At 33.4% G+C, this 72,089-nt stretch overlaps 2 protein-coding genes across 5 annotated transcripts; one reads left to right on the forward strand and one right to left on the reverse strand.

Annotated features, from left to right (window-relative positions):
* Window positions 1–29,704: 29,704 nt before the first annotated feature.
* Window positions 29,705–31,471, forward strand: LOC107872667 (9-cis-epoxycarotenoid dioxygenase NCED6, chloroplastic). Its single transcript, XM_016719296.2, has one exon. It carries the CDS (start codon window positions 29,732–29,734, stop codon window positions 31,469–31,471), a length of 1,740 nt encoding a protein of 579 aa, XP_016574782.1. The 5' UTR covers window positions 29,705–29,731.
* Window positions 31,472–55,948: 24,477 nt separating this feature from the next.
* On the reverse strand, window positions 55,949–65,466 carry LOC107871260. 4 transcript variants are annotated; one of them, XM_047412724.1, is made up of 10 exons: window positions 65,188–65,466; window positions 64,181–64,549; window positions 63,414–63,530; window positions 62,958–63,040; window positions 61,302–61,762; window positions 60,118–60,293; window positions 58,548–58,633; window positions 57,945–58,078; window positions 56,320–56,622; window positions 55,949–56,153 (listed from the first exon to the last, which is right to left on the reverse strand). In XM_047412724.1, the coding sequence occupies exons 2-10, from the start codon at window positions 64,523–64,525 to the stop codon at window positions 55,972–55,974; spliced, it is 1,887 nt and encodes a 628-aa protein (XP_047268680.1). In that variant the 5' UTR covers window positions 64,526–64,549; window positions 65,188–65,466; the 3' UTR covers window positions 55,949–55,971. The 4 variants fall into 4 exon arrangements, with proteins under 4 accessions (XP_047268680.1, XP_016573629.2, XP_016573627.2 ...); XM_016718143.2 differs by having other exon boundaries at window positions 64,181–64,324; window positions 64,942–65,466; XM_016718141.2 differs by having other exon boundaries at window positions 64,942–65,466.
* Between the last annotated feature and the right edge of the window lie 6,623 nt (window positions 65,467–72,089).

A 72,089-nucleotide genomic window follows, 5' to 3' on the forward strand; every position in this document is an offset into this window, starting at 1 on the left:
TCCCTTTGGTATTTTTCGGAATTCAAATAAATTTTGTCCAAAAAGATAGATCTCATCGATCTGAGTGAGCGACGATGATGGCGTGAGCCATCTCTTATTTCTTGCCTCACTTAGCATGTGGAGTAAGTGCTTTCTAGTAAAAACACTCCATAGTTCCCTTCTCCTACCAATGTGGGAGAATTAGTGAACTTTCCAATTTGGGAGTACACCTTCTAAATTGGTGTCTCCTTCCTTCCACCATTTTCTCTCTATTTTTCATTCACACCCTTTTCATACATATTGAACCCAACAGAGGGTAGCAAACCTATTAAATTAATCTGAAAAGGACCAGAAAATATACATAATAAACTAAGAACATCTTCTATCTTGTCCACTCTAATTTACTAGAGCAATATTCAAGAAAAAAACGGCAATCTTGAAATAGGCTGCTTAAAAAAGAATAAGAGGATCGTCATTTTACTTGCATGGTCAAGGTTGTAGACACGTAATTTTATCCCGTCGAGAATAATTCTTACTCCGTTATCACACACTTTGACCCCATCTTATAATTTTCTTCAAGAAAAACAAATGAACAACCACCTCATCTTTTATTTATTTATTAATTCCTTTTTGTTTTTATCCAAATAACAAACCCTAACTAATTTTGTCTTATATTAAAGATTCCAACAACCCACCCAATCAAAAAATAGACACCTAACCCTTACCCCTCTAATTAAAAAACAATATATCACCTCTCACCTAACCACTCAATACCACCCCAACCCACGTGACCCTCCCCCCCTCTTTTCTTGGCCATAAAGAAAATATATACATTGAGGAAACTTCCAGGAAGGGATCACAACAACTAGGAGGGACCACTTTATTTTCTTTTCTTGAGAATATATATATACACGAGAGAGAGAAACGGAGAGGGGGACTTTTCATTATTTTCAGAAAAAAAAAAAAAAGAAGCAAAGGACATCCATGACCTCCATTTCTTTTCCTCAAGCACCCACGCACTAAATCCTTTCTCTTGGACACGAAATTGAGCACACACTCACTCTCATAAGAAGACCCAGATCATCGTCCGCACTCTGGTCACCATTTTTTACGCACACGCTGCTTCAAACCCCTTCCTAATTTCTTTGTTTGCTTGATTTCTTCTTGAAGAAAAATAGTAAAGTCAGCTTAATCGGACATATGTCTTCATTTTTCGTCGCCGGAGCTCCAGTCGTAGGTTAGCTCTTTTGTGTTTTCTTAGCAATTTGGGTCTTGTTGGCCCCCTTTTCTCAATGGATTTTCTATTCGGTTTGGATTTCGAGGGTCTCGCGTTTGATTCTAGGTTTTTCATTCAATTTCTATTTCGGATATTCAGTTCGTTCCTGACTGGTTTGGAATTTGGATCGGTCTGGGTTGCGGGTGTTTGACCCCGAGTTGGATCAGCCGTTGTTCAGGTGTATTCTTCGTTCGTGAGTTCGGGTTTCTACTTCTTTCATTCGTTATTATCAATCAGAATCAGAATCTCTTAAGGTCCCATTCTTAACTCTATCCTTTTCTTATGTTTTCCATAGTTGACGATGTGGTTTCATGGTGTTTTGAATGTGCGTGAATCCTCGTAATTGGTGTGGTTTGATTCATTGACTTTTATATTGAAATTGATTAATGGTTTGGTCGAAGATGATTTGAATTTATTTTCGCATAAAGGAATTTGGGTGGAATCAAATAGTTATAAAAATAGAACTAAGATTAATTTGGGTTCATTATTGTTTGCTTAATCCAGAGTAAGCATGAATACCTTAGGAACGTGATAGAATTATGAAATGTTGAAATGGATAGGCAAATATAGGTTCGGGTAGGCATCAATTTAGGAATAAATGTTTTTCGTTGTTTGACTGAATGCGTGGAATGTTAAATGTGTTGAATGCTTTTCTAGTTTACCTTATGAAATTGAAATTGTATTCATTTATCGGGAAATGCCCCGAAGAGATTGTATTTATTCACCGGGGAATGCCCCGAAGTATCATGTACTTGAAGACGGCGCATGGTCAAGGACCGGAACATCGGGTGGAGTTCAGTTCAGGAGTAGTTTAGGATTAGTTTAGAATAGAATAGAATAGGTTTATATTTTCGCATTTTTTATTTTTCGGGACTGTATAATTGGACTGGACACTAAATTTTGGATTGTTTCATCTTGTTTGCTTGATTGCTTGTTTTGCTTGTTTTGTGTGATTTATACATTCGTAGTGCCAAAATTGTCGATACACTCTACCAAGCGACCGTGGTCAAACCACGGGACCGAGGGATGCCTAACACCTTCCCCTCGGTCAACAAAATTCCTTAGTCGGAATCTCTGTTTGCAAATCAGTTTTAAAGAGTCAAAATCATTTTGAAAAGGATCTTTCAAAGGTGACTTGGCACATCGGATTATGTCAAGTGGCAGCTCTGAATAAAAAATGTAAATAGTCCTTTTTCGAAACAAATTTTTAATCTTTTGTCACTCAATAAAAACCCTTTCGAAACTTAAAATCTAATCTTTTGGATGTTAAAAAAGGGGTGTGACAGCTCTGGCGACTCTGCTGGGGATTTTTCAGAATTTGAGCTTATTTTGGAGTTGTATCGGCTTAGTTTGACACTATAGGTGTATAGACATTTTGTTTGTGTTGCTTTGTGTTATTGTTTATCATTGTTGAGTGCCTACGTGCTCTTTGTTTACAGTTTTTATCTTATGTGTTACCGCTTTATATCTGACATCATGTGCATAACCCGAGTTAATTCTTTCTGCAATAAGTTCTGTAATACACGTTGTGTACACAACCTATAGTTGATTCATCCTTATTTTTAGGAGGGGGAGCCGTTGGCTGGAATGGAGTGGGTGGAAAGCTAGCGCTGCCATTATTGACCATACGCTCCCCTGAACAGCCTTGTTAGTAAACCCCAACGTAGGTCAGCCTTTAGGTCATGCTTATTTGCATCATATTGAGTCTAGCGGGATCCACGTGGCTCTTTGTAGGAGACTCACCTCTAAAGCATCCCTACGTGCTAAATATTGCATCTTTGAGGGTAACGAGGTCATTTGACAGACTGGTTTAGGGAAAAAGCTTGAGTTAGAAGCAAAGTGTGTGGGCAAGATTATTGAAAGAAAAAAAAAAGAAAAAATTTTTGGTAGTTTTTAGGGTTCTTTATGGCTTTTGTTTTTCACAAAAAAAATGTGTTTTTTTACTTTTGCACTAATTTTTTAAAAATAAAAAAACGTTAAAAATATTTTTATTTTATTTCTTTAGTAAGTATTCACAATTCAAAAAATTCAAAAATATTCTTTTTCCTTTCTATAGGAGATATGTACATTTTTATATAACGAAAATATCAAAAAGATTTTTCTTTCATAGTTGTTGGTGTTAGTTTCTAATTAAACCCCCCCTTCCCAAAAAAAAGATTTTATTCGTCTGTCTTTAGTTGTGTCTCTCAATTCAGGGTTTAGTTTTTCATTTAATCCTTAATTTTCCAAGCTGGATGAACTACGCGTACCTGATTCTCGTCCTTCGGGGTGGGATACGTAGGCAACCCTCGATGGGTCTGATAAATTGTATTTTGGTCACTATTTTAGTCCTAGCTTGGGATCTCCCTCTTTTTAGTCTGGTCTAGAGTCGTCGGTTAATCTTGGCCAAGTAGGCTGACCGCACTTAGTGGTACCATTTGTTTTAATCTGAGTGTAAAGTGGTTTGTTTCTTCATGATAACCTGTCTGTGTCAAAATTTCAAGGGTTGGGAACTTCTCCCCTTTTATCAACTATTAAATCATAAGCCTTGTGTGTTGTTACAGGATGGATTTGCCTCCAAGGTCTAAAGTCCTAATGGTTTCTAAAGTGCCCCAAAAGTTAATCAAGTGGTGGGGCACATTCAACTACTCTGAAAGGCATGAGTTATCAAAGAAGCTACGCACTCTCACTTCTCTCTTGTCTATCATGCCTCATCCAAGCTTGATCGAGGCTGCATTGACTTTTTGGGATCCAAATTGTCTGGTTTTTAGGTTTGGAAGTTGTGAAATGACACCTACCCTGACGGAGATATCTAGTTTATTTAAATTGCCCTACATTAAAAAGATGATGATTTGAGCGCGTTGTCATTCTCCCAATAGGTTTCTCCATTATTATGGGTTGAAATTTAATGACCATCTGGGTTGCCTTAACCAATCTTGGATCTCTTTCGATTTCTTGTATGCTCGGTTTGGCCTCCTAGACGGTTTTGATTGTTTTTGGGATGAATTTTATCCAACTAAGAAGAATTTGGAGAAACGTCGCCTTGAAGTCTTCGCCTTTGTTCTGTTAGGCACTTTGGTATTCCCCTTGGAAGATAGGCGTATTAATACTCGGTTGCAATCGGTAGAAATAGCCTTATTTAACAAGGACAAGAGAGACAAGGTCACTATCGTGCCTCTGATCTTGGCAGAAATCTACAAAGCTTTGACCAAGATAAAAGGAGATATGCAACTTTTTTAGGGGAGCAACCTAGTGTTACAACTATGGATAATAGAGCATTTGCATACCCCTTCTTTGCTTAAATTTGATGTGATTGACCGTTGTCTGTCTAGTCGAGTGGAAACCATAGAACATAGAATGGATTTTGCTAAATTCTCATTGCCTATAGAAGTCGACGCTTGGGTTGAGTTTCGTGAATTAAGAATAGATAGCAATGTCTTGTGGACCTATCTATGGTTCCGACTGAAAGTAATCTTGGTTGGATTTAGCATACACCCCCATCTAGTTTTGTCGGGGCTTAATTGTACCCAACCATACGCTCCTCTTCGCGTAATGCGTCAATTGGGTAGAGTGCAAGATGTTCCACTAATAGTGGACTTTCCACAGGATGTGGAGTACTTTAGGGATCAAGCCAGGGGTGAGATCAAGTATGAGCAATTCTGGAGTAATGCAACATGGCAGAGCGTGGATACTCTCAGGGCAGGTTTAGATAATCCCGAATACACTCAAAAATATGGAATATGGTTACAATCTATTCATTGGGATGTCAGCATACCATTACCAGTGCAGCTTAGAGGGAGTATACAAGATGAATGCGTAGTTGGCGACCATCAGGATGAAGGGGCGGGGCCAAATTAAAGGCACTAAGAGTTCAGTTATTAGGTTTGCTCAAAAATGTGGGGGGTTCAGAACAGTCTTTCCAATTGTACTCCTCATGAGGAAGGAATACGTGCCAGAGGCATCTTCTCAAATATTGAAGGGTCCTTACAATATATGCTACATAGTTTGAATGAGAGAAAGAGAACTTCACAGGCAGGTCCATCTCAGCCAGGGTCATCACGCAGAGCCCCAGTTTGAAGGAGCATTTTCTATCTTTTGTTTAGTTTGATTCCTTTACTTTTTTGTCATTTGTAGTATTGTGTCTTTGTTAAGTCAGTGTTAAGTTTGCTTTAACTTTGGAGTCCTTATTAGGAGCATTATGTATGTTGTCATGTTAGTCTAGAATGTCATTCAGTCTTTGTTGATTAGTATCGAGGTTGTCTTAATTTCGTTGTATATTTTTGTTGTTTCTTTCATTAAAATGTTATGATGTTACGTCTTTCTTTTGTTTGTTTGTTTTCACTTTTTGTGAAAAAAATAGAAAAAACCTTCAATTATGTGATGTTTATGCATATACATCCTGAACTACGCAAGATCTGATTCATGTATAAAAAGATACGTAGGCAACCTACTTTTGGGTTCGATCTAATCATTTTGTTTCATTATTTTTCCTATTTTAAAGAAAAGCAAAAGACATAAAGAATGATAAAAAGAAGGTAGATAGCGAGAGAAGAAAAGAAAGAAAGGATGATGAGACGAGAAAAGGAAGGAAAGAGACTGATGCAAAAGAAAAGAGAAGTGAGGGTGAAAGAAAAGAGGTGTAGTTGGAGGAAAGAAGCAAACGAGTGTAGATGAAAATCGGGATGATGTTAAAATGACCTCGCTACCCTCAAAGGCTGGTAAAAATGAACATGAATCTAGGACAATTTTACCAATGTGATTCCCATGCTTGTTGTGTGCCCTAATCCTAACGGGTGTTGTCTTTGATGAGCATGTTCTTTTAGATAACAGTGGTAGGTTTGCATCACTCTGGCTAGTCACCCGTACTTCACTAGATCAAAAGCAAAGCTCGTCATGGCTAGCAGGAAGATTGAAAATTCGCTCATTGACCCAAACCAGGATCCCAGGTAAGAAAGTTCAAAACACAATGATGAGGTAGTAAGGCTCAGACAACAATTGATAGATTTGCACCGGGCGTGGGCTAGCGGAATGCCTCTTCCTCCGCTCCCTGAAGGTCTGGGGAATATCTCTAACTGCCCACTGCTTTCTTAGGCTCAATTCTATGCCCCTATTGAGTCACCGAAGCACGCACTAGGATTCACTACACAACAATATTATCCTGGTAGCTTGGTGTGCCCCTGGAAGCTCCCTAATCGAGGCCCGTTGTTCAACCGGCATCACCGATCACACCAGTGTTCGTGGCTCCGCCACCACCTGAAGCTCCCACATATGCTATGCGTCCGACAATGGTGCTTCCTCGGTCTGCCAGTGAGCCAGTACTGAAGGTTTCAGATAACCAATATTATACCCCGGAGCCTACTTTAAGAATGAATGAACCGTATGGGTACACTCATCCACCTGCATTTCCATTTGATACGGAGAAACCTATCGCAACAAAGGAACAAGAGGTCATAGCGTAGAAATTGAAAAGTTTGGAATAGGCCATGAGGAATCTGTAGGGAACCGAAGGTTATAAGAGTGTTTCCTACAAAGATCTTTGCATGTTCCCAGACGTCAACCTTCCCCTCGATTTTAAAATGCTTAAGTTTGAGAAGTATGCTGGGCATGGTGATCCCTTGGCACACTTGAGATGTTATTGCAACCAATTGAGGGCTGCAGGGGGAAGGGAAGAGTTGCTTATGGCTTTCTTTGGTGAGAGTCTTTCCAATCTGGCTTCAGAATGGTTTGTCGATCAAGATATCGACAAGTGGAGTAGCTAAGATGACTTAGCTTCTGAGTTTGTGCAACATTTTCAGTATAACATTGACCAAATTCCAGATGAAAAATCCTTGGTCAACATGAAGAAGAAAAGCACTGAAGGCTTTAGCGAATACGCGATAAGGTGGCATGAACAGGACTCCAGGGTAAAGCCTCCAATGAAGGAGAGTAAACTGGTAGAGGTCTCCATTCAAGCACAGGATGAGACCTATTTTCAACATTTACTTCCGACAATGGGAAAGTCTTTTATTAAAGTCCTCAAAATGGGAGAGATGATAGAGAACGGAATCAAGACCGGCTGAATAGTGAGTTTTGCCGCATTGAAAGTCACCACACAAGCGATTCAAGGTGAATCTGGCGCATTTGGAGGTAAAAAGAGGAAAGAGGATGTGGCGACCGTCGTAGCTGGAACCCATTACTATCCTAAAAGACCGCCTCGCCCCTATCCCCAAGCCCAAGCCCAAGTCTACACCCTAACTCCATATATTCCTCCCCATCATTACTACCCTCCACAAAACCCATTATATTCCATTCGCTACCCTCGTACCCAATACATAGTGCATAGCCATATGACCAAACCCTTTTTTACCCGCAATGGCGTGCAAGCTCCACAAAATCGCCCATCAGCTCTACCAAATTACCAAAACCCCTCCAGACCTGGTTTCTAACCTAGACCCGAGTACAATAAAGAGAAGGTGGTTAAAAATTAGTTCACACCTCTTGGGGAGTCATATGCTAGCTTGTTTGATAGGTTGAGAAAGATGAAGGTCTTAAGCCCAATTCAAGAAAGGCTTACAAATCCACCTTCGAGGAATCTCGATTATTCTTTAAGGTGTGTATACTGTTCTGACATGCCAGGCCACGATATCGAGAAATATTGGCATTTAAAAAGAGTTGTCCAAGATTTAATTGACACAAATCAGATACTGTTTCAGGCCCCGAAGGTTTCAAACATTAACCAGAATCCGTTACCAACCCATGCTGAAACCAATATGTTAGAATTGATATATGATGGGAAAGAGTCGTCAAGGTGTTATAAGCCTATTGTCAAGATACAGACCAATGAGGAAAAATTGGTGAATGTAGCAGAGTCTTTGAAAGCAATGTCATTGATCCAGGAAGGGATGAGAGAAGATAAAGCCCAAGAATGCACAAAAAAACCCCTGATCACAGTTCAAGGTGCCAGAAGATATATTGATTTAAGTCAGGATAAACCTAAGTTGACGGTGGTAGGAGCTCCAGGTAAGCCCATCTTAACGGTGAAAGGAGCACTGGTAGCGCCTATTATCCTCAAACCGGTGACCCAACCTTCGATAGTTGATACGAAAAGGGTTCCCTGGAACTATGAGTGGACTGTGATAACCTATCAGGGGAAGGAAGTAGTGAAAAATGTAGATGAAATAGGGGGTTTAACTCGGTCGGGATGTTGCTTTGTGCCTGAAAGTTTAAGGAAGTCCAAGCCAATTGTGAATGGACCTTCATCTATCAAAAATCCTATCACCAAAGAAGAAGCCGAAGAATTTTTAAAAAAGATGAAGTTGCCAGAGTATTCAATAATAGATCAGTTGAAGAAAACCACGGCTCAAATTTCTCTCTTATCTTTGTTGTTGCATTCCAAGGAACATCGTGATATTATATTGAAGGTATTAAATGAAGCATATGTTCCTAGGGAGATTATAGTAAATCAGCTTGAAAAAATGGTTGGAAAAATCTTTGAGCTCAATCGGATCAGCTTCTCTGACGATGAATTTCCTATTAAAGGTACGGGGCATAACCGGGATCTTTACATTACAGTGAAATACAAAGGTTTCTACATCACTCATGTCATGATTGACGAAGGTTTAGGTGCAAATATCTTCCCTATTTTTACTTTACAAAAGTTGAATATTGGTGCTGAGAGGATCAAGCCCAACAATGTATGTGTCAGGGTTTTCGATGGTGCAAAGTCAAATTCCATTGGCAAAATAGAACTAATGCTAATTATAGGGCCTGTCGAATTCGCCATAGAGTTTTAAGTATTGAATATTGAATCCTTTCACAATCTGTTGTTGGAAAGATCGTGGATCCACAATGCGAAGACGGTTGCATCAACATTGCACCAGATGATTAAGTTTGAGCATGACAGGCAAGAAGTGGTTATTCACGGTGAAGGAGATTTGTCCACCTACAAAGATTCTCCCTTGTCTCTTATTGAAACAAATAATATAGAGGAGACATTTGTTTATCAAATTTTTTATACAGTGCCAATGGATCGTATCTTTGAAGGGCAGGTTATACCGGGACCACAATTGTCTTCTGCTTCTATCATGATGGTGAGTAAACTTTTGAAATATGGATTCGAGCCAGGAAGGGGTTTTGGGAGTGTCTCTGCATGGTATAGTTTGTCCCATATGTCCTAGTGAGAACATGGGCACTTTTGGTCTGGGATTTGAGCCTACGGCTGAAGATCTTAAGAAAGCCAAGGGAAGGAAAAAGGAAACATGGTCACTCCCTTGCCCAATGCCACTACTCAGTGAATCATTTGTTAAGAGCGGTGTCACGAAGCATGTAAAATTTGAAGCTAAATTGGTTGATGACTTCCAGAACCTTTCTATTAAAGTTGATATGGTTGAAGCAGGAGAAGGTACTAGTAAGGCAGGTGTACGGTTCATAGGCCTAGTTTTCCGTCTCAACAATTGGGAAGTCACTCCTCTCCCCATTAGGAGGGAGTTTTGGTAGTTCATTTTGGTTTTCTTTCTATTTATCTGAGTTATTCCAGGGTTGTAATTTGGAATTTAGCTTGTTTATAATCTATTGTTTGTGTTTAAACCCTCTTATCTTTCCCTTTTAAATGAAATGTAATGTCCCTCTTATTTTGTGTCTAATATATTTTGTTTTTGTCTTTTCTTTATATAGTTCTCTTTATGCTGATTCTAATGACATGACATGCATGTGGAATTTTCAGCATGATCTTAAAATCCAAACTAATCAAGATATAATGAAGCAAGAAGGGGAATATGATGAAGAAAAGGCAGTAGAAGAAATAAGCAAAGAGTTGGAACAGTTTGAAGATAAGCCGAATCCTAATTTGAAAGAAACTGAGCCAATTAATTTAGGGAATCAAGAAGATATTAGGGAAACTAAAATCAGTATACATGCTTTGCCACAGTTAAAAGATAGAATGATTCAAGCATTAATTGATTATAAGGATGTTTTTGCATGATCTTATGATGATATGCCTGATCTAAGCACCACATTAGTGGCCCATAAATTGCCAACAGATTCTGCATTCCCCCCTGTGAAACAACTTGAAGCCAAAGTCATTTGAGTGACTCGTTATCCTACGTGGTAATCCAATGTTGTTCCTATCCTAAAGAAAGATGGCAAAATTTAAGTACGTGTTGATTACCGTGATTTGAACAGAGCAAGTTCGAAGGATGATTTTCTGTTGCCCAACATTCATATTTTTCTGGACAATTGTGCTAAACACGATGTTGCCTCTTTTATGGATTGCTATGCCGGATACCACCAGATCATTATGGATGATGAAGACGCAGAAAATACATCTTTTATCACACCATGAGGGACTTATTGCTATCGAGTGATGCCGTTTGGTTTGAAGAATGCTGGTGCAACATACATGAGAGCCATGACTGCTATGTTTCATGATATGATGCATAAGGAGATTGAGGACTATGTAGATGATGTGATTATTAAGTCAAAAAGTCAGGCTGACCATGTTAAAGATTTAAGAAAGTTCTTTGAAAGGCTTCGCAAGTATAATCTTAAGCTCAACCCGGCAAAATGTGTATTTGGAGTTTCATCTGGAAAGCTATTGGGGTTTGTAGTTAGCCGTCGGGGAATTGAATTGGATCCCTCAAAAATTAAAGTCATTCAGGATTTGCCCCCGTCCAAGAATAGGACAGAGGTGATGAGTTTGCTTGGTAGACTGAACTACATCAACAGGTTTATTGCTCAACTCACAACCACGTGTGAGCCCATTTTCAAGTTGTTGAAAAAGAGTGTTGCGGTAGAGTGGACTGAAGAATGTCAGGAAGCATTTGACAAAATCAAAAGATATCTGTCGAATCCGCCCGTGATGGTACCACCGGAGCCTGGTAGGCCTTTGATCTTATATTTATCGGTCATGAATAATTTTTTTACTTGTGTCCTAGGTTAACATGATGTCACGGGCAAAAAGGAGCAGGCTATTTATTATCTTAGCAAAAAGTTCACTGCATATAAGGCCAGGTACACTCTTCTTGAAAGGACGTGTTGTGCCCTAACTTGGGTAGCACAGAAGTTGAAGCATTATCTTTCGTCCTACACTACTTATCTCATCTCCCGCATGGATCCTTTGAAGTATATCTTTCAAAAGCCTTTGCCGACTGGTCGTTTGGCAAAGTGGCAAATATTGCTTACCGAGTTCGACATTGTATATGTGACTCGAACCGCCATGAAAGCTCCAGCCTTAACAGATCATCTTGCTGAGAATCCCGTTGATAAAGAGTACGAGTCATTAAAGACATATTTTCCTGATGAAGAAGTGTTATGTGTCGATGAAGTCGTTATAGATGTTGATCTAGGTTGGAAGTTATTCTTCGATGGAGCTGTCAACATGAAAGGATTCAGAATAGGTGCAGTTCTTATCTTTGAGGCAGGGCAACATTTTTCGGTAGCAGCACAACTTTGATTTTATTGTACCAATAACATGGCGGAATATGAAGCTTGCATTCTGGGTTTAATCCAAAATGCATGTCATACTCATTGGAGTTGGTTGCCGTATTCAGATAAGTTTTCTTTTTGAATAAGGGACATTGCCATTTTCTTTCATTTACATATTCATATTTTGTCTTTTTATGTCATTTATCAAAATAAAAGTCACCATCATTTCTTTAAATTTTAAGTCAAGTCTCTTCAGTGTCAAAATAAGCGAGAAAGGTTTTCAAAACTTGCTACCAGATTTTCCAATTATAGGAGGAAAAGCCAAGGACCAGCACATGAAAGAAACAGGATCATAATTCAAAACATAGCAAAGAGAGTTCATCAACCGACAGGTTCTTGGATGCGTGAAATATTCAACTTTCAAAAGGGCATCTCAGAGACATGCTTAAAGAGAAACTCGGTATTTGAGTCAAAGTCTTTTCCCCTGATCTGGTTTGGGTCAATAATGCGACAAGACAGAGGGCAAGCGTCAGCAATCTGAAACAAAGATGAAACGAACAACTGTTGGAGCGAAAGCCTGAGAAGCCAAGTGCTGCAAACCACCATTAAGTTTCTAACTGACAAATTTTCTTTGTTGAAACAGGGGCAAATTCGCTTCACTTAATTCAGTTACCATTGGAAAAACACATCTATGGAATTTAATTTTTGTTCAGGACCGTCATGGAAAATGAGATCTTACTTTCTGTTTAGGACCCTCCTGGAAAATGAAATTTTACTTTTTATTCAGGACCCTCCTAAAAAATGGGACTTTACTTTCTGTTCAGGACCCTCCTGAAAAATTAGACTTTACTTTCTGTCAGGACCCTCCTGAAAAATGAGATTTTACTACATATTCAGGACCCTCCTGAAAAATGGGATTTCACTTTCTATTCAGGACCCTCCTAAAAAATGAGATTTTACTACATATTCAGGACCCTCCTGAAAAATGAGATTTCACTTTCAGTTCAGGACCCTCCTGAAAAATGGGATTTTACTTTCTGTTCAGGACCCTCCTGAAAAATGAGACTTTACTTTCTGTTCAGGACCCTCCTGAAAAATGAGATTTCACTTTCAGTTCAGGATCCTCCTGAAAAATGGGATTTTACTTTCTGTTTAGGACCCTCCTGAAAAATAGGACTTTACTTTCTATTCAGGACCTTCCTGAAAAATGGAATTTTACTTCATGTTCAGGACCCTCCTGAAAAATGGGATTTCACTTTCAGTTCAGGACCCTCCTGAAAAATGGGATTTTACCCTCTTAAAAAATGATATTTTACTTTCTATTCAGGACCCTCCTGAAAAATGGGATTTTACTTTCTGTTCAGGACCATCCTGAAAAATGGGACTTTACTTTCTGTTCCCTCCTAAAAAATGGGACTTTACTTTCTGTTCAGGACTCCTGAAAAAATGGGATTTTACTTTCTGTTCAAGACCGTCCTGAAAAATAAGACTTTACTTTCTGTTCAGGACCCTCCTGAAAAAATGGGATTTTACTTTCTGTTCAAGACCGTCTTGAAAAATGAGACTTTACTTTCTGTTCAGGACCCTCCTGAAAAATGATACTTTACTTTCTGTTCAGGATCCTCCTGAAAAATGGGATTTACTTTATGTTCAGGACTCTCCTGAAAAATGGGACATTGCTTTAAGAAAAATGAAGTCTCTCATTATCTTAATCTTTGTTGGGAATAATTTTATTTCTAGTTTTATTTTTTATTTCAGGAGCCCGCCTGAAGAACAGGGTGATGAATCTGTAAGTCAGGAGCCCACCTGAAGAACAGGGTAATGAAATGGGAAATCGAAGAAACTGCAAGGTAGGAATCCGCTTGAAGAACAGGGTGATGAAATTGAAGGACAAAAGTGGCAAGTCAGAAGCCCGCCTGAAGAGCAGGGCGAATAAATGAAAGTCGAGCAACGAAGTGAAGCTATGGAAAATCAAGCAACAAGTTAAAAGAAATTGCAAGTTAGAAGCCCGCCTGAAGGATAGGGTGATAAAACTCAAGTCAAGAGTTAAGGAAAGTTGCATAGATAGGACTTTGTAATTTCATTTATGTTTTAACTTGTAATTTTTATTTTTGATGTAATGACAGAGCCGCGAACCGAAATCTCAATAGAATCTCACTCGGCTCTCCAGCTCGGTATAGTCCACCTCCTTCCGATCTTGTAAGATACCGATCACTTGATTCCCTTATAACTCGGGTAGTAGGATGTTCGTCAAGACTCGGTTGCCTTCTTCTTTTTGTTTCTTTCCTCGAATAATGATCGGGACAAAATTCTGTCTCGTTGTCTACTTCTTTGTATGAAAACACTCGATGTTTACATTCAAAGGGGGAATGATGTAAACACGTAATTTTGTCCTGTCGAGAATAATTCTTACTCAGTTATCACGCACTTTGACCCCATCTTATAATTTTCTTCAAGAAAAACAAATGAATAACCACCTAATCTTTTATTTATTTATTAATTCCTTTTTGTTTTTATCCAAATAACAAACCCTAACTAATTTTGTCTTATCTTAAAGATTCCAACAACTCACCCAATCAAAAAATAGACACCTAACCCTTACCCCTCCAATTAAAAAACAACACCTCACCTCTCACCTAACCACCCCAACCCACGTGACCCTCCCCCCTCTCTTTTCTTGGCCACAAAGGAAATATATGCATTGAGGAAACTTCCAGGAAGGGATCACAACAACTAGGAGGGACCACTTTATTTTCTTTTATTGAGAATATATATATACACGAGAGAGAGAAACGGAGAAAGGGACTTTCCATTATTTTCAGAAGAAGGAAAAAGAAGCAGAGGACATCCATGGCCTCCATTTTTTTTTCCTTAAGCACCCACACACTAAATCTTTTCTCTTGGACACAAAATTGAGCACACACTCACTCTTATAAGAAGACCCAGATCATCGTCCGCACTCTGATCACCATTTTTTACGCACACGCCGCTTTAAACCCCTTCCCAATTTCTTTGTTTGCTTGATTTCTTCTTGAAGCAAAACAGTAAAGTCAGCTGAATCGGACATGTGTCGTCGTCTTCCGTCGCCTGAGCTCCAGTCGTAGGTTTGCTCTTTTATGTTTTCTTAGCAATTTGGGTCTTGTTGGCCCGCTCTTCTCAACGGATTTCCTATTCGATTTGGATTTCGAGGGTCTCGCGTTTGATTCTAGGTTTTTCATTGCAATTTCTATTTTGGATATTCTGTTCGTTCCTGACTGGTTTAGAATTCGGATCGGTCCAGGTTGTGGGTGTTTGACCCCGAGTTGGATCAACCATTGTTGAGGTTTAATCTTCGTCCGTGAGTTCGGGTTTCTGCTTCTTTCATTCGTTATTATCAATCCGAATCTGAATCTCTTGAGGTCTCATTCTTAACTCTATCCTTTTCTTATGTTTTCCGTAGTTGACAATGTGATTTCATGGTGTTTTGAATGTGCGTGAATCCTCGTAATTGGTGTGGTTTGATTCATTGACTTTTATATTGAAATTGATTAATGGTTTGGTAGAAGATGATTTGAATTTGTTTTGGCATAAAGGAATTTGGGTGGAATCAAGTAGTTATAAAAATAGAACTAAGATTAATTTGGGTTCATTATTGTTTGCTTAATCCGGGGTAAGCATGAATACCGTGGGAACGTAATAGAATTATGACATGTTGAAATGGATAGGCAAATATAGGTTCGGGTAGGCATCAATTTAGGAATAAGTGTTTTTCGTTGTTTGACTGAATGTGTGGAATGCTAAATGCGTTGAATGCTTTTCTAGTTTACCTCATGAAATTGAAATTGTATTCATTTACTGGGAAATGCCCCGAAGGGATTGTATTTATTCACCGGGAAATGCCCCGAAGTATCATGTACTTGAAGACGGCGCATGGTCAAGGCCCGAAACGTCGAGTGGAGTTCAATTCAGGAGTAGTTTAGGATTAGTTTAGAATAGAATAGGTTTATATTTTATCATTTTTCATTTTTCAGGACTGTATAATTGGACTAGACACTAAATTTTGGATTGTTTCGTCTTGTTTGCTTGATTGATTGTTTTGTTTGTTTTATGTGGTTTATACATTCGTAGTGCAAAAATAGTCGATACACTCTACCGAGCGACCGTGGTCAAACCACGGGACCGAGGGGTGCCTAACACCTTCCCCTCGGTCAACAGAATTCCTTAGTTGGAATCTCTGTTCGCAAACCAGTTTTAAAGAGTCAAAATCGTTTTGAAAAGGATCTTTCAAAGGTGACTTGGCACACAGGATTATGTCAAGTGGCGACTTTAAATAAAAAATGTAAATAGTCCTTTTTTCAAAATAAATTTTTAATCTTTTGTCACTCAATAAAAACTCTTTCGAAACTTAAAATCTAATCTTTTGAATGTTAAAAAGGGGGTGTGACAAAGGTTCCGGGATTGTTGTCCTCCTCCCCATGGATAAGAAAGATAGGCTTCTTAATCTTATTGGCCGAAATTAAGGTGCTCATCTCAACATAAGTATTGGTCGCCTCCCAAAGTGTTCACTCCTCATTCTGAAAAATTAATTACTTAGCAATGCAAGTGAATGAGCTAAATCCTCCTAGAATGCAGAGATAACCACCAAATCATAAGGGCTTTAGACTGGTTGACCTTAAACAAGAATTGGGAGGACTACCTGGAACCCAAAAGGCGTTAGTGTTCTGTTTTAAGCACCAGAACGAGCAATTTCACAACAGAAAAGATGAGGGGCATGTGCAAGTAGGTTTGCCGTCATGAATGCGACGTAGGAATGACCGCTAACAACAATTTTTTTCTTGGATCGGCCACCTAAAAACAAAGGATAAGAAAACTCAGCCGTGATTTCAAAGCTCCATGCAACAACATATGTTCAGCGAGAAGAAGAAGCAACTTACTCCACGGCGTATAACTTCTTCCACTGCAGCGTCAGCACTTGCAACAAGTTGTTCTATGTACCTGTTTAAGCCAGCATTTATTAAACAAACACCACAATCATCTCCAAGTTGCAGATGAAAAAGTAAAGAATTCACTTCAGCACAAGAGAGAGAGACATGGTTTATCCTTAAAATAGTTTCAGAACATCAATAATCTACAAAGAGCAGCAGAGGAAAATCCACTCAACATCCCACGACAACCACCCGTCCCCACCCTCCAAATCAGAGGCGGATTTACCTGTTAGCATGGGGGTGCACGTGCACCCGTTAAGTTCGGAAAAAACTCTATATATGTACATATATATATACCTTAGGACACTTATATATAATTATACGTGCACCCCATAGAACACCAGTGCGGGCAGTAGGGAGTCGAACCCCCGACATGTTGTTTAGAGAATAAACCAGTTTCCACTAGGCTACTACAGTGATATGCTGATATTGAGTTAAAAGGTTTATTTATTACCATAAAATCCATATTTAGCATATCTATTTGTATTTTTGTCATTGCTTAAGTCTTTGTTGACTAACCAGTGGCTTATGTAAAGATAATAGTGCACCCACGTTCTTCGAATCCTGAGTTCGGCTCTGCTCCGAATAAAAGCAAGAAAAGAGAGAGAAAGGTGTAATAATGCTTCATTCCTTGTCAGTAATCACACAGGTGCAAAAATTTTATAGAGTAAAACTTTAGTAGAATAGGTACATGCAGGGTTGTATTCAACATATTACTGCAGGAAGGATTTTACATTGAAACCACTCCCACTATCATTAACTCTACAAAATGATTAATAAACCATGAGTATAACTGGCTAGCACGATCATAAGAACAATATAATGATTAAACTTTCAACATGCACTATGCAGGTTAACTCATTTCATAAGGTCCAGTAAGCCCCAAATTTTCAATTGCGTTAAGTAAAGCTCTTCCCTGCAAGTCCCAAAAGCATATTAAAGCAACTCACTCCAATGAACAACCGTTATAGTTATACACCAAATAAATGGGAAGCCTAATCTAACCTGAAGGAACTCCATAGACAAGTAATACGCCTTCTTTACATTCATCTTTTCATAGAAATCGTATGTGGCGTTCCAATTTATAATGATCAAACCTCGAACACTGTCTGCAGCGGCATAGCATACCTTGGGAAGTTCAAATTTCTCAGGAGAGAACGATGGAGTGAACTCTGCATCATCTAAGAATTTATTTCAGGGGTTCGAAAAAATAAAAATATAAATGTGTGAATACGTCAACAAAATATAATTTCAAGGTATAGCAACTGTACATGCATCCTTTTTTTTTTTTTTTGTGCAAAACAGATTTTAAAAAAATAGATATAATTTCAAGGTATAGCAGTTGTACATGCATCCTTTTTTTGTTTTGTGAAAAAAGAAATTTCAAGGTATAGCAGCTGTACATGCATCCTTTTTTTTTTTTTTTTTTGTGCAAAACAGATTTTAAAAAAATAGATATAATTTCAAGGTATAGCAGTTGTACATGCATCCTTTTTTTATTTTGTGAAAAAAGAAGCCTTCGCTGGTAGTGCGAATCGAACCCACAACCGACGGCGGAAGGAGCGACTCAAGAAGCAGTCATAGAACCACTGGGCTATCCAACAACCTTGTTTTTAGGTGGTTCAAAATTAATATATATATACATAAATATAGATTTTCTACGTTATATATACAACATAAGTTTTTGCCGAGGGAGTTCGGGTGAACCCCTGGATACCACGTGGGTCCGCCCCTGCTCTACATGATACTTTATACTTGATAAAACATTCGTGGAATTGGGCTGAAAACATTCATTGTGAATCCTGAAAATACCGAAAACAACTCACACACTAATTTCAACTGGACACCTTACTATGTTAGTACCGACGAAATAGCGAGAACATAACTGTATTTGAATTTTTTCTATTTTCCACCATCCTAAACAAACATACAGTTTGAAATAGTGAGATAATTTTTCCAATTTTCATCACCCTAAACGAACATACAATTTGAAAGAATGAGATTCAACTTAGAGTGATTCTCACTAATGTAGAGACAAGATTGTAGTAACTAAGAAATATTTGTCACACAGCTTTACTAATTTTATTTTATTTTGAAATCCTCAATTTTGTTAAACATTCACATTCATCATCTTTTTTTTTCTAAATCAATTCTATTAGATGCATTGTTGAACATACCGTGAAAGATAAAATCTGAAGAAACATATACCCGTTGCTTCAAAAGTTGTAGAAATAATTCAAAATCCTCAATTTAACACTGCATGTTAAATAAAATTTCATAAATTCAATCTGCACGATTAGGCGGTGAAAATTCTAATAATGAACTAATTTAACCCACAAATCTATACTCAAAACAAAGCATGAAGAAAAGGAGAAAAAATTGAAATGGAACTCCAAACATACCTGAAGATGAATTCCTTTGGAGAAAGAAGCAAAGCTGAGTAGGGGTGTACAAAAATCGAACCGGCCGATAAACCGAACCGATAAAAATGTTATTGGGTTAACGGTTTTTATTGTTTTATAAAAAAATTTATTGGGTAAACGGTTCAATTTTGATTTTAGCTTATTGGGTTATTGGTTTAACCAATAACCCAATAAGGATACACTATATTATTATTTTATCCCTATTTATGTTATATATATATAGATAGATATGTGTATGTATATATATTATATGCACTATTTATTCACAATTCAGTGATTCACAAAGTATTAAACTATTCAGGGCAACAAAGGCACAATATAAAGTTTGGCAATTATCGTATTGAAAAGCTTGAAGCATTTATAGCTTCCAACAATTAGGATTTAATTTTTTTCTAATTAACATTCAATTCAAGTTTGAAGATTCTTGTAAACTAAAATGCATTATGTAGGATTTTGGCGGTAACTAAGATTTTATTTTTTTATGTTAGTTGTTACTATTTTTATTTTATAAGTATTTTCTTATTGGTTAAATCAAAAATTGAACCGTTAAGGACCAAAAACCGATAAATCAAAACTGATAAGAAAATATCTTATTGGTTGGTTATTGGTTTTACATATTTAAAACCCAAAAACTGATAAACCGAATCAATAACACATAAAATTGAACCGAACCGATGAATGCACACTTCTAGAGCTGAGAAAGTTAGATTGTTCTTTGAAATTTTAAGAAAAAAGATATAGAAGAGAGGTAGAGAGAATCGGCTTACGTGGAAATTATTTTGCTGTGGTGAGGATGGGTAAATACCATCCACATATAATAACCATTTTGCTCTCAATAATGTGATTATTTACGATTGTGTCCTTGATCGTCCCTCAACTATTATTTCTATAGAGTAGAAAAAAATCAGCTAGAAAATGCCTTTTATATATCTCTGACAAACATTATATATATATTTAAGTATTTTAGGGTATACTTATATAACCTAGAAAATGTGCACGCTATATTTATCAATCATGTCGAGAGTTTTAAATTTTCATATGTATGTTATATAATCATTATTGAAATTTCCTTTGTATCGGTGACACAATAATTTATTTGTATTTTTTTTTAATTGGGATGGTAGAAAGGAAAATTGGACAGGAATTACAATATGAGAAATAAAATCTTCACCAACAACGTGAGATAGAGGCTCAGATGGCCAATCAATTGAATTATTAAAATTCTTCAATCTCATTTATACCTATTTTGTATTACTAATACAAACCGAATTATTTTATATGAAATGGATTCACAAATTATTACATTATTGATACAACACAAATTTCAAAAACTTTCATTTTATCGGTTAATTACTCAAAGTCCTCAATAATACTTACCAATTTTAATAGACTCTCATAAAGTGAGGGCCGGAAAAAATAAAACTATATACTATATGCAATTCATACTATTATCTCAAATGAAATAGAGAAATCATTTTAAAATCTTCATTACTATTATATTTGATAATTACAACTCAAACTATCGTTATTTTTGAAAAAATTTTAAATATTTTTGGCAAGTGATCAAATATATTACTCTCTCCATTTAAAAAAGAATGACCTACTTTGACTTGACACAAAATTTAAGAAAATAAAGAAGACTTTTTAATCTTGTGGCCTTAAATTAAAGTTGTGTCAAATGTACCAAAATGTCCTTTAATCTTGTGGTCCTAAACATGTCATGTGGAAAGTTGAAATTAAAGTATTACCAAAAAGAAAAAGGGGTCATTCTTTTTAAATGGACTAAAAAGGAAAGTAGGTCATTCTTTTTTAAATAGAGTGAGTAGTATAAATAAGAGTTGAGAACCAAAGTATGCCACCAAACTAAAAAAGTTACCAAAATATGTCATATATTTAAAATAGCACCAAAATAGGTTTAACTCACAAAAATTGTGAGTTATGCAAAAAAAAATTAACGGAAGACAACAAATGCTGTGAACTGTTTTTGGAAAGTATATAACTCACAAAAACTGTGAGTTATTCATTTTTTTGTACATAACTCATAATTTTCTGTGTTATACATTTTATTTATGTTAACATAACTCACAAAAATTGTGAGTTATCCATTTTCATTTTAACATAACTCACAATTTTTGTGAGTTATCCATCTTTACTTTAACATAACTCACAAAAAAGCGAGTTATGTACATAACTCACAAAAATTGTGAGTCATTTTGGTTTAATTTATACGTTTTCCTTTTATTATATAACTCCATTCGTAACAAAAAGATTTCTTCTGGGTAGCAGTTGCAGCTGCCCATAGTAGTTTGTTTAGTCGGAAACTTTTGAATGCCCTCTGATAATTCACCTTTAAATGCCTTAAACAGTAATGGTGACAGGCAAATAGAGCCCTCAGAAATTCAGTCAACGACTCATAGTCACTGATAATCCATTTTTCATAATTTACCATTCCTTTTGATGAGAAGGAATTTGGATACTGTCCGACTATAAATAAATCAAAATCATTACTTTTTATTTTTATTCTTCTAAAAATTGATTCTACAAATTCTTTGTAGCCAATTGAAATTGGATACTTCGCGTTGGACTTGGGGGACATACTATAATATATTGTATTTTTCTCATGAATAATTTCGCCATCCCAAAATAGTGCAACTTTAACACGTTCAAAATTTATTCTCTAAGATTTGATTAAGTTTTGAAAAGATAAATTGAGTTTGATGAAAATTGAAAAAGAAGAATTGAAGTTGAAGAAGAAAAACTGAATATGATGAAGAAGAATTTGAAAAACTTATACAAAGAATGAATGCATGCGAGTGTTAAATAGGAAAATTTAAAAAGTGTATAACTCATTTTTTTTTTGTGAGTTATGCATTCTATTTTAATATAACTCACAAAAAAGACGACTTATGCAAATAGCTCACAAGAAAAGTGAGTTATGTACATAACTCACTTTTTTTTGAATTATATAATAGAAGAAAAACGTATAAATTAAACCAAAATGACTCACAATTTTTGTGAGTTATGTATATAACTCACTTTTTTTGTGAGTTGTGTTAAAATAAAAATGGATAACTCAAAAAAATTGTGAGTTATGTTAAAATAAAAATGGATAACTCACAATTTTTGTGAGTTGTGTTAAAATAAATAAAATGTATAACTCACAAAAATTGTGAGTTCTGTACAAAAAAATGGATAACTCACAATTTTTGTGAGTTAAATACTTTCCGAAAACAGTTCACGGCGTTAGTTGGCTTCCGTTAAAATTTTTTTGCATAACTCACATTTTTTGTGAGTTAAGCCTATTTTGGAGCTTTTTTAAATATATGACATATTTTGGTAATTTTTTTAGTTTGGTGGCATCCTTTGGTTTTCAACTCTATAAATAACATAAATACCAACCTTTTAAAAGTAATTACACTCTCTCCCACTTTTTTAATTACTTTACTCTCTCTCCCTATTAATATACATAACATACTCGACATATATATAGCATTCTGTGTATATGTGAGATTTTTATAATTCTATATAATAGAAGCACTAGTTTCGACCATTGCTTCATTAATTTACCATTTTACCCCTAATTATTTCATAATTTACTATATTATCTCTAATTAATTATTATAAGTCATTTATATATTAGAATTAATAATATTTTCTTACTATATTACCCCTAATTAATTATTATAAGTCATTTATATATTAGAATTAATAATATTTAATTTAAAAAATAAATATTTATGATGTTTGTTTCAGTTGCTTCATCTGTAATTTTACTATATCATCCCTAATTAATTATTATAAGTCACTTATGTATTAAAAAATTAATAATATTTAATTAAAAAAATAGATGACATGTCTGTTGCAGCTGCTTCAACCATAATTTTGCTAAATATCGCTCATAATTAATTATTATGAGTCATCTAAGTGTTAAAAATTTAATAATATTTTTTAAAAAATAAAATAGACATAAAATGATAAATTAGCTCTTGATGTATTAAATTAAGTTGACCTCCTTCAACTGTGATTTTACCGTATCACCCCTAATTAGTTATTATAAGTCATTTATGTATTAAAAAAATCATAATATTTATTCAATTAAAACATTGTTTTGACATGGCTGCTTCCAAAGCTGCGCCGTGATTTTACTATATCACCTCTAATTAATTATTATAAGTCATTTATGTATTAAAAAAATTAATAGTATTTAATTAAAACAAGAAAAATATGTGTTTATGACATGTTCGTTGCAGCTACTTCAACCATAATTTTACTAAATATTTCTATTTTATAGAAAAGCTGGTTTGACATAGGATAGAAATGATATAACAAATTTAGCTAAAGGTAATTTGGTCATTAACTTCAAATACTTGGGTAATTTTCTACCAAACACTTGGAAATACCATCAATCAACAATATAAAATATCTGTTGACTCTATTTCCACACGTACCCTTTCTTTGCCATTGAAAATTTTTCGCAAATTTATATTTTCCTTATGCCTAAATTTCTGGTAAATTATCTTCATTTCACCGCCTTAATTTCTGGTAAATTTAAGCTTCGTAAATTGGGAAAATTTGGGAATCTTCATATCACCGCCTTAATTTTTGGTAAATTCAAGTATGAACTATATGTTACTGTTGTGATAATGTTAATTTTCAGCGTGCTTATGAATTTGATTCCAGTCTGAACTATATGTTACTGTGTTGTTGTTTTTACTTCTTTTTCGTTGTTACATGTGGAGTGGTAGACTTTTCTGTTCTTGATATTTTGGGAAATTTTCAAGATTTTATTTGATTTTCAGTTTTTGGAGTCCTATCAAAAGTGAAGTTGAGTGATAGAATAGATTCTCGTAGTCCGATCCTTTCTTAGACCATATGAATAGTGGAGTTTTAATGCACCGAGTTGTCCTTTTCTAACATTTCAACTGATTTTCAGCTTTTGAGGTTTCATCAAAAGTGAAGTTCAATGGTAGGATAAACCCTTAGTGGTTCAGACTCTTTTCTGAATCCTGCACGTAACGGGAGTTTTAGTGCAGTGAGCTGCCCTTTTCAAGATGTCAACTGATTTTTAGCTTTTAGAGTTTCATCAAAGGTGAAATTGAGCATATAACGAGAGTTTTAGTGCAACGACCTGTGCTTTTCAAGATTTAAACTAATTTCCAGTTTCTGGGGTTTCATTAGAAGTGGGGTTGAGCTCTATATTTGTTGAAAGATTGATTCTTTTTTTGTCTGAGTTCTTGATATGCTTTATAGTTATGTAAATCCACTGAAAGATTGTTTCTTTTTTGAAATTGTTTTGATTTGCTGGAGACCTCCAACACTTATAGTATAGTATATAAAGGGTTCTTGAAATTTGGTTCAAGATTTTTGTAGGGGCAGGGAGTTTTAGGAGATTCAATCAAAGAACTAATTGCTCAATCTGAGGGGCCACCAAAAATAGTCTCTCCATCTCCACGAGGTAGTGGTAAGGTCTATGTACACGTATGTTGTTGTTGTCCTTGTAGCCAAGGAACTATTGCTATTATAGATTTTTAGCTAGAAATGTGAGAAAGGTGATAATTTTTGATATCTTAGTACATTCCTTTCCAAATTGAACTGATACATTTAGATACATATTAAGGTTGATTTTCCATTATTTTCTTCTAAGAATTTAGCAAAGTTAGCATTGGATACAAGCCCCATTTGTGGGATTATACTGATTATGTTGTTGTAGCATTATAAAAGAAAATATATGCAAAAAATGGTGTCATAGAAAACCCTCAATTTAATCAATTAAATCATTCTATAAAAATGCAGGTTGTTGGATCCTCTTTTCCATGCTATATAAACAAAGAGATAACACAAATTGGAGAGTGACAGCTATTGATATGATTGGATGGCTTGATTGGTATGATATTTTAATAAAAGTAGATAAAATTTTTAATTGTACCAAGGGAAAATACCCACTTTCTCTTCACTGGATGCTTCAAATCCAAAGAGAGATGATATCTGAATTTTCATGATATATGTTAATATTCTAGGAGAATATTTCTTAAAATATTCAAATGTGCAAGGTATATGCAACAACTGCTTTATGTGGAATTGATCAACCAATGGTCAATATTTGTTATTATTTTTTCTAACTAAATTTCTTTCAATATTCATCATAAACTTCTAATAATTAGCTTGTATTCTTTCATGCAGCAGGTCTCAGTCATACATTTGCAGAGCCCAACCTGAGGATGCATCAACTCTTTTTTTATATCTATGTAAATTATATGTACAATATCATTTTGCAAAATATGGCTCCTTAACGTTCACAAATATATATCTATAATATATTAAAAGTGTGAAGACCCTTAGAAAGATGATTTGAACTTTTTGCCCTTCATTAAAAGATTGTCCTTTAGACAAAAGCGTCTTTTTACTATTTACCTAATAATATTTAATTAATTTTAGGACTTTAAACCCAACTAAAATCGGATTCTTTCCCCTCCTCTTTTTTAGGACTACGTATATTTTTTTTTTAAAAAATATGAACTCTATTTTGTATTAAATAAAAGGAAAGCAAAAGTCTATCAAATACTAAAAAGGGCAAAAAAAAAAAATCACTCTTATTTGTGTTAGTTTAGTTTATTTAGAATTTAAAATATTCTATTATTGATAAATAATTAATGAAAAAATTAAAAATCAACCATATTTATATAATTTATTTATTGAAGAAAAAAGTTTTGAACTTCTATAAATTGAGAATTCTTTTAGAAAAATACAATATATCTAATATGAACATATGGAACAAGATATATTTATTTTTGTTCTTAAATGATTCTTTATTATTTGATTTGAATTTTCTTCTTTTTTTGGTCGCCAAGATACGTCAAAGAAATATATTTTTGTAATGTGTAATTTACTTAGATGCATTGATTTTGTAGTTTTCTTTTTTTTCAATTTTGTAGGTATCTTGAAGATGAATGATGATTATGATGATATAGACAATTAATGATCAAAATTTTGAGTCATATAAAATATTATGATTATTTTTTCTTTCTAAAAAACCAACCGTAATTTAAGGGGTTGTCAATATATTTTACACCTACCTTATTTGTATCTTTAATATTTACAACTACTATATATCTAATTAAATAAATTCTCTTACTATTTGAATAAATATCATATTTAGTGTAGCGTTTAAATTCATTATAGTGAGATACACGTGCAAGGCGCGTATATAGAAATGTGTGCGCTACAAGCTTGTGATCCCCTGAGCTTAATCGTACTAATGAAAATATTCTACTGCTCAAACTTCCTACTCCAACATAAATTCTAAAACTTAAAAATTGCAATTTACATGTTCTATTATTGGGCCCGTGCTGGCACGGGCCTTGCACTTCTAATATATTTAAAAAGATGAGATTTTTTATAATATTGAAAAAATAAATTGTGTATTTGTATAATTTTTAAAATATATTATCCCTTGGGCCATACATGTTTGGAAAGTTGTACCCAAGCATTTGAATGGGAGGTGGGCTTTAAAGATTTATCACAAAATGACAACCAAAGCCCACGTGCCAAATCCCATTTCATCACTTGTTATTGACCAAAGAATTAGGCAAAAAGATTTTGTCCATTTTCTCTATTTGGAATCTATATCTACAAGATCTTCCTATATTTGGAATCCCTTTTGTACTTTGTTCTTTGTTTGTTTCTTAATAAATTTTAACCAATTTAAATATTGTTAAAAGACATAGATTCTCGATTTAGGATTATCGTAAAGTGATAAATATTTATTCATTTTTATTCGGAGGTTTAGAGTTTGAGTCTTCTTAGATAATTTATCTAAGATATAGTATCGTCTTTGTTAGAAAGCTCTCTGCTTACCAATGTGAAACTTCCTGAATTTAGTTGAGCCTAATACAAAATTCAGACACCAGATGAGAAATCAAAAATAAAAAAAGATGACGGATTAAAAATTTGAAGTTTTCAGATTTTTATAGTAACAACTTCAAGCTAATATATCATACAAGTTCATAGATCACAATTAAATAGAAGTTAAGGACATAAACATATCTAAAATATTCAGTTTTTTAAGTTACATAATTGAACTATTAGGAGTATGAGTTTCCTATCTGAATCATCACTCGATGGTTAACGTCAATAAATAAGGAGTCGTCTTTATTAAGGAGCATTCTACCCTTTCAATGTGAAATTCCTTGAATTTAGTCGAGCCTTATTCAAAATTCGAACACCAGATGAGAAATCAAAAACACAAAAATATGAACAGATTCAAAATTTGAAGTTTTCAAATTTTTATAATAACAACTTCAAGTTAATATACTATACAAGTTCATACGTCACGATTAAATATAAGTTAAGGATATAAACATATCTAAGCTATCTAGTTTTTTAAGTTACATATTTGAATTATTAGGAGTATGAATTTTCTATCTAAACCATCATTTGATGGTTCAACGTCAATAAATAAAAATTTACCCAATACGCTTAAGCGTATAATCATACCGATGGAGCTTATATCTCATGATATTTTAGCCTAAGGTTTGCCTCAAAAACGCCTATTGAAAAACTAACCGATAGATTAAGTAGATGTTTGGTCATAAAATTTGTTGCTCAAATTTAAAAATTTTATTTAAAATCAATGTTTATTTAAAATTGCTTGAGATTTAAATTACATGTTGAATAAAACTTTAATTTTAAACTAGTATGATTTCATATAATCATTGGCCAGACAATCCCTTAGATTTTTCCCACACTATTTAATTCATCACATTGTTTTGTCTTTTATCCTCTACTTTTTATGTACTGTATGTATTTTTTTAATTCCGTATTCAATATTTAAATTAAAGTTTAATTAATTTATATTCATATATTATAGGACTTATTTTGTAATGCTTTTAATAAAATTTTCTTTATATCTAAAATTCAAATTCGAAATCTCTAATTCATACTGCACTTTTTAAGTTTGCTTTTTCTTAAATAAGCAATTGTTTTGGAAACATCTCCTCTTAACCCTAAACCAACTGACCAAAGCACATCCCAAAACAATTACCAAAAGACACAATAAGTGCCTTCAAAAATCTTGAACAAATAAACAACCTCTCACACATTCAGCCTCAGTACATTAGTACATTATGTATCTTTCTCTTCATATGTCTGAACTATTTCAGTTTTGTCAAACATATTTTATCTTCTATAAAAGTCATTGCCGCCTTATTTCAAAAAGCTTCATATCTGATCTTTTTTCTTTTAATATGACCGCACATCTATCTGTCATCCTCCTCATTCTAGTCACTTTCATACTAAACATGAAAATTCTTAACCGATCAATATTCAACTTATAATAATTAAAATAACAGAAAAGGATAAAAAATACTTCTGAACTATTTGAAATGGATCAAAAATATCCTTTATTATTTTTTAGCTCAAAAATATCCATCTGTTTATTTTTTTGGCTCAAAAATACCCCTTCATTAATTTTTTGACTCAAAAATATCCTTCTCTCTAACGAAATGCCACCAAACACGCCACGTGAATAAAAAAAGTCACTTGATCAGTATACGTCAACAAACACAAATGAAAAATCATGTCATTTAATCCATCTAACCGTCAACCCATTTTTTTTTATTTAAAAGACTCAACCCCACCCATAGTTAAAGAAAATCCGACCCAAAAGAAAAAAATTGAAGAATTTGATTGTTTATTTTTTATGTGATGGGTTATATTTTGGATTGGTCGAGGCAAAAGATGAGGAATAAATTAGGTCCTTAAATTGTTGATCCAAAAGAATTGAACTTTAATTGGGTCGATACTAAACAATTGGATCCTCAAATAGTTGATCCGATTTTCAAGAGCTCAGATTGCTACTAGATATCCTATCTGAATTTATCTAATGAGGAACATAATTGTAGTGAAAGGAATGGTAATTCAGAGATGAAACTGAAATTTGGATAGTGAAAGTTTAGTGGCAATGTAGAACAACCACAAGTTGATGAGGTCAAGAATTGCTCGAGTGAGTCTCGTAACTTTGACAATGTAAAATAATGAAATATAAGGTGGTGAAAGGAATGATATGAAAAAAAAATTGAAGAATTAAATTTTGCCTCTTGGTTCGGATTTTTTGAATATGGATCCGATTGAATTTTTAAATAGAATAAAATGGGTTGATTGTTAGGTGGATTAAATGGAGTGATTTTACATGTGTATGTTGATGTAGATTAATTAAGTGATTTTTTTAATCTACGTGATGTGCTTGGTGGCATTTCATTAGATAAAGGGGTATTTTTTAGCCAAAAAATAAACAAAGGGATATTTTTGAGTCAAAATTAATGAAGGGATACTTTTGAGTCAAAAAATAAATAAAAAGATATTTTTGAGCCAAAAAATAAACGAAGAATATTTTTAATCCATTTTAAATAATTTAGGGATATTTTTTACCCTTTTCCGTTAAAATAATTCCATGAGTCACCAACAACTTTCTACATTTCTTATTAGTTTTGTACTTTCTACAAATTAGTCATTCTATTTCTTATACTAAATTCCATGAGTTAATATTACACGTGTTTTCGTCTTGTTAACCTAAGCTGGACTTCCTCTATTGGCCCCCACTTTTCTTACTTTTGCCCCCACCACTTTTTACTTTCTATATATAAAAAACCAACCTTATAATAATTTTCCACATATTCTCAAAAATCACTTTCTTATTTTCTCCAATTTTCATCATGCAAACTATCAAACCCCTCAATTCTCCTTCATTTTCTTGCAATATTCTCATCAACCCTAGTAAAAAAAACTCTACAACTCTTCCAAGAAGAGAATTTCCATCATCGTCACCATCACGACAGTCACTATCTAATTTACCTGAACCAAAATTATGTCCACTAAATATTGACCTGCCCAAATTAAACCCATTGCAAAAAGTTGCATCCTTAGCTTTAGACATGTTAGAAAAATCAGTTATAACCAAGTTAGAAAAAAGACATAAGCTAAACCGGACAGTTGACCCGGAAATTCAACTCCAAGGGAATTTTGCACCGGTTCAAGAATGTCCGGTTCAGCATGGTCTTGAAATAACTGGTAAAATTCCTTTAAATTTAAAGGGAGTTTACGTTAGAAATGGAGCAAACCCGTTATTCGACCCGATTAACGGTCATCATTTGTTTGACGGTGACGGTATGATCCACGCCGTTAAATTGGACCCACAAAATGATAATGCTAGTTACTCTTGCCGGTTCACTCAAACCAATCGGTTCATTCAGGAAGCAGCAATGAACCGGCCGATTTTTCCTAAACCAATTGGCGAATTACATGGCCATTTGGGTTTAGTTAGGCTTGCCCTGTTCTTAGCGCGAGCCAGTTTAGGTTTAGTGGATGCCACTAAAGGAACCGGCGCAGCTAACGCCGGTTTGTTTTTTTTTAACGGAAGGTTATTAGCTATGTCAGAAGATGATTTACCATATTGTGTTTGTATTAAGAATGATGGTGAATTAGAAACTAACGGACGTTACAATTTTAACGGACAAATAAATGACCCATTGATAGCACATCCAAAAGTGGACCCTACCACAGGTGAATTTTATACATTGAGTTGTAATGTATTGAAAAAACCTTACATTAAATTCTTTAAGTTTGACACGTGCGGTAATAAGTCACGTGACATTTCGATTTCTCTCCGGACTCCATCTGTGATTCATGACTTTGCCATCACGGAAAGTCACGTGATTATTCCGGATTATCAAGTGGTATTCAAGTTATCCGAGATGTTACGGGGTGGATCGCCAGTAATTCATGATCCGAATAAGGTCTCTAGGTTCAGTGTGTTGTCAAAAGAGGATCATGACGAGTCGAGAATCAAATGGATCGAAGTTCCCAACTGCTTCTGCATGCATCTGTGGAACGCGTGGGAGGAGAACCATGAGGAATCAGGCGACCAGATCATCGTGATTATAGGTTCATGCATAAGTCCACCAGGCTCGATATTTTCAGGAAGTGATGAGCCCTTAAAAAGCGAACTGACTGAAATTCGTCTGAATCTGAAAACAGGTGAGTCAACCAAACGGATAATAGTATCAGAGCTGAATCTAGAAGCGGGGCAAGTTAATAAGACTAGACTCGGTCGAAAAACACGATACACCTTCATGGCTATCGCCGAACCATGGCCAAAATGTAGTGGCCTAGCAAAAGTCGATTTAGTCACTGGAAATATTACAAAATTTTTATATGGAGATAAGCGATATGGAGGCGAACCTTATTTCGTACCGAGCACGAAAGAAGGAGAAGAAGATGAAGGATACCTTATAAGTTATGTGAGAGATGAAAAGAAAGAAAAATCTGAATTAATTATAATTAATGCTAAAAACATGAAACAAGTGGCTTTGGTAAAATTACCTAAAAGAGTGCCATATGGTTTTCATGGTACATTTGTTAGTTCACAAGATTTATGTAATCAATCTTCTTGTTAATACTTAATACAATCATAGAGTTAATTAAATTAGTTAATTATATGTGTGTTATATTACTTCTATTATACATTTTGTTAATTACTACATCAATATGTAAGTAACCAATCTTCTATTGAATACCCTTCTTGAAGGGTGACTTATTTCTTAAAAAGTATTTCAAATGTAACATATAATTAAAAATTAAATATATTGAGTCATATATCCAAAAGTATTATAGTAATAAATCATATGTTTGTTATTATTTACGTATTTTGATATCATTTTGTTGTGATAGCCTTGAACCTTGGCAAATTACCCAGATTAAAAAGAGTGTTATATTGTAAGTAAAATATCTATTTCAAAAGAAATATTTTAAAATGTATTTGAGTCTTGAGAAGCCAAAATAAAAGTGTATTTAAAAATGCTTCATAATTGGTGATACTTTGGAAAAGATGGCAAATAAAAATACTTGTCAAGAATGCATGAAATTTTTTGAAACTTGATTAGTTGATTTTACACTTGGCGAAAACACTAGTCTTTACACTTGGGAGCCTATAAATGTGACAACAATCAATCATCAAAATTCACCCAACATATTCGTTCCTTACATTTTTACTTGTCCGCTCTATTAAAAATAAATGTTCAAAAATAATTGTTCAATTTAAAAAAATAATTTATTAGTATTTTATATCCATTTATTAAATAATCTTTACTAATCAATGCATTTTTTAAAATCATTAATTTTATTATTCAAAGGGTGATATAGTGAAATTACTAATATTATTTATTATTTTTTAAAGCGTGTGAGTCAATAATAGATAAGTAAAAATATACGAAGGGAGTACTAATTAAATTTTGTTAATTTATGTATCCTTTGATTAATTAGAGAAGATTATTTAATTCTAAAAAAAATATTTCATACCGCTAAAATAATTTTTTAGAACAATATCCACGACTTAAATGTATTTATATACATATTACTTACAGATATTATCATAATAATATTTACTTAATATTGAGTACTTTTATTTTGATAATAAATTAGAAATTATATTATTGGGTTTTACTATATTTTCCCAAGAAAGTAACCAATCTTAAGACAAAATTACTTAACAGAGTGTCATATTAAGATCATCTCATCTATTCTTTGTAAATAATGTGCACTTTTATATACTTTTTGATTTCTCAGTATTTGGTATATCTATTTGAGGTTCACTAATTTAGATTCATGTTGAAAAGTCTCGCTTTGAGGGTGGCGTAATTCGCTCACTAGTCCCTACCAAGACGACTTCATATCTAGTATTCAAACTCCGTACCACTGATTAAGTATGGATGAATATTTATCACTCCGCAACAACAATCCTTGATGGTGAATATGTAGTACTTTATTAAGATGCGGAGCCACCTTTAATTCAGGGGTTCATGCAAACCCTCATTTGACAAAAAAATATACTATTATTTTTATATGATTAAAAATATTTTCTATGTATATATCGTAGATGTTGAACTCCTTCGACTAGTTCGTATGTTTACTTGTGAACCCCCTCAATAAAAACATTGGTTCCGCCATTAACTTTATTTCTTTTAGGTAGTATATAAATATTCAAAAATATTACCTGATCTAACATTTAAATATTGTTATGTTAAATTTTTATTGTTACCCCATATTAAGGGTAAGATACTTATAAAAACCCAAATATAACGTATTTTCTTGAAATCTGTAAAATCATATATATTACAATTTACAATAACATAAAAATTAAAATTTAGTCCATGTTATAAAGAAAAAAAGAATAAAGAACAAGAGTAGAGAGAAGAGAGTAATTCTTATTTCTTCTCTCGAGGGATGAGAAATCATCAGATTGTAAATATAATGAACAAAACCCTCTATTTATAGGGGAAATTTACTCCTAGTCAGAGTAAAAGACGGATGCTTCAATCCTAATAGATATCAAAGTAGATCTTGATACAGATTCACTATAATGTAAATACATTTATAACACTCCCACTTGAATGTCTAATTGTTAGATAATGTGTCTCGTTAAAACCTTACTAAAAAAAACCCAGTGGGAAAAAAATCTAGTGAAGGAAAAAGAGTACACATCTCTAACAATACGCATTCAGGCTGCCTCATTAAAAACCTTACAAGGAAAACCCGGTGGGACAAAACCTTGAAAGGAAAAAAGAGTACAGCGCGTATTTGCTCCCCCTAATGAGAACATCCTTGAACTTCTGCATCCCGATCTTGTGCAGCATCTTCTTGAAAGTTGCAATTGGATAAGATTTGGTGAATAAATTAATCACATTGTCAGTTGAACGAATCTGTTGCACGTTAATATCATCATTCTTTTGTAGCTCATGTATGTAGAAAAGCTTTGGCAAAATATGCTTCGTTCTATCTCCATTTATGAATCCTCCCTTAAGATGTGCTATGTATGCTGAATTATCTCTGTATAAAATTGTAGGTAGATTGTCATATTTCACACCACATTTTTCTCGAATGAGATGTATCATGGACCTCAACCATACACATTCTCGGCTTGCTTCATGAATAGCTATTATCTCAGCATGATTCGATGAAGTGGCTACGATGGAATGCTTTGTATATCTCCAAGATATGACAGTACCATCACATATGAACACATAGCCTATTTGAGACCGAGCTTTATGCGGGTCAGATAAGTACCCAATATCAGCATGACCAATAAGATCGGGACTGCAATCTTTAGAATAAAATAAGCTCATGTGTTTTATCCCATTTTGATGTCTCATAGTAGGAGCAGAAATATACCTTGCTAACAAATTGATTGAAAATGCTATAGGCCTTGTAGTATTTGCAAGGTACATGAGTGCATCAATTGCACTAAGATATGGTACTTCATAACCAATCCAATTCGATATATTTTGAATTTCAGCAAATAATCTATTGCTTTGAAAACTCTCCAAGAGTTCCAATGATGTTCAAGCAATAAGCTTGTACAATATAATGATTATAAATAAGTTTTTCAGAAACTTTTATATGCTTCAAGTAGTTTGAATCCTTAAAAGTTTTCACATAAGTTTTGTCAAGTGACAATATTCAATATTTCATAAGTGACATCTTCAAATATCTAGACTGCAAATCAAATAAGTTTGATACTTACCAAGGTGCATCCTTTCATGTCACTTGATAAATGTTTCTACGTCAGCATGTGTAACACCTCAAACTTAATTACCTGCATTAGCCATGGTTATATGTGTTGGAGTATATGTATTGATGATAAGTTAGGTATATATGAGTTTAAGTATGAGTATTGATTATTTTGAGATGGTTTCAAGTGTATAGTTTGATTATATGTGTATAGGAATCGACTTTATTTATACCGAAATTTGCTCGTCGAAGTTTCTATACGAAGTTTATCGAGTTAGCTTTCCAATGATATAAAGATTTCTGAAAACAGATGAGTATCGGATATAAGCGACCATGCTCGAAACTTGAAAACGGTGGACGCAATGAACAGTAAATGTGCAGAAATTTTCTGCACACAAAAGTACTGCAGCCAAACAGATTTTTGGGTCGACTTTAAACGATCATAACTCCTTGTAAAAAATAAACTGTGTGAGCTGCTATATATCGATGAGAAGCCCTGAGAGTCTTCTTTCAAATTCAATTGGTTTCACCCAAATCAATTATCGGAGCAAAGAGTTATGGTCGATTTACTTTAGCCTATCAAAACAGTCCACCATGGACAGATTCGGATTTACTTAAATTTTAATGGCAATGTGGTCATTTTCCATCACCTCATGGACGAAAATTGGTCATTATATACATATACTTAGCCTCATATCCATCATTTATCATCCAAATTATTGAAGAATAAGAAACCCTAGCCTAAATTCAACTCCAATTATCTTGTGATTCAACCGTAGAAAATCCAAATTGATTCCGTAGTTGTGTTCACCGTCTTGAGTGCTTCGAGAAACACCCCTTATTTGTGCCAACAGGACTTTGAAATAAAAAGGGTCATTTTATGGTAAGGATGTAAATTATGTTGGTGTTATTTATATGGATATTTATATATATATGCATGTAAGCATAAGAAATATGCTATTTGATTGTTATTGAAAGATGATTGGAAATGATGTTGGATTATTCTGGTGCATGGTTGGATTATGTTGAATTGTGAAGGGATTTGGTGTGATGATGTGGTATTGAAATGATGATTATATATATATATATATATATATATATATATATATATATATATACACACACATAAACCTATTGTTCAAGTTGGTTTTTGGAATGCTTTGTAAATATTGGTTGTATGGAATTATGGAAGAAAATTGTGGTGTTGGGTTGCTAATACTAGATGCCAAACATTTCATTGTAGATAAGTGATTTGTAAAGGCGGGAAGTTGTGTTGAATTGGTATCCGAATCTACAACGAGGTATGTAAAGCATACTCTAATGATGTTCTTTGGCATGAAAACACCAATGTTCCATCAAGTAAGATTCCGAGGTTGTCCAAAAACATGTATTGTTCTACATTACCAACGAAGTTATTTCCATTCTATAAAGTGTCAAAATGTTTCATTGATATACCAAAAGGCTCCTATTTCATTGTTGTGATATTGATGATTCCGAAACACATTATTGATGTACCAATGAGTCTTTATTACATCGTTATTGTATAGAAAGTCTATTACTTGGTTCCTATTGATGTATCATTATTCCAACGGTACTATATTGGCATGAACACTAATGTAATAATCTCAAAAGCTTTTGAACTAAGTTATTGGAAAGATCTCTTATGTGTATTACTTGATATACGTGTGGGTGGTAGCTCAGGGGTTTAAGCCTAGCATGGCCGATCTCGATAGTTGATATGATTACAGTTGATATGTACTGGGGGAAGCCTAATGGTCACAGTACGGTACAGTATTGATTATTGTTAGGTGGTTGGAGGTTCGGGAGGAGGAGGTAATGACGAATGATAATTGTAAAGAATAAAATGAACGAATGTATACCGTTTCACAAATGTGTTTGAATTCAAGAACCCAATTCAGATTAATGATAATGTACATGATCCTAAAAGTGTTTATGAAGTGTGGTTCACTTCTATTATAATTTATTCACTTGCGTCTGATTTTCTTGATTCCCCATATCACATATGATTATTTACAGCTTTACATACTCAGTACATATTTTGTACTGACGTCCCTCACGGGGGACCTGCATTTCATGCTGCAGGAACAGGTGCTTCAGTTCATTCACAGCATAGATAGGAGCCAGGTCATACAGCTATTGTTGGTGAGCTCCAGTTTGCTTCAGAGCTTTCCGAGTCGGTCCCTTATGTTTTGTTATTGTACAAGAGTCATGTGTGGGCGGGGGTTTGTCCCGACCCTAGTTATGTCATGTATATCCTAGAGGCTTTGTAGACATAAGGAAGGGTAAAGTCATGGAAGTTTATATAGTGATGTTATATTTGTATATGTGGTGGCCCCGACGGCCAAGTATTATATATATATATATTTGTGCGTGTTGTGCTGATACAGGTAATTAGAACCTTCTATATGCAACGAAGTGCTGTCCAAATTTTTGGTGACATGTAAGTGAAAGTACAGGTATCTGAACGGGTTCTCCCGGGCCTTCTCAGCTTCGGGTGCCAGTCCGGCCCGATGGGATTTTGGGGCGTGACAGCATGCTTAAATAAACGTAGAATTCAGATCCTCGTAATCTTTCACAATATTGCGCTAATATTGTGTCAAAGATATTGATGATATATCATTTCGTATTGGTTCACAATGCGACATAACATTTTGAGATCTCATCACTTTATTATTTTCAGGTACATGAACCTCTCATAAGGTTTCATAAAGTGTTATGCCGTAGGCTCTTCAAGAGAACATTGCCTTCTTATTATGATTATTTGCTCCTAATTTTTTAAGGATTATTTCATTTGGAACCGATCATTCTACCACGCTTCACGCTTGCATAGACTTTGTCTTTTAGGAACACAAAATAAGAGCACTTGCGCTTAATATGAGATGTTTTCAACATTTGACTTGAATTATCTTTTGGATGAGGATATGGTGATAATTCCTAACATATTTCATAGCGCTTATAATCTCCCCCTTATGTCAGGAAAACTAACATACATCCTCTATTTCTTTGAGGAATCCATCTTTGTGCATTATACTATATTCATTAATCGTATACCGCACATCAAAATTATTAGATGGAATAATTGATTTCCGACCTTGAACCAATTGAGAGGGAAGAAATAATCATAATTTATTGGTCTAATGCATACAAATGCTATTGCAATATATCATATTTTAGACCAATACATGAAGTTTTGTTCTCATTAATAATGGTTTAGATATTTATCGAAGGCATTCAATGCCAAACCATCATCATCAAGATAACTCTCTTGATTGCACAATCTAAAAATTATGTTCTTAACTCAATTTTATTGAGCAAGCAACTTTATAAATGTCAAACTGCAGGTTGACAATGAATGTACATGTGATCATCTTATTGATGCATCTTTTCAACATATCACATGATAGATGAACAGACCCTTATTCACCTTTTATAATTTTCAGATTTGAAGGGATCCAAGCCCAATATTAGTTGGTACAACCAACTTGTCATGAGAACAAACGACATAAATAGTTCTTGAAAAAACTTCTAGTTCTTCAATACATTCACATCTTCGAGATATCACAATCGTTCATATCAATTTATGAACTTTTATTCTAGTAAACTCCAAGTTTACCATGACATGTACTTTTTCTTTAGTAAATTTCAGATTTACTATTACATGAATAAATTTCAGATTTACTACTTCAGAAGTAGATTTCGAAATTATCCAACCTCTTTCGGAGGTGAGTTGTGATACAATCACAATCAAGTACATTTTTGCATTAATAAGTTTTTCATTTCCCAGGAATGGAATATAATCGTGCCTTAAGTCTATCAAATTATGATAGCTTATAACCGCTTTCAAGATTTTGCTACTTCGGAAGCAAATCGTGGCATACATATAATGTAGAGAATTTTTATTTAGAATATCTTATAATCATATAAGCGTGTGAAAATATCATCACTTTTGATGATCATTATCATATTGTCCCTTCACGCATATATTCGTGCATTCAATCACTTGTCTTCTTTCAGACATATTATGCACTGCTACCACAGACATTTCAAGAATGAAATAAGTTGTCATATTTTAGACTTATCATATATTGCTACCACATTCACTCCATGGAATGGAGCATATTCAATGGGTCGAATTTCATGATTTTTCATCAAATACCCATTATTTTGCCTTAGCCATCATAATATCATCAATATGATGTATTGAGATTCAAACTCAACATCTTATCCATATAAAGGCGTCTTAGGCGTGAATCGATGGGACTTGAACCCAACATATTATCATCCTTTTTGATAATATTGTTCTTGAGGAATAAATTTAAAATATAAATGGTTCCAAATCATTTATTGTTCCTCAAATTCAATAATAATTATATTAGTAGTAGAAAAAGAAAGATAACATAAAGAATTACTAACCTTGAAATCCTTCAGATTTATAATCTCACCTTGTTTGGCAGAGTCTCGTGCTGATTTACTAGTGAAAGATTTTCTCCATATAGTCAGTAGGCCAAAGCTCGTGCTGATAACGAGTTATAAAGCAAGAAAGAATAAAGAACAAGAGTAGAGAGAGAAGAGAGAGTAATTCTTATTTCTTCTCTTGAGGGATGAGAGATCATCAGATTATAAATACAATGAACAAAACCCCTCTATTTATAGGGAAAATTTACTCCTAGTCTGAGTAAAAGACGGATGCTTCAAATCCTAATAGATATCAAAGTAGATCTTGATAGACATTCACTATAATGTAAATACATTTATAACAGTCCAAGCATATTTTCACCACTTTTTCTTTTTCAATAATATCTTGTGCTATATATGGATCTCATGAGTAGACATTTGGTATATCTATTTTAGGATTTTTCTCGTTTGGTCATGGAAAATTTTTTCTTTTTTCCGAAAAAATTTTTTGGAGTTGGAAATTGTGGTGTTGGCCATGAAAATTCGAAAAATAATTCCGAAAATTTTTTCTGAAAAGGGAAAATAGGTTTTTGTTGTTTCCACAATTTTCTAACTCCAATTTCAACTTTTATTATTATTATTACATATAGCCCAAATCTTTTAAATTTTACATAAAACTCTCCTTATAACATTACTTTTTCAATATTACATATATAACAGTTTTAAAGAATAAGATAATTATAATTTCAAACTTAATGCTATCCTAATTAATATATCTCTTTTTCTCTCTCATCATTATTTTTATTCCTTATTTAATTTTCTCCCTTATTTACGACATCATTTTACTGCTAATTTATATTTATACCCATAAATATTTAAAGTATTATATTTATACCCACAAATATATAAAGTACTATATTTATAATAAAAATATACAAAGTATGTTATATATAAAGTTTATACCATGTATATACCATATACACACATATATAAATATACAAAGTATTAAGAAACATACTAAGCATATTTATAATAGAAATATACAAAGTATGTTATATATGAAGTTTATACCATGTATATACTATATACACACATATATAAAAATACAAAGTATAAAGAAACATACTAAGCATATTTATATATTTATGGTGTATGATATAATATACCATAAATATGCAAAGTGTGTTTTACATAGAAATAATTTATTCACACACAGTAAAATCTTTCATGTATAAGAAAATTAAAGAAATAAATTATCGGCACCCTAAAATTTAATAACAACTCATCATTTCTTATTTTTTAGGAACGGAAAATGAAGGAAATAAAGTCCTAAAAAAATAAATTTGTTTGAAAGATAATATTTGTTACCTAAAAAACAGGAAGCAGTGATATGTTAGTATAATATCCATATTTAAAATTTTTAAATATGAGAAAACGACTATTAATGTAAATATTATATATGTCATAATTGAAATTCATTAAATATGGCCATGTATATGTAATTATTTTTATAATAGTGGCTAATTGTGTTCTTTTTTCATTAGTAGATAAATTTTAGTTGGGTGATTTTGATAGTTTTGTAAAAGTTAGGGCATAAAATCATATTTAAAAAAGTTTTTTCAAAAGTCAAAGAAAAAAAGTTTCAAAAAAGACATGGCCAAACACAACTCCAACTTCAACTACAACTTCGAAAAATTTTAGTTTTCATGGTCAAACGGCTACTTAAAGTAAAAAAAATAATCTTGTGTTTCTATGGGGAAAAGGCGTCGTTTCTACCCTAAACTATTCAAGAAAAGTCGAAGCCACACCTAAACTATACTAGTGACCTATTACACACCTAAACTATAAAAAAAAGTGATATTATTACCTCCCCGCAACACCAATGCTTAATTTTAATGAGTGGAGCGTACTCCACTCGCTCGGTGCTGATGACACGTGTTAATTTAATTTTTTATTTAATTAATAAATAGCCCTTGTGATAAAAAATAAATAATCAAGAAAATTCATTAATTCAACAACTCCTCCTTCTTCACTTATTCTTTGCTTCACTTTCCCTTTAAATAACCAAGCAAATTCAACAGAAAAATTTTGATGGTAGAAAATATTCAACAATTCACCATTAAAAATATGAAATTGTTGAATTGCTCACTTATACTCTACTTCACTTTCCCTTCAAATCCACTTTCTTCTCTTCATCAACAACTCCTCCTTCTTTTACTCACTTAATCAAACAATACAAATCTTGTATCAAAGTCAAACTCGTTGTCACTGGGGTCTTTTCACCTTCAGCAGACCCGAAATGCAAGCGTTTGGATGATGCTAATAAGGTTTTTGAGTTAATGGAGGTGAAAGATGTGGTTTCTTGAAACACATAGTAACTGGGTATTCTCAAATTGGACGATTTGACGAATTGACGAATTGAAAGTCACACCATAGATTGGAGATGAAAGATGTGGTATTCTCAGAAATCTATGGTGTAGCAAATCACACCATAGATTTCTTGGAAGGCTTTGGGCTTTGGGTATTCTCAGATTCGTCAATTAATGGAGGATTTGACGAATTGAATGTTATAACATGGAGTGCTGTGATTTCGGGGTATGCACAGAGGGATTGACAATTGTGATTTCGATGGTAATTTTATTGACAATTAAAAGCTAAGATTTTATTGCACAAATTGTGATTCCGATGGCAATTTTAGTAGTGGATATTGAATTTACGGAGGTTGTTTGTTATTTTTGTTATCTTAATGGTTGTATTGAGATTCCGACAATGAAATTTGGATTTTTAAAATTATTATGGTGAAAATTTGAGTTTGATGATGGTGTCAATGGTGGCATTTAAATGGTGATTTAATGGTGGTGTTTTAATGGTGATTTTGTTAGAGAAGAAGCAACTGAAAAAAGTGGGACCCACATATTAAAATAATAAATAAAAAAATTTAATTTTATTAACATTTTTTCAATTGTAAAAATAAAAAAAATAATTTATTAACATTGCAAAAATAATTAATCTAATTGTATATATTAAGAAGAATTTAGGAGTACTTAATGATATAATGACAAATGAAATAGTGACACGTGTATGAAAGTTGTCATTTTAAGATTTTTCTTTCTTCTCTCACGCACCTTAGGAAGGTGAATACACCTTCTCTGCCACGTCACCTTCACAGATAGAAATAGTATCACTTTTTTATAGTTTAGGCGTGTAATAGGTCACTAGTATAGTTTAGGTATGACTTCGACTTTTCTTGTATAGTTTAGAGTGGAAACAATGTCTTTTCTCTTCTTTTTATCCAAACTATCTATAAATGACTTGACAAAATATCATGAACTCCACCCAATATCCTTGATATTTTGGTGGACATTTTGAGTGTTAATTATGATTAACAAAAAAATTGTTAGTGTTTTAGATATCATTTCATTATAGACCTTTACATGCAATGTGTAGGGTAAAGTGGTAAACATATTTCATTTTTCTCCAATTAACATAGGATAATAATTAATGAATTTGTTCACTATAGTATTTCTAGCGTTCACTTTTAGTTTCTTTGTATATAACTATCTTAGTGCTTTATGATATGATAACTTTCATGTTTTCTAATTATCGTTTTTGTGCAGTTCGACTAATTTATAATTGTGTTATAGCCTCGAGAAATACTTTTTATCACATAAGATTTTTATTCTTAAGATTTCTAATTAAGAATAAAGTAATTCTCGTGATTGTTGGTTATATAACATGACAACTATATAATAAGACAACTGGCCAATTAATTTGAATAGACAGAATTTTTGTGCAAGTTTTACTCAAGGATCACATAATATCTTTTTATATAATATCACTTTAGTTTATTTTTCTTTTTAATCTGTTTCGCAATTTACAATAATTTACTTTTATTTTTTTTGTTTTATTGAGACAATAAATATCTATATGTTAGATAAACATATTTCGTTTTCTCCTATTATATAGGACAATGGTGTATTTGCCCATCACAGTACTTCTAGTGTCCACTTTTTATTTTTCACCATATTATAATTGGTCGATAGCTCTCTCCATTTATTTGAACTTATCGTTTATGATTTGACAAGTATAATTAAATAAAGATAGCCCACTGTAAAAAAAATATGGTGGAGTGATAAATATTTTTTTAAAAATTTTAATCAGATGCTTGAGTTCGATTCTGGGTATGGAGCCATCTTTGCTATAGATCGCTTTACCCCTCATAGTAAACTTTTAGGCGTCAATTCAAATTAATCGAACTCTAATATAAATATCAAAGAGCGCGTAGAAAATCAAAAGAAAAAATAAATACAATTCACCAATTTAATTGGAATAGACAAGATTTTTATTCAATTTTAAATGATTACTAATATAATTTTTTATTTTTTAAAGGTCAGTTTCCACCTTTTTAACTTTTGGTACATGCCGCACTACTCTATTTCAATATGAGGGTCAAATAAATTAATGATGCGTATAAATTCGGAGTTCAGAAATAGAACGTCCAATTTTGCTGAAATAAATATTTGAAAAGATTATTTTTGACTTTTTATAAATTTGGCCAATCATGTTTTTAAACTAACATTTAGTTAAGGTAAAGCTAATTAAGAAGGTTGACTTTGAAGTTGTTCAACCACAATGAAAAAATAATAAAATAAGTTATATATTTATCGTCAGCTAAAAATAATTATATTCTGTAGTTAAATATATTGTATCAAGAATGTATATTTTATTTATATTATACATTAATATATAAAAATTATACATTCATTGGATATAGAGCCGTCAAAATGGGTCTGACTTAATCCAACTTGCTATTAGAATTGGGTTGGATTAAGATTTTTTAAACCCACTCAAAATTGGGGTTTAAGCCCAATTGAGTTAGCCCTTAGTGCTTGCTCGAGGCCGGGCTGGGCCAACCCATGGGCTAAAAATATGACATTTAATTCGAATTTACATGTTCGCTTTTTCAAATTTCCTTTACTTATTTATTTGGAAAAATAAATAAATATTTTTGTATATATATTTTTGCTAGATTTTCTCTAAAATTATTGAAACAATATAACCTTTTGCCATATTTGATTTGAAAATCTTTTCATTTTCTTGATGTTATATATTTTTAGCTCTGAAATTGTAAGTTGAAGCCTCTTAATCATATGCATAATGTATGTTCTGATTATAATTGTTATATACTTTCATATAATTTTGTTAGACATGTTAAAATACAGAATTTTAAGTTTGAATTCAAGATTAAAAAGAAAAAAGAATTTTAAAAAATGAAGGGCTAGTCCGCCTCAACCTACGGTTCTTTTAGGGTTGGATTCAATTGGTCATTTTAAGGCCCTTTCGAGTGAAGGCAAGCTCGTTCTAGTCCATCAAATTCTTTGACTCTTGAAACTTAGGGCGTTTTAACGACTCTAACTGATTATTATTTTGATAGACGGCTATGAATATTCATGTTAATCATGATGGTCTCCAAGATAGGTGGGATGTTGGAGGAGTAACCCCAAAAGCTAAACATATCTCAACAGTTGACTTTAGATAAATAATTTTTTTAAAAAAGGTTCACTGTTTCTTGGTGGTTGCATATTCCTACACATGATAATTTTTATCACTAATTTTCTGAATGGATAAACTATATTTTATATTTAAAATTTTAAATGTGTATGCCACTTGAAAAAAGATGAAGCACTTTGAACGATTAAGCTTTGGAAGGCAATGTCACATGTTTTGTGAGTTTTTGAAGCTAAGGAAGTAAAAATCACGACGTATAGTATGTAAAATTCCCGAAGAGCAAAGAGCGATTTTAAATTAAATATCAATAGCCTAAGGGACTAACTATAGTATCTCAACTTTCTCATTGATTTGTTATACTCATTTGCGTTAATTAATTTCACGATTTATTGAAATTAATGTGTGTAATTAAAAGAAGCCGCTTGGAAACACCCAAAGAAACTTTTTCAAAATTTGAGCCGAGTGTATTACAGGAGACACTGAATCATTTGTTCGGGTGTTCAATTAGAATGATTGTTTAAGAGTCGAAATACCTATGTAATTCACCGAATTAGTGCTTATGCTAATTTCATTTTGAATTGCCTATGTAATTCACCGAATTAGTACTAATGCTAATTTCATTTTTTTCGTAACATTGAAGTCCAAACCAACTTTGCTGCTATTCTTTTTCTTAGCAAGATCTATAAATCAAACACAAAGACTCCCTCCTCAACCTTTCACCAAAGGGCGATATAGTGAGTTATAAGACAATCATAAAAGCCCCACTCAAAGAGTGTGGCCTAGTGTTTCAATAAAGTTGAATTAAAGATGTCAAGTGGGCCGGGTCGGGCTAAATTGGAATCGGCCCATTTAGTTTAACCGGGTTGTGGGCCGATTTTGGTCCGGGTTGGGCTTAGGTGGGCCAGGCCGGTTCCGGGTTCAACAGTAAAAATGTTGAAAACAACCCTGAACTGGCCCACTTAACCCAACCCGATTAAACCCACCTAAACCCGGTCAAACCCAGCTAAAAACCGATCAAACCTGTTTAAAAAAAAATGAAAAATCCAATATACACTACATACACTACAATTATATACACTATATACACTTCAATATACACTATATACACTACAATTGTACAATGTATATTTTTTAAAATATATATAAACAATTACACATATATACGTATCATTCACTATATAATTATATATGACTATACGTACTACTTTAAATAAAACATATACTACAAATCTACAATAGTACAATATATATATACACACTACAATATATATATATATATATATATATATATATATATAGTTATATACAAATTTATAAAACATATACACATTTATACATTAAATATATACGCTTATAGAAGATATATACACATATATACGCACCATTCAATATATATGTACTTCTTTAAATAAAATATATACTACAATATACATATATATATACAACAATATGTATATATTACATACTAATTTATAGAACATATACACTTGTATACGTTAAAGATATACGTCTATAGAAGATATATACACATATATACGCACCATTCAATATATATGTCCTACTTTAAATAAAGTATATACTACAACATATATATATATATATATATATATATATACTTATATACTAATTTATAAAATATATACACTTGTATACGTTAAAGATATAAGTCTATAGAAGATATAATATATACACATATATACGCACCATTCAATATATATGTACTACTTTAAATAAAGTATATATATATATATATATATATATATATATATATATATATACTTACATACTAATTTATAAAACATATACACATGTATACATTAAATATACATGTCTATAGAAGATATATACACACCATTCAATATATATGTACTACTTTAAAATTAAATAAACTATATACTACAATATATATGTATTACAATATATAGATAGTTATATTATACTAATTTATAAAACACATATACATGTATACGTTAAATATATACGTCTATAGAAGATATATACACACCATTCAATATATATGTACTACTTTAAATAAAATATATACTATTCTACAATATACATTTATATATACTACAATATGTATATATATATAGTTATATACTAATTTGTAAAACATATACACTTGGATACATTAAATATATACGTTAAATATACATGTGTATAGAAGATATATGCAATAATATACAAAACATATACTACTTAATATAATAAATCAATAATACTTGATAGTTAATTAATGAAGGTTGAATTTTATTGATTGCAAAATGATCCAAAATTTATAATTTACATGAATAAAAAATCTACAAACTATCCATCATTTTTTCCAACTCATCCATGTTAATATTAACGGGAACTTGCATAGGATAGTCAAAGTCAATGGGGGAAAACCCATGCATTGGACTTGATTTTGCTGAGTTCTCCCGCGAAGTCATAATTTCTTCAAGTTTCTGCTTGTCATTCGGCTTCGGTTCCATTCCTTGATTTCTTCTTTCTGCTCTAATCCAATCTCTGAGGCAAACTAGAATATTCATTGCATTGCTTCCCAATGAGTGTCGGTTGTCTCCAAGTTGCTGTCGTCCCTGACTAAAGGCTCTCTCTGATGCAACGGTTGACATTGGAACGTTCAAGATATCTCTAGCTAATCTCGAAAGCACAGGATATTGTGATTCATTATTCCTCCACCAATCCAACATGTTGATCCGTCGTCTGCGATCCTCTGGCGGTGATCGAAGATAATACTTAAGCTCTTTCCGATAAGTTGATGTGTAAGCTCCCTCGTCAACACTGTTCCAACAGGGTAAATCATAAAAGGAATCAGGAAAATCACAATGTTCCGGACTTTTAGAAAATGATGGCACCTCAGGAGGATGAGGAGCGACAGTTGGACTGATATGTGTCGGTACAGCTAAATCAACTAAATCAGCATAGTGGTTATATAATTTATCTATGTAAGCATTCACATCAGATGTAGCCATCCACAAATCAGGTTGTACTTGTTCAGAATCATTGTTAGTATTTATTTCTAAGTTACGATAAATAAGAGTACTAAGTGACACATAGTATGGTATTTAATGCACGGATTTAGCATAGCACCAATCAAGAAAATAGGGGGAATCAGAAAAAAAATATTTTTTAAATTTAGTAAACATGGCACCAATAGCATTTTCATAATCTTCTTTATTTTTATATTCTTTGAGCAAATCAGAAATATCGGTTATATATCCCAAAATATTACAAACAGTAGGATAATAAGCACCGAAAAATTCAACCATAGCTACATAAAATTTTTTCAAAAACTTAACAAGATTATTAATTACAACCCAATCAGAATCAAGTAGCATGCAATTGGTAGAATCAACAAATGAACCACAATGTTGGTTAAAAGCAAATGTAATAGGAACTCTATATTTATAACAAGTTTTTAAAAAATCATACGTAGAATTACATTTAATATCAATTTCCTCAGGCATCAATATCGGTGCAAGTTCATTTTCTTGACATTTAACTTTAAATTCTTTAATTCTCGATCTAAGATTATTTCCTTGTATAAAACCAACCGCAAGACGGATTTTTTCAATATAAATCTCAAAAAATTCAAGACCATCTTTTACAATTAAATTATATATATGACCTGCACACTTAATATGAAAAATTTCAAGCAACGGAGGTGATAGCTTAGATTTCAACTTTGTTATAGCAGTTTTGTTGTTAGAAGCGTTATCAAAAACGATATATAAGATTTTATTTTCGATACCATAAAATGCTGCAACTTTATGTATCGAGTCAGCAATAAACTGTCCAGTATGTTTACGATCTTCATCATATAAAAAAGCAAGAATACATTTTTGCATCGCAAAATTACTATCCATCCAGTGACAAGTAATGGTTAAATAATCATTTTTATTTACAGCACGACCAAGATCAGAAGTTAGGGATATTCTACATTGAATATTTTTTAACAATGTAGATAAATAAAAATAATATTGTGAATGAAGTCTAAAAATATCATACCGACAAGTACTTCTAGGAATACCATTAAACATGGGATTATAAATTGCTTGAATATAATGAATAAAAGCATCAGAAGAAGGAAAACTAAAAGATAAACAACCTACAGCTACCATTTTTGCTATTTCTTCCCGGTCCCTCAATTTATTATACTTCTTCATTATGTGACCGGTTGTTGAGTCCATTCTAGTTTGTGTGGGCCCACCAACAGCTTCACCACCTTGTGTAATTTTTAACTCTCTTTCGTGGTCTTCAGCTAAATGTCTCATTAACGTACCCGTACCCCCTTGCTTGCCTCCTTTTTTATGCTTATATATTTTTTGACAAATATTGCATTGCACCTCAGTATCTGATATACGTTCAAAAAAATTTCATGCAACGCTAGTTTGTTTACGAGCTCTTGGGGCACGGGGAGGACGGAGAGGGAGATTAACCGATTCGGATCTAACGTTAACATTTCCTACTTTGGGTGTCTCACCAATATTTTCATCATCTTCATTTAAATCAACTACATCTACTTCATTTTCTTCTTCTATACCATAATTTTTCTGAACTTCTAAATAATCCATATCGTGAGCACCTACACCTATTTCTTCCTCAAAAGGTTGACTAAGTGGTACCGGAGGCGAAGACACACGGGTATATCTAGTACTTGAAGTACCTCTACCGCTAGTAATTTGCTTTTTGCTACCACTTCCGGGACAAAAAATTTTGACACTTTTACCGAGGTTTCTTAATTTATCCATAGTATAAATTAAACTAAAAAATATTCAAAATACACAAAAAATAATAAAAATAAATATTCAACAATTAATACACTAATTATAAATTAAAAGTAAGAGATGGAAGTATCCGAAGGTTGCGACTTTAGAAACTTTCACTCGTACTTAGTAATCGCAAAATTAAAAAAATTAAAGTGAGCACTTTAGAAATTAAATATATAGAATATTTGAGAATTGAGAAATGAGATTTGAGACTTGAGAGGATGAAAAATTGTGTGAAAAATGATTGAAAGTGTAGGGAATTTATAGAAATTTTTTTGGGATTAAAAAATAATTTTAAATAAAATAAAACTTTTTTTTTTATATTTGGGCCCAAACTAGCCGTTATAGCCGTTGGGCCAACGGCTAGTTTGGCCCAATTTTCCAAAATCTTAAAAAAAATAAAATTAAATGGGCTTATTTGGGTCGGGCCGAGCCGATTAACCGACGGGCCCTAATCGGGTTGAGTCCGATCCGGGTTAATCGGGCCCAAATTCAAAACCCAATCGGATCAGGACCCGAGCCCTTAAAGCCCTTGGGCTTACCGAGCCGGGTCAAACCGATCCGGTTTCCTTTAGTGGGCCGATTCATTTGACACCCTTAAGTTGGGTTGAACAACATGAGGTCTCTGATTCAATTTCCAACAGGGACAAACACTAGGTGATTTCTTCCCATCTGTTTTAGCCTTGATGAGCAGAGTTGCCTAATACCTGTTACTGGTGGGAGGTGGCAGTATCCTGTGAAATTAGTCGAGGGCTGCATACATCTTACCCTCCCCAGATCCCACTGTATGGGAATACACTGGGTTTGTTGTTGTTATTGTTGTTGTTGCACGTAAGCTGGCCCGGACACCACAGTTATAAAAAAAAAGACAATCCTAAAAGACCATAAGATCATACTACTGCAACAACAAATCCAATGTAATTCCACAAGTGAGATCTGAAGGAGGCTAGAGTGTATACAGACCTTACTCCTACCTTGAAAGCTAGAGAGGTTGTTTGTTTTTGAAAGACCCTCGACTCAAAACATAACATCATAATGAGTGAGAAAAACAAGTAGCTAGTCATGTTAATATATAGGAAATGGGAACATACTGAGTGACAAAAACAAGTCGTTGCACTTCTTCAACAGCAAATTATTATTTTACTATATAGAAAGGTGAAGCAAGAGACAATCAAGGGCAGAATAGTCTTTTAATCCATACATTAAGGGGCAAAATGATAATTAACATATTATATTAAGCGGTGCTCAATTAATTGATCAGTTCTAGAGGCCTCCGTTTCTGTACCATTATCTTCACCTGTTTCACACAAATATCATGATTCCAGAAGCCTCCATTAGTTCTCTTCATCTTCTCAGCAATTTCTTCCAATTGACTTAAGTTTTTTCTCTTAATTTCTTCTTTAATCTTTCTCCCTTTTGTTTTTGTAAAATCCCTAATTAAAAGTTCCCAAATACTTAAAGAATTCAAACACGATATAGTGATTGAAACTTATGGGTTCGTTTTATTTCTAATTTGCTTGGCTGCAAGTCCCACAGGCATTAAACTTGTAATTCATGAACGGAATTTAGAACCCGGGATAGCTAACCGAGTGTTTTCTTTATTTGCTTATAAAGTGTTTGTTGCATTTAACTCTTCTGTTGATCGTTTTTGGCAAAAGAGCAAGTGTGTGGTGTGCGGGAATCCAGTGAAATTATCATTGAGTCAACATGCGTCTAAGGTCGTGGGAAGAAAGCATTTCTTTTCAAATGTTATTGTAGGGAAGGGGGATGGTAAGGTGGTGTTGATTCTTCAGGGTTCCTTGGGTGCTAATGCAATTAGTGTTGCCATCTTGCATTTGTATTCTGAGATGTTAAATGAACAAAAAGACTTGTTTTTAATATGGCAGACGGGGGTCTTAGCATATGATAATATAAAGAGCCTCGTGAAATTTCATCCCCGGTTATATATAACCTCGTGAGTGTTATTTTGTTTCAGACAATTGTGTATTTACTGTATGGTGAATTTAGCATTTCAGGCTTCTAAGTTTAGGAAGGGGGTGTCCTCTTTTCTCTATTTTAATCTGATTTGATCCTAACTTGGTGAAGGTTCTTGCACTCGACGGATTTAGCGTATGCAGCGGCTGACCTTATTGTTATAGCTGGAGCAATGATCTACTCTAAGGTTTTAGTTGCTGGAAAACCTTGTTTTTGGTATGTTCACACATGGTTGGTGGTTGAGTGTTGTATTAATATCTTAACCTAATCTTGCCGTCTTAAGTGTGGTGGTTGTTTAGAACTCCGAGTCTGTAGTAGTACTATCATATTCACGTAGTCTTTGACTTTTATTCGCTGTCATTTATTGTTTATTATGTTTAGAAAGTCGGACCTTGTTGTTCAATATAACAGTTGAATAATGCACCAAAAGTCTTATCATTCTTTTATTAATCAGTAAGGTTATTAAAGTAGCACTCTGCAGTTTCCCAACCATAGACAACACCAATAAGATCCAAATGCCCAGCATTGTTTTCTAACTTAAAAGGGCAAGGACCTCTAAACCTGAATGGCCTCATGCATACATCACCAGAAGTAGATACAAGGGTAAGTTAGATTTAGTTGTAAAACAGTATCATGACACATTTCAAACCAAAGTTAAAACATGTTTTCATTCTCCTGTTCTACATCAGATGCACATCATTAAGTTAAAACTATTTCCGTTCTCCTGTTCTACATCAGATGCACGAACATTTTCCTTTATTACTCTGGAAGGTCATCAACTGCTTCTGTAAATATAATATGAACTGCACTTTTATTTTGAATATCACAATTTGAAGTCTATGCTTGCAGATCATGGATATTGTTGACTGCTTATTTGTAGCCATGTTTAATAGCCTAAATGAGAAAAGCAAATAGAAACTTGAAGCTATTGAAAAGCAATACCCTTCTTCTTCAGGGGTCCTAATGGCACTATAGCTGGAGTTGGTGCCCAACATTCTCAGGTATGTCAGTGAACTCAAACACAACTTGTTGTGTTTCCTCGAGCGGCTCTTGGAGTTCCTCTAATTTAGGTTAACCAACCTAAGCATCACGTATCCGATCAATATCTGGTCTATGTTTGAGACTGAAGATTAATGTGTGTCACTATATAGATCAGTGGATAAACTGGAAGAACTATAGGACGGAGTAATATTGATGTTTTATACTATTTTCTTGGTTTCTATTTGGTGTAAAAAGTCGTTACCTACAGATAAATTTTCTGTGCATAAAGGATTAATGAAGCGACATGCCAACAATTTGTCAAACAATTCCATAATTTTATCTGACCACAATTCTACTTCAAGTTGAAGTTGTTGTGACATTACCATCAGCGTAATAGGATGTTAGCGGTTTGGTCATTTGATCAACTAGGTTTCATTTTAGGTTAGTATATTTTGGCTTATCAATCAATTTAACAAACTTTTATTGCTAATTCGTACTACATTAATTCTTTTATATTTTTAAACATCAAACTTCTTATATACTTGATTTATGATATCGTTGCAATTCTCCTCCTATCAAAATATTGAAAGGGTGCATTTTAAAGTGTTCGGATCAAAGTTTTTATCAAGTCTTGGGATACACTGATATGTTGTTTCTGCAGAGAAAGTACGTGCGGTGACACATGGCGTTATAGCCTTTGCGGAGAAAACTAGCATCTCAGCCATGAGAATGACATTCTATGAAGTTATGAGGAAACACCGAGTACGACCTGTTGGCTTTCTTCTATGTGCTACATTTGGGTGCAGTGTAGTTACTTGTGCGGGCTTGCTTGTGTATGGAGATGGAATAGAATGTGCTGCTGAATCTCTTCAAGCAGCTCCTTCAATTCCCAGTTTGGGTCGTGGAATCCAAAGTTTACATCAAGCTTCTAAGGCAGTGAAACAAATAAAGAACTCCATGATCCAAAAGTCTATAGAGTCTCTTGTGTACATATTTAAGAAGGTAAGTTTCTCATAAACTGTTCATTAGTTAATAAGTGAGCCCTAGATTTTTCATGCAAATAGATTTTAGGAAAGAGGTTGTGCAATTTATGCTACCTGGGTTTTGTCTGTATCACATGTTTTGTACCAAGAAAATCCAATAAGATGTGATTGGAGTTTGGAGGATTTTTCACCATGTTGATTATAGTTCTTTCATGTTTCTATCAACGGCTAGCCTAACAACTTTTACTCCACAATCAAATTTAACAAATTTTGTATCAATTTTTGCAGTAACTTGCAGTGTCTAATATGCATTCTAAAATTTGACTCATTGGTTGTTGTTACTTACTGTGAAGTTCCTTTTTTCTTGTTCTAAATTCCATTTGCTGCATGTCTCTTACTAATACTTAAGCAAGTCGAATATTTTTGTACCAAGTTATTTTTTTGTATCCAATTATAAGGTTTTAAAATCTCTATGGAGTATTATGACCATTTTTCAAGGTAAGGCCTCTGTTCAAGAGTACTTAGGATCCAAAAGAGTTGCAAAAAGTTATTGTGTCAATTTTGTTGGCAACTTTGTGAACTTAGGATCCCTGCTGTCATTTTTCAGTTATGATGAAGGGCATTGAATGAGGACTCAGACAAGCATCAAAGTGGGAAGAATGAAACAACTATGGAGGAAAAAACAATTGATTAGACCACTGGATTTATTAAAAACCAAAAAAAGTTGTTAAAGCCTAAAATGATGATCGAAGAAGCGTTCATAAATAATAGGACATGAATTTACGAAAGACATCCCATACCTGGCTTTGATTGCATAAATCCTTTCAGCTTAGAGAAATTTGTCCCTTTAGTTTTTCCCACAATTAATTGGGTCCAACCTTTTCTGTTTCGGGGGAAAGAAAAACTTCTGGAATGTTATAGGTTTTCAATGTTAATTATGAAGCCATAAGTTTTGAAGTTGCTGAAGTGGAGCCTTGCGTAACTGTTAAAGTTGCTTTATGTGACCCGGAGGTCACGAGTTGAAGCCGTGGAAGCACCTCTTGTAAAAATGCAAGGTAAGATTGCATACAATAAACCATTGTGGTTCAGCCCTTCCCCGGACCCTGTACGTACTGGAGCTTTATTGCACGGGGCTGCCCTTTTTAAGCTTTAAAATTGGAGACAGATACCAGCTTTTCAGTAACTTATTTTTTTAAAAAAAAGGAGCTACCAGCTTCTCATTAAGGTTGTGATTGTATATAACAATTTTCTCGCGTGAACATTCACATTGTTCTTCCTTTTATGAGTTCTTTCTAAGGTTCATACTCTCAGTCTCAAATCATGGATCATGAGGATATATATTTTTAGGTCGACGGAAACACTAGAAATACACGATCCACAGAAGTAGTAGAAATACACTGCCACTGGTCGTTGTCGTTGGACTTCTGTCGTTGTGAGGGATCATTTTAAACATTTTTACATCTTGGTGTCTCGCCTTGGATAACTTTGCAGTATTTTTATTTTCTGAGACACCAAATCAAACGACCTAAAGCGAGATCCTGATATCATCCACTGCTGAAGCCCATTCCAGGGTTTGAATAGCCATCTCTGGAGAAATCTTGCCAATATGGCCTCAAAATTCTGAAAACATCAAGCTACTTCCTCTTGGTTGGAAAACTCATTCTAAAGCTGGTAAAGTGGTTCCTGCTAGTTATCAAGGAAAACCATTTGCTGTTTTAGTTATTATCAGAGGTTTATATCTTTATTGCATAGGTTGAAGGCCAACGTGATTTTGGCTCATTGTAAGTATCTTGATACTTTATTTTTCCAGAAAAATATTGTTAAGATTATTATCATTTGATTGTCATCATTGTTTGGTAAAGTTGCTGCCATATGACCTGGAAGTTACGGGTTCCATCAATTGACTCAATCAAATGGAATAGTTTCTTCTTGTTATATCTTTATTTTATTCTACTATATGTGTTGTGCCCGTGCATACCTATCTAGTTCATCAAACAAAAGACAACTAACTTGAAAGAAACTTGTATGAGGAATAACATGAACTCGAAATCTACCATACAGCTAGACGCTGTAACTTTTTTCCCCGGAACAAGAATCACCACACCATGAACAACAGAACAGGTAAACGAAGTACTATACGAGCTACTATGATGATGATAACATGAACAAAGTTTAAGCCCTTCCATCCCACAGGCATTGCCAGAACTCAAGATGGGCTCAACATCACTAGGAGAGTTTAAACCAAGATTACTTGGCTGGACACAAACTTTGTTGCAGCTACGTTGATGATCACATTGAGCATCTGTATTTTTCAATTTGAATAGCAGAAAGTTTGTCTGCTTGTCAGTCCATATAGACAGACAACTCGTCGAAAAGCCCATTTCAGTAGGCCTTGTTTGAAACTCATTTATACCATTAATCAATCAAATATGTATGCATAGAGTGTGCAACAATTCCATTATTGCAGTAGTATGGCATGGCCACAAGGACAAAAAGTAAAAGGATCATTAAGCACACAACAAGAGAGACGATCCTATAACCTTTTCAAATGCCATAAACAATGGTAACAAACCATAGATTTAACATTTCAACTCTAAAACCAACATGTGAAAAGATGAATTTATCATGAACAGACCAAACTCAACAACTTTAAGGCTTCCCCCTATCTGATCATGAACAGAGGGGAAATTCATTATGCAACATCAGAACAAAGGGATAATTGGTGATGGAAATTGGAGCCTAGCATAAATATTACTCTTATTTCTTTCCGTTGAAATAAAATCCGGTACAACTGTTAGCATGAGTGTGCAATATGGAATACAAATTCTTGTTAATTGGCTCCCCTTCCAAACACTCCTTAGCCTTCACAACATACATAAATTCTTGCCCATAAAGGTAACATGCAATGGCTGCCTTGTAAGTCAGCAGTTCCCGATCACCTGCCCTCGACAAAGAAATCAAAGTGTCAAATGTAAGAGCTTTGTCAGAACACACAACCTTAATCACCACAAACCAAGATAAAGCCCACAAAGCTTTAGTAGTTAAACCTTTGTTATGGTAAACATGTCTAAGTTGCATCCTGAAAAGGAAGGAATGAAATTGCACCTGAAGCAATATCTGAAGTGAGTGTATTCTGACTGAAGTGACGTGTCAGCCACCATTTGCATCGGAACCTCCATGACTTGTTAGACTCATAATCACTAAATATTCTTGGAATATGACTAATCCGGTTCGAGAATTTTTGCTTCTCACCATCTTCATCGTTGGAGCACACAGACATGCAATCTTCTTCACATTGAGAAAGCCTCAGGAAGCAACAGGCCAACTCCTTCCATGTGTCATATTTTGCATAAGCAGCATCCAAATGCAAAGCTATCATTTCCACCAGCTTTTCAGTGCTATACTCTCCTGATGTTGATATAAACCGAGCCCAAGGAGAAACAGGAGGGAAAAAAAACTCAATATACAATGAATAATGCATCAATTGCAAAATAAGGTAACATTTGGGACAGTTCCCCAAAATGAGGCTTCTTTTCAGGTCGAACCATAGATGAGTTCAAGTCAAAATATCCCAACTCCGCACCCCCACCCCACCGAAGGTCCATGTAATCAAATGAAATCATAATATGCTATTTGGTGGTTTTTTTCCTGCAATTATACATTTATGAAAGGGGACTTGAAAAACAAGCAAGGACTTCAAATGCACGAGCTTAACCCAATGAACCAAAAGAAGTCAAGATCTCTCTATTTAGTGTGACAAAAATCATGGGAAGGTTAGCATAATATAAAAAGGTGGCATAAAAATACAGAACTCTGATGGAACTCAAAATTTGATGTGCTAGTTGATTGAATTCTCCTTAAGATTCACCTTCCTTCAATATTATGGACACCTTCGTGTTGCAAGCAGATGACTTCATCAATTAGTTAAGGGGCTGAGGGGTGGTAGAATCTACTGCACTAAATTCACTAACCCTTTGATTAGGCAAGGAGCTGAGGGGTCAAGGAAGGTTTATGGAGATACTTGGAGGAGATACTTGGAATCTATCTGTGGCATACATAAGTGGCATATACTAGAGCGATTAGGTACATGTACGATGAAGCCAAGATCCGAGTGAGGACAGAGGGAGAAGACTCGAAACACTTCCCAATCAAGATGGGGTTGCACCGAGGATCAGCTCTCGACCCGTTTTTATTTGCTTTGGTGAAGGATGAATTGACACAACATATTCAAGAGGAAGTACCATGGCGTTTATTATTTGCAGACAACATACTGTTGATCAACGAGACACGCAGCGTAGTAAATGATAGACCGGCGAACTGGAAACAATCTCTAGAATATAAAGGCTTCAGGCTTAGTAGGAGTAAACAGAGTACATGGAATGCAAGTTCAGTGTCGGCATTGCATCACAAGAGGCATCTGGAGAAGTGAGGATTTCCCAAGAGAGAAAGCTTCAGGTATCTTGGGTTTATAATCCAAGTGAAGGGGGAGATCGACTAGGATGTCGCACATCGTAGTTGGTTAAAAATGAAAGCTCGCATTTGGTGTTCATGAGTTAGTATTCTCTTTACAGAATAGATAGTTTTGTTTAAGCCAATTATTGGGTATTATTTCTTCCATGTCCTTAAGATAATACTCTGGAGTGCTGCAAATGTTGTGGAAGTACTAGGATTTTGATCTTTTATCTCTTGAGGATGAAGTGAATAAAATGAATTTTCAGGCAAGGATGTACCACTTCGATGCAAGCTGATGAGTCTCTCCAATGAGTGGCTACATGTAGGATCCTTTTCCAAATTTTCCTCAAGGATTGCTGAAAGCTCGACATAGTTACCACTGTCAAAATGCTCCAAGATAGTAGCTTTCAACCTGCATGCAGCATGATAAAGAACAAAGGAACCACAAGAAATTAGATGTAGTGTTATCAGGACAGAGATCTATGTCAAAAACGATCACTCCCAAATTTTCGGGTAAGGTCTTTTCAGAATTGGGGCTTGGATTGATATTGATATAGAAAAGATTAGGGTTGGAAACATATCTTTTCATGTAAATATCAAGTCAAATGCAACTTGATTCAATAATTGGAGCTTCGCTTGATAGATATAGATATTAGCATTAATTAATAGAAACTCTAGGTCATCATTCCATAAAATCTTTTAGTAAATAGTGAAGAAAAGTTTAATTGGCAACATATCTTTGATCATTCATTCACACAACCCAATATCAAAAATCCTGATATACTAGCAACCACCATTGCTTTGTCTGAGAAGTTCAAAACTCGTCATCGTTACTATCTTCTAGGCTTATATTCAAGTTTTCACAAGGAAAAAACAATTACCTCAACTGAAATGATGTGTCGGAGTATGGAGAGAAATTTTCCACCTCATCAAGAGCCTCCTTCACTTGATCCCCGAGCAGCAGCATCTGCCAAGACATTAACTTTCAAGTACATGAAAAGCATATTATATATTTGCAAAGATATTCTTGAATAATTTAGAAATTTTCCTTTCTATAGCTTCCATTCTGCTTCTTCCCCCACCCAACCCAAGCCTCCTTTTCTGGGCTAGGTAGAGGTGTCAATAAAGCGAAAAGGCTAACACTCGAGTTCAAGCTTTAATTACGGCTTAAATTTATATTTAATAAATGATATTTTTTTAATAATACTAGGAAACATTAATATCTTTTCATGCAAATCTCTAGACAAATGCATCTTAATTTATCAAGATATAAAATTAAATTGGTATATATTTACAATGCTTTCATAACTATTAGCATTTTTTAACATTCTTGAACACAAACAACTTGAGATGAAATAATTTGAGGTGGTGGGTTAATATACAAGTTTAATTTTGAGCTCAAGCTGTGTTCAACAATTTGACTCATTTAGAGCCCTGGGGGCTAGGTTTCTCACAAAAAGGAGGTCCCTCTTTTGGTTTTATCTGATAAATGTAACGCAAAAGGCATGTGTCTTTCCTGAGCAGCATGCAGATATTACAACAACAACAACGAACCCAGTATATTCCCACATAGTGGGGTCTGGGGAGGGTAGAGTGTACGCAGTCCATACCACTACCTCAAAAGAGGTAGAGAGGCTGTTTCCGATAGACCCTCGGCTCAAGATAAGGGGCAGTATACAGAAGCATGCAAGGCATAGAACAGGATAAAATAACACAGGTACGACATCCAAAAAAAAAAAATACAATGCCAAACCAAGGACACCAAAATCCACCTAATTACTGACTACGACTCATCCACACCCTTAGCCCTCTATCCTAATGCTTTTCCTCCATACCTTCCTATCCAGGGTCATGTCCTCAGTTAACTGCAACAGCTCCATGTCACGTCTAATCACTTCTCTCCAGTATTTCTTCGGTCTACCCCTACCCTGCTTGAAACCATCCAAGGCCAACCTCTCACACCTACGAACTGGGGCACCCGTGCCCCTTCTCATCACATGACCAAACCATTCAACCTCACTTCCCGCATTTTATCCTCCACTGACACCACTCCTACCTTCTCTCGAATAATTTCATTCCTAACCCTGTCAGCCCTCGTGAATACACACATCCAGCGCAACATCCTCATTTCCGCCACCTTCAACTTTTGGATATGAGAATTCTTAACCGGCCAACACTCCGCTCCATACAACATAGTAGGCCGGACTGCAACTCTATAGAATTTGCCTTTACAGATACAAATCAGATGCATACCTTTTTTTAGAAGCTTTTTTTTTTTTTTAGATGTGCACAAATAGATACATATAACCAACCAATATGAGGTTACGGAATTCTTTTTCAAGAGTTGCGATAATGTTTGCATGAACTTCCTAGCACGTCTACATCAAAGCAGTTCTATATACAACTTGAAAAATCCCCTATATGAGTTCTTTTTTGGACATAAGTAATTACCTGTATCAAAGGATGAAAAGCCTCGAGTCTGGGTGGACTAGAATACAGAGCATGCCGTAAACACTTTATTGCATTCTTATAGTGGTCATTACGACAGGTCCGAATCATATTGAGGTTATCCTCTAAATTTTCATTTGACAAAGGCAATTGTAAAGGCAATAACCACAATGGAAGACCTACATTCGAACAGAATAAGAAATATCAGGATTAAAATCTTATATCAGCAAGAAGAACATAACGTGTTCTATATTATTGGGGAAAATGCATTTTTCCTGTAGAATTAGTCGAGTTGCGTGCAAGCTTTGTCCTGACACCACGATTATCCAAAAACAAAAAAAGAACATAACATATCTCAAATATCATATGTAACAGATAGAAGAACTACACGAACTTTGGAGCTTATAGAACAAAATCGGAACCTAGTAGAATAGACAATATCAACCTTCCCACGGATTGAAGAGCTTAGGAATTCCACATTCTTACACCTCATGTCAACTGCATTTTCATCCTCTAGAGAATATTCCAAGAGGATGTTCTCTCTCCTAAAGTAGTAACTTCCTCATCTTCACATCATTCCATTTAGAAAATTGAAGCATATACTCGAGGCCCATTTTTCCACCATCCAAAGTTTACAAAAATTAAGAAGTCCAAAGTTTTTTCTCCGATGTTCGTTGGAGGTATGTTTTTGCAACAACCCAAAATAGGGAAGCTTATGGCTGCTGTTTCCATTAACCAGCTGCTGCTCCCACTCATCTGGAGAGTTCTCAGAAGAATACTAGCGCCAGTTATTTTAAATTGCTCAAAGGAGATCCAAAAAGTACTAGCCTACAATTACATGTTTATTCAATTATATGCAACTTTTTTTTGGCTAAAGTATACACTAAAACCGAATCAAAATTAGTGGATAAATTCATATCATAGAACAACCAGTACAAACTAAAGGTAACTATTCAAATGATTTATCAGACGCATTCAATTCTTAAAAATAAACAATAATCAGTCACCAATTGTCCCAACTTTCCTTTAAGACAAAGAGAAAGGGTCGAGTTACACCCCATCATAAGCGAAACGGGAAAAAAAAAGCAAGTTTTGTGCAAGTAGCAGCAAAATTTGCTACACTGTAGAATTTCATAGATGAATATACAGTAGCATAGACAAATACTTAAGCCATGAGCAAAACTAACCGCGATTGTAAAATATGGAATGATAGGGCACATCACCACTTTGATCCATAGAAGAACCTTCATGATCACTGCTTTCATCAGAATTCATGTAAAAGTCTTGTGGCTGAAAATTGTCATTTTGTGTTTCTCCCGACACATTATCATCATTGGCCATGAGGACTTCTCTCTGTTGACTGACATCAACTCCCAAGATCTCTTTATCATTCCTAACAGAGGTGTTTGAATCACAACGGAATGGAGAATTGGCCGCTTGGCCTTCAACAGCATCATGCCCATCTGAATTCAAAATGGACATGACTATTCTTTCCTCAAAGGTCTCTGACTGTACTGCGCTATCAAATCTGTCCAACTCTTGCAAATGTAACTCCTTTGGGATAGTAGAATACCATAACTGATAAAAGACCAAGCCCACAACTAAATTAGAGACTGGCTCACTCTCAAAACCACGTTCCTGCATGAGACTGATACAAATCACAGCAAGGGGGAGGTAACATTAAGCCTTTGGAATTTAAAAAAAAAAACATATATAGAAATGCTACTCCAGATCCCATCGGTGGGATTTCATTGGGTATGTTGTTATATAAAAATGGTACACTGGAATTACATTCCAACAGAGCATTCATCCTAAAAGAAAAGATTTTACATAGCCAGTTTTGCCACCAAAAAATTGACCATCATTGCCTACATATTTGACAATTTTATACTAAGCATTGATAACAGAACAGAGGATTATCAATATGACATTCACACAAACAGAAGAAAGTGATATTTCTCAATTTTGCCTATTCAGACTGTCATGGACACATTTAAGATTAACATATCTACGAAGTTTAGCAAAGGCAAATTTCTGATTCATCTAACTCCAAATGAAACATATAAATACAGTAGGTTGTATCTTCCAAAGTGTAATGGAAGCGCAATCCAAATCACGCCGGCAATAGCGGCCATTTTCAAAACAAGTTACGGTTAAAATTCATTTTACTAATTTCAATAGTAGCAATTATCAATCCCCGCCCCCCCGAAGAAATACCATCTAGTTTATATGATTATGATAATTGGTGTCATCCTAAAATGCAGAACAAGTTTTGACACACCCTGATTGTGTAATCAGTCATCTTATTTCATGTAACATACTTCTCCTTATTGGATTATTATGGCCTGTCCACGTTGTGACTCTTGTTCTCCACTATTATTTTTCAATGAACAGGGGTGTGAAGGACTGGCAGGGTTATTCACTTACTCTTTTGACGACATTAAGCACCACAAAATACTAAAAGATCCTACACCTTTGCAGGGCAAACCACAAAACTGTAGCGATTTAGTTTAAGAAAATCACACCAATAAGCAAATAGTACTGCAGCTTCTTAAGCAAAGTGGCAAATAGAGTTATTATTCTGATTGTTAGTTAGGAGTCTTTCTCTCCAAGAGAATATTACTTTCCTCTGCAGGTGATAGTACAATATTAGTTAATAATATCGACACAATCAGATAGATTCGAATTTAGCAACAAAAAAGACTATCCCTCTGGACCAATTTTTAGAACTTCAGTTCTTTTCTCAAAAATTAAATGGAGCTTTCTTCCATTAATTGGCAATTGATTTTCACCAACCGACATGAAAAAGAAAAGTCATTATTCATTAAATGCCAAGAACTTACCATAAGGCACCCTGATGTGCATCCTCTGAATTCCCACGTTTGAGACACGAAAGGATGAATTCCAACTGAACGGCAAAACGATCCTGCCACAATTCAAACTCACAATGAGCTACCATAAAGGCGAACTTCAATTATCTCTTTCATGATAACACTGCTATGTTAAACAACAACAACTACTGTGTCTTACTCGGACTGAAAATAAACAAATATTCCAATATCATCTTAAACAACAACTACAACAGTCAATAGACTTAGTATTTCCATGAAAAGAAGATCTTCTTCTTTAGAACTTAATTTGTGTTAATGAAAGTAAATTTACTAGTAATATAGTGCATATAAAGGGTACCTCACAGGGAAAAAGTATATGTTACAGAAAACTTAAAAAGAGCAAATTGAAGAAGTAAAAAATTAATGAACAAATATATAAGCAAATGCTTCATATTTTTAAATTGTTACCTTCACGGGCCAGAATTTCAAAGGTCCAAGCTTCTTCATCCAAAGTTCATAAATATTTTGTACCCTTCTTGAACCGAGAGTGTCACCTTTTATATGCTCAATGAGCTCCAAAGCAGCCTAAAACGTCAGAAATCATTTTAAGCTGGCAATTGGCCATGATATTTTTTTTACTTTTTTCTCGAATTGACTCGGAAAACACTTTTGGCCATACACTTTCTGAAAATTTCGTAATTCAACTGTTTTTACTTTTTCAGGAATTAAGAGGTTGTTTGGCCATGAAATTTTTTAACTTTTTTCTGGAGTTGAATTCCGGAAAAATTTTATAGCCATAAAATTTCTTAAAATTTCGGAATTCAACTGTTTTAACACTTTCAGGAATTTAGGGGGTGATTGGCCACACAAGTTTTTTCGCTTTTTTCTGAGTTGAACTCCGAAAAACACGACGTTAATTCACTTGTTTCTAGAGTTGAACACTAAAAATACGTTTAGCCATAAAATTTTGGAAAATTCAAAATCTTGAAAAACAACAAAAAGCTTTATTCGCTCCAAAGTACTCACAAAAATTCAAAAACAACTCCAATTTGTATTCATGGCCAAACACAACTCCAAGTTTCAAATATCATTTTTCACTTTGAAAACAAAGATTAGGTTTTTCAAATACTCACAATTTTCATGGCCAAACGCCCATTAAAAATGTAATTATTCTTCCTCAATATGAACAACAATATAAAAAGAATGTAATTGGGTTGAATTAAACCGATTATTACCGTAAACTTGGTTCGAGTTTTGAATACAGCTGTTTCTTTGGTAGTTCCTTTAAGAAGTACACTCATTACACCACTAGCTTCAGCATATTTGTGTTGCCGCATCAATTTTTGTAGCAAACGCCTGAGTCTTCTCCGATGTTCAGACTGCAAACTTGGAGAATCTCGGTGTAAACTCCCAATTCCTCGTTTTAGACAAATACTTGGTTTTGTATTAGCTAATATGACTGAGTTTATCATTCTAGCTTTAGTGGATGGTTTAATTCCACAATCATAATCATCTTTGGGCCTTCTACGATTCCTGGGATGGGATTTTTTGGTCACAGAGATATCTTCTTCCACATCCATTGATAGAATTGTTTAGAGGTAAACCTGTACTTTGATATTGCAGGGTTTAAGAACTAAAAGAAGAGAATGGGGTTTCAGACAAGATTGGGGAAAACACGAAACAAATCAAGAGAAGGTTTAGAGAACTTGGCACATAAAGTTAAATGTGATAAGTTTATACCGCTAACCAAACACAATTATAAATTTACAATAAACTTAATCATGAAAACATGTTGAAAAAGTTCTTCATTTTAAACATGAAGTTAAATGTGATAAATTTATACCGCTAACCAAATACAATTATAAATTTACAATAAACGTAATCATGAAAACATGTTGAAAAAGGTTCTTCATTTTAAACATGAAAAACTTCTAGTCAAAGTGAACTTTTGGGACATGTAATCTGCTAGAACAAGATAAAACTATCATCATCATACCTGCGCAATTTCAACAAACTCCGTTCACTTCAATCTTAGTTATACATATGAACGGTCACAAAATCAGAGGTAAAGAAACTGAAGCATGCCTCTATCTTAACAAAAAAAAAGTGAAGTGCTTAAATAGATTCTCTAATGCTTCCCTTTGATAAAACTATCCCATGAAAATCTATCCACACAATTCACAAGAATAAACTTTTGAGGTTTCAGGTTCAAATCCCAGCAAAGACAAAAAAGACACCATACTAGGTGATTCTTCCCATCCGTCCTAGTCTTCCCATCCGTCCTAGCCTTCCATTGTGGTGGGAGGAGTGGGAGGAGGCAAGTATCTCGTCGATTATATCAACTTTAGGGAAACTTAATAGTACTAAATATTTTACCAAACAGGTCGATTATATCAACTTTAGGAATAGGCTCGAGTAATAATTGAAGGAGTGCAATAAAATAAATAGATGAGGGAAAAATAGAAAGAAGCGCCGAATCGAATTCTCTAATTTCCACCGGAATTCTCAAAAACAGACGAAAAATGGAGGGGAAAAGCGGGGTTTTTAGTTAGGGGTTAAGGATTTGGGCCGGGTCAAGTTCTGATTGGGCCTCAATTTCGGTGAAACTTATTTGGGCCTGAATATTGAGTCAGTTTTGGGGGGGCTGAGTTAGCTAATGAATAAAAATAGGCCCATAAACAAAATTCAGAAATAACATACTTATCCCCTTAATTATGAGTTTCATAACAATAGTTTCATAATTACATAATATAACAAGTTGTATTTTGTATTTTTGCAAACTGTTGCTACAAAAATACAAATACATATGTTACAAAATGTAATTTGATAAAAGTGTTTATTTTTTTGTAATTTAATACTTAAGTGTGCTACTTTATGTATTTTTTTCTAATTAGATTTGGAGTAAAAGAGTTCAAATAAAATGTATAGGGGGTTCCGAACGACTGCCTTCTCAGCCGTTGAAAGACTGAGCGAGAACGGTAAGAGGCCATCAAATTGCGATAAATTGTGGAAGTAGATTGTATGAATGGAAGGATTGTTGAAAGCACCATAAAGGACTATGATCTCTTTCTTAGAAAAGAAATTGCATAAATCCTGTCCAAATCATACACATATGCTTCATGAGAGGGATAAAATGGGTTATGAGTATATGAATTATATTTATTGGTTCTATCCTATCTACTCTCACCAAGTACTGACTTAGAAAATGGTTACTAGTAAATATGTTCTATTTTTCTGTAAGGATTTTGCCAAATTATTTTGAGTTCATTTAAAAAAATCTCAAAAAAAACATACGTGTGATTGTTGCATTTTTACGTGTTTCTTCTTATTTTAATTTGCTGATTAATAAAATTTTCTTCTAGCATTTATTATCATCGTCCTTTTTATTTTCTTTATTCCTTTTAGTTAATAAATTTAATAATTATTTATGTGTTATACACAATCAATAATGACAATGGATTCTTCTTTTTTTTTTTGGATAATTTTACATGTTTCTCTTTTAGTTTAAATTTTTGATAAAAAAATTATACACATATTTTAGAATGAAGTAGCCAGAAAAATTAACATTTATCTCTCTTATTTCTCAACTATTCTTAGAAAAATAGTGATTCTCTTTCTAGGATTAAGCATTTAATGGGCTGAAAAGGGGTAGAAAATACGCATTGTGCCATGTGTCCTTCATTAAGGTGTCTAAATGAAAATACAAGTGGCAAAATATGTATTCATCCTAAAAATTTTATTAAGTAACATTATTTTTTAAGTTTTGAAATGTTACGTGTCTCACATTGGTTAGGGAGGAATGAGTTGTTGTCTCCTTGTATGAAGTTGAAAGTTTGTTTTTCATCCGGCATTCGATATTCGCATTAGAGTTTGATTAATTTAGATTCGCGCCGCGTAGAGTCCCATTCGAGAGGAAGCGCTCTCTACCAACACTACTAAAAACTTGGCTATAAGCTACCAAAATTAGCGAGGGACAAACTGTATGTTGTTATTATGAGGGACTTTGCGATGTTGTCCCTCATACAAATTAAATATTTTAATTTTTATTTTTTTTTAAATAAAAGCAAAGAGGGACATCCCTTACTAAAATATGATGATAATAAAAATTTAATATTAAATTTGTTATAGCAAGGGATTTTCCTCGCTAAATAATAATAAATAAATTCATATTTCAAAGAAAATTTAAATATAATTTCTAATATATTAATTTTTATTTTTTTTAAAAGGTGAAGAGGAACATCCTTCACTAAAATATGATGATAATAAAAAGCTAATATTAAATTTGTTATAGCGAGGGATTTCCCTCGCTAAATAATAACAAATAAATTCATATTTCAAAGAAAATTTAAACATAATTTTTATTTGTTTCTTTAGCTGTAAACAATGCATTAATAAAATAAAAATGAAAATGAAATTTATGTTATCCAAGGAGTCCTCAATAAGATACATATAATTATTTTGTGATTTTTTTCATTGTAGTGAGGGAAGTTTCTCACTAAATTAAATGTGTAAAAATTGAGTATTTAATAACTAACCATATGGAGTAATAGATTTGAAGAAAAAACAATAGCAATGATATCAATTGTTGATCCCTCAATAATTGCTTTAATTTTTTTTTCTTTTCATACTATTAAATTACATTAGTTTTCTACACATAACCAAAAAAAATTATATTTATATACATACATACATACATACATATATATATATATATATATATATATATATATATATATATATATTAGTCTAACCGCAGGTGCCTCACACGTGTAATGTTTGATGCTTAAAGTTAAATCATTTTATATATTGCGAGAATTTTAATCAAGTGTAAAAAGTTCAAATCACTTTTCAAAGATCCTTCAGACTTTAATATATTAATGTAAACAGACACACACATATTTGCCACCTGAAGTTCCAAGTAGTTCATGGATCATAACTTTTGTGTTTGTCATCAATACCTCTTTCCCTTGCTGTCAGAGACTAAGAAAGACTCATTAATTTGAACCACATCTGTGATATGATTACTTTCTTTTTTTCTATATTTAAAATCTTTTCTTATTTTTAAAGCTAAATCTTAATAAAATTATTGATTACATTCTTAAAATACTTAAAACTTTTAAAAAATTGACACTTCTTAAATTTTCTTATTCTAATGCTTTTATATTTATTTCTGAATTTTTCAAATGTTCTTAAAATCAAATTTAGTTGATTTAGAATTATTAAAATAATGAAAAAATATTAGTTGTCATTAATTCTAATGACTTCTAATAAGAATAGGTTTTACCATAAATATATTTAATCAATTTTCAACTCTTAAATATTAGGAAAAAATACTGAAAAAATAATTTTGTCTAAAGCAAAAACTTCTAATGAAGGACAAAAAGTTCAAATAATATTTATAAGGCCCTTCACACTGTTTATATATATATATATATATATATATATATATATATATATATATATATATATATATATATATAAATGTTATAATTAAATGAGTAGCTTAGACAGTGATAATTAGAATAAGTAGAAATGTTTTAGTGGTATTCTTAACAAAAATTGATGAATTATATTAGCTTATAATTTATTTGATAATAGAAAAAAGAGGTGTATTAGTGGTATACGTAATACTATAAGTAATTGATTAGCTTACAGTCGATATTGTAGTAAATAGAAGTGAATTAATGATATTCTTATGTATTGCTATTGACTGATCATCTTATAATTTGATAACTACACTGAGTTGATATACATTACAGAATATTATTGATTGATTAATCTACATAACAATAATTACAGCAAAAAAAAAGAGTATCTTTGTTAAAATAATATTGATTGATTAACTTATACGATAGTTAAACTAAGTAAAGTTTATTAGTGATTTTTTAGAAATATTATTGACTACTAAGTCATACATTGACAATTATACTAAACGTAAGTATATTAGAGATATCATTAAGCAATATTAGCGAATGACATTAATATATATTTTGACAACTATACTAAGTATAAGTGTATTAATAATATTTATAAGAATTAGTATTGATTTATCAACATATCTATCAATTTATCTATACTATTATAAAAACATGAATATAAATGTTGGTTGACTAAAATATTCTTTAAATATTGAAGGACTTTTATACCCTTACATATTTAAGCAAAACTAAGATAAAATTATCAAAATACACCGCAAAATAATATTATCCTAATTTACTTCGGCTAGAAAGTATTCTAATCCAAAAAAATTTCAATAAATTACAAATTTCGCCTTTTCAATAACTCTAACTCAACAATGTGACTTTTTTTTTAATATGAATTTACTTAATCATTAATTTTCAACTCACATATAAGGGTGTTCACGAGTTTTATATCTCAACTCTCCATTATTATACTTATTTAGCAAAACTTTTAGTGATAGTGACCGGTTTACAATATATTTTTTTTTTAAATGAAGTACCGATTTGACAAATTATAAGAGTCAATTTGACAAATAACTATAAGAAAAATACTATGAGCGTTAATGTAATTATTTTTATGTTAATATGATGAAAAAATACCTCTTGAAAAATTGGTCAAAAGTCAATTTAATTTTTAATGATATTCTTATTAAATATTTCATTATTTAATATTAGTATTAATTCACACATATTTTAATAATTATTTATAAACTAGGTTAGTAGTAGATGTTAATTAATTTAATAAAAATTAAAATGGCAAGAATTTGGGTTAATTTTTATTTTTATTTTTTGGTTAAAAATTTGGGTTAAATTAATATACTCCAAACAAAAGGAAACGTGGCTTAAAGAAAAATGGGGCTTAGCTTGTTCTATCTTCTTCCCCAAAAATTTCCCACCATTTTTTTACTAAAAAATTAAAATTGTAAGGATTTGGGTTCCCCCTCTTCCCCCCTTATTTCCCACCATTTTTTTTCAAAGTACTTTTCAACAATAGAATTTGACTTTAATTCTAATTTTGTAAGTAAACCCTGCGTTCTAATTTAGTCATTGTTTGTACTACTTCCAAAACTCTGATGTCACCTTGCTCTTCGTTGGGTTGGATTTCGATAACTTCTCCTTGCTGATTGAGACTATTCTTTTTTACATTAACGGTACTTTTCACCTTACTAAATGAGTAATTACGTGCCTTTTTTTTGGAAAAATATTTTTCTCAATTTTTTTGCTGTATTTTTTTATTAACGATAGATGTCTTATTCTTTGTCTTCAATCGGATGCTTTTTAAGTTCTCTGTAGCTGTTCAGATTGTATTGTATCAAGTGGTCCTTTTTTTTTTTTTGTCTATTTATCTGATGTGAAATGTGTTATCATTCATTGATTGATAAAAAACAACTACTGCGCATTTGTAAGCTCAAGTTGTTAAATCTTGGAAACCATCTCTGTCTAAATACTACTAGTATTTTGTTTGTTTGATTTAGGTATCTTATTCAACAAAATCTGAAACCCCTTTATTATTTTCTTCAATTAAAAGAAGCTGACATGTACTCTACTTTGATAAATTTAAGAAAAGAGAAACAAATTTGAAAAAAAATGGATGACTTTTGGGCTGCAGGAATAAATTTTGCTAGGCATAATCTCTCTATTGTACAAACAAACCTATCGCACCCCTATTTCTACCTAAGGTCAAAATGAGCACGATGTCATGGACTCTAAAAGAATGAATTTATGTACAGAGTAGCCACCTAATTTTTAAGGAAAATAAGAAAACCTATTTATTAACAAATATGATTAATATTTTTAGTCTGCGAAAACAAATTTAAGATTCTAGGTAAGGGTTCAAGTTATCCCAAATGGAAAGGGTTAGGCACCCTTCGAGATCCACAAATGTGGTACCCGGCTAGACTAATTTTTTCAAAGAGGGAGGAGGTATATTTAAAATAACGTACAAAATATGTATTAAGTATAAAATAATTCTTTTAAAATATAAAATTTTTTAAAATTATGTAAAGGTATATGTTTCATCGAACCATTTAGGTAATGGATTAGGAATCTTCCCCAACTCCGATTGCAATAAATTTACAGCTCTCAGTCTCCCAAACAAAAGTGTCAATGGTTCAACAAATTGAGTGCAGCTTCGATTGCGCTTACCCTTCGAATTTTGTGTTAGCGCAAGAGGTGTCGAATTTTGATAAACTGACAATTGGATTGGTATGCATGGTTGTGGTGGATTTTGGTATGTGGGAGCTTGGGGTTGAAGGTAATTTTGTTGGTTATTTTAGGCATGATGTAGTTTGTGACTCAATATTTGTATCAGTTCGTTATCAGGATTTTGAAGTGATTGGGATGATTTAGGTATTGAGTGGTGCGGTATCACAACAGATACTTCTTCTTCATTCTCCACCTTGGCTCCTTCGATAAACTCTAACCGAGTAGACTCGCTCGAGTTATTTGCCGACTTAATCTTTCCAGAATTGATCGCCTCCTCAATAAAATTCCCTATTTTGACACAGTTAGCAAACTTCTCCCCCAATGTGGACATTATCCTTTCAAAATAGATACCTTTTTTACAGCGGATAAAATACTTCGTTAATTCATTTTCGTCCATTGATGGTTGAACTTTTTCCACTTAGGACCTCCATCGTCGAGCGTATTCCTGAAATGATTCAGAGGGATTCTTTTGTATACTGATGAGGGAAAGTCGATCAGGTGCGATTTCTGTGTTAAACTTGAAACGATTCATAAAGTCTTCAGCCATGCCGCTCCATTTGTGCCAATGACGAGGGTTTTGTTTAGTGTACCAAATTAGAGCCTCACCAGACAAACTTCTGATGAACAACTTCATTATGAGCTTCTCATTTTTACCAATCCCTACCAATTTATCACAATATGCTCTTAAATGAGTATGAGGATCCCCGGTTCCATCGAACAAATCGAACTTAGGTGGCTTGAAACCAACTGACAAATCAATATCTGGATGGATACATAAATCTTCGTAGTCCAAATGCTCGCTGACTTGATTTTCTTGGAGGTGTTTCATCGCTCGCTTTAGATTACGAAGCTCACTTACGATTTTTTCATCTCTCTCTTTTGTCCTTGTACTTATCGAAATCCTACCTTTAGCAGGTCTGATAAAAACGGGTGTCTCAGTCACGAACATTGGAGAAATATATTTTCCTTAAAAGGTAGC

This window comes from Capsicum annuum, chromosome 5 (assembly GCF_002878395.1).
Source record: "Capsicum annuum cultivar UCD-10X-F1 chromosome 5, UCD10Xv1.1, whole genome shotgun sequence".
NCBI classification, from domain to species: domain Eukaryota; kingdom Viridiplantae; phylum Streptophyta; class Magnoliopsida; order Solanales; family Solanaceae; genus Capsicum; species Capsicum annuum.

What these genes read in the sequence shown, in the direction of transcription:
- LOC107872667 (XM_016719296.2), top strand. Translation starts at nt 29,732, where the DNA reads ATGCAAACTATCAAACCCCTCAATTCTCCTTCATTTTCTTGCAATATT.
- LOC107871260 (XM_047412724.1), bottom strand. Translation starts at nt 64,525, where the DNA reads ATGGATGTGGAAGAAGATATCTCTGTGACCAAAAAATCCCATCCCAGG. An exon ending in CATCAGCTTGCATCGAAGTG is followed by an intron (nt 56,623 to 57,944) that starts GTACATCCTTGC and finishes TATCAACATCAG; the next exon opens with GAGAGTATAGCACTGAAAAG. An exon ending in CACTTCAGATATTGCTTCAG is followed by an intron (nt 56,154 to 56,319) that starts GTGCAATTTCAT and finishes TGTCGAGGGCAG; the next exon opens with GTGATCGGGAACTGCTGACT.